Here is a 72,089-nt window from a genome sequence, read left to right as displayed (position 1 = left end):
CATTTCTATTTGAGTTTGACATCTCTGGTCTAGACCATAGCTGAGGGGAAAGCCTCCCAGAAGGGAAACCCAGGACTTCATCTTGGCCCTTAGATAAAGAAAGCATGATCTTTTTCTTCTGCTGCTTTCTACTTCCTATGTTCTTTCAAAACTTTCCATTCTCAGACATCGCTGTATTTTTTTAGTGCACACACAGACATTGGCGATGTGATATTCAAGACCCTATCCCAATCAGTGAAATCCTCTGGGTGACAAAGCGTTGTGGGGGATGTCCTCAATCAATCAATGAGCATTTATTAAGTACTTACTGTGTACTAGGTGCTAAGGATATGAACACAAAAATGAGATAGTGCCTGCTCTAAAGGAGTTGACATGCTACTGGAGGAGTACTACAGATCCACAGATAATTAAATACAGAATATATGCAAAATAAATACTGACTAATTTCAGAATGGAAATTAATAATTGAGGAAATCAAGAAAGGCCTCTTGAAAGTGGCCCTTGAATTAAGCCTTGGAGGCTTAGGAGGTAATGCTAGGGGTAAAGTGGTAAAGAGGTGGAGCATTCCAGCCTATGCAAAGGCTCAAGGGTAAGGCCTTGAATGTTGAGGACATCTTAAGTTTCACAGCTGTCTTGATTGTCTGTCTTTCCCTCTGAACCTTCTTCTGGGCTTTTGGGGGAAAAAAAATGCTTCAATAGCCTACCTTCCTTCCCTCCCTCCCTCCTTCCTCCCTTCCTTCCTTCTATCTCCTTCCCTCCTTCCTCTCTTTTTTAGGGAGGGAATCATCTCTATCACTATATATTTTCCCTCTCCTTCCTTCCATGGGAAAAAGCCCTACCTTTTATAAAATAAGCATAGTCAGGAAAAACAAATCCACACATTGGTCACATCCAAAAATGTATTCTCATTCTGCAATGTGAGTCCACCACTTCTCTGTCAGGTGGTGGTTAGAAAACATGCGTCCTCCTTACTCCTCTAGAGTAGTGGGTGGTCCTCGAATTGATCAGAATTCATAAGTGTTTTAAAGGCTTTTATCTTTACAAAGGTTGTGGTTGTATAAATTGCCTTGTGTTTTAGGAATGTCATTTTGGCCATATTTTGGGGGATGGATTAGAGAGGGGAGAGACTGGACCACAGAGACCAGTTAGGCTATTGAAACAGTCTAAGCAAGAGATGAAGAGGGCCTGGATGAAGGCTGAGAGAATAGAAGACACAGGAAGGATGCAGAGACAGAATTGATAAGACTTTGTAAATGTTGGCTATGGCTGAGAGTGAGAAGGAAGAGCTAAGGTGGTCATTCAAGGCCATTTTTAACCTATATAAGGTGCCTTGTAACCATAAAGTACTATGTAAATATGAGCTATTGTTTTTATTCAGTGAAGAGAGTGCATTTATGTTTCAAATTTTGCTTTAAGAATTGTAACTTAAAGGACCTGCTTGGACCTCTGTGAAGAGCTCCAAGAGTTAAATGAGTGATGAGAAACTGAAACCAAGATTTGCTAAGTAACGAATTTTTATAAATTTCACTTCCACCCAGCCTAGAGAGATGGTTTTGCTTCTTCAGCTTTGTCGTTAGATTTTCCATTTGCTGACTCACTCTCACAGCTTTTGGTCCAGAGCAGCTGATTGCGTGGAAGAAGGCCTATTAATAGCCTTTTCCTAGTCGACTCCTCCAAACTTTTCCCATGGCTGCTTGAGTTCAAGTGCAGATCTCCCTCTCTGGCTGGGAAGCCACCCAAATCAGGACCTTGCCAGGTGCCCACAAGGGCATAGTTCAGCTGGCTCTAGATTCATCAGGATTTAAAATGGTGGCCTGTGGGTTTGGTTAGGAGAGAAAGGTAGAGGTGGTGACCCTTACATCTTGCAGGATCCACCAACAGTTCAATATGGTGGAACTCAGGAAGGGCTAGCAAGGGAGGGCATATGAAATTTTCTAAGGGTGCCCTACACACATTATGGGTCCGGATCCTGGGAGGCAAAGGCAAGACACTCCCAGGAATAGGGCTGCTGTGAGTGCAAAGGCTTCAGCAGGCAGAAGTAGAGAGACAGGGCAGAGGTCAGAGATCAGTGAGAAATGGGTCTCTTGTGCTCATGGTGGAAGGGTGACCATGTGGGCTTTCCAACCACAGCCCCAAACATAATGTCCAGCTTTGGATACGTTATCTCTTCATATGAAGGGCAGAAAAGGAGCAAAATAAAACTCAGATCAAGTCAGCATCTATTAAATTCCTTCTTGGGAATAGCACTAAGCGTCGTAGGGTATAGAGATCAGTGCTAAGCCTTCAAGGAGCTTAGAAGTGGACTGGAAGTGAGGAAACCTGGATTCTCATTAGCACTAATACTAAGTAGCTGCGTGGCCTTGGACAAATCACGTCATCTCTCTGGGCCTCAGCTTCTTTAGGTATAAAATAAGGTGGACTACAGGATATCTAATCAATTGTCAAGATCCTCTACTCCTATGGCCCTTTTGTTGTTATTCAGCCCTGGCCAACTCTTCATGACCCCGTGGGTCATAATGCCCCTGAGGTTTTCTTGGCAAAGATGCTGGAGTGGTTTGCCATTTTCTTCCCCAGTGGATTAAGGCAAACAGAACCTAAGTGACTCGCCCAAGGTCACACAGCTAGTAAGCATCTGAGGCCAGATTTGAACTCAGGACTTCTTGACTCCAGGCCAGGTGCTATATCCACTGAGCCATGCAGCTGTCTCCAAGCAATGTGTCTGTCTTCTTCAATTCATCCACACAGCTACCAAAATGATCTCCCTAAAGCTCAGATAGGTCTCTATTGTCACTAGGATAAAATGCCAACAACTCTGACTGAAAGAAAGCCCTTCGCCATCAGGCTCCAGTATACCTTTGCAGACTTATTTCACATCACTCCCCTTCATGCACCTTATGTCTCAGCCAAACTGAGGTACTTATGATTTCTTTTTTTTTTTAGGCTGAAAGACAAAATAGCATTGAATTGATACACAAAATAAAGTTATTTAAAAAAACCCACACACTATAAAGCAATTAATCAAAAAGGAGAGGAAAACCAATTGACAAAAATTTTAAATGAGAAATCACAATGAATTCTACTTGCTATTCCTCAAACTCAGCCTTCCATCTCCCACTTCCAAGCCTTTGCCATGGCTGTTCCCCATGTCTGGAAAAGACTCGCTCTTCACCTCTGCCTCTTAGAATCCTTCATTTCTCTCAAGGCTTATCTCAGTTGCTGCAGGATTCCATAGCAATCCTTTCCTGGTTCCCCTAGTTGTTAGTGCATCTGCCTCCTTGGATTATATTGTATTCACTCATCTGCGTGCACCTTGCAGAATATAAGCTTTGGTAGCATTTGGTAGGGGAAGCTAGGTGGTCTAGTGGATAGGGTGCTGGACCTGGAGTCAGGAAGATTCATCTTCATCAGTTCAAATCTAGTTGTGTGACCCTGAACTTAACCTTCTTTGCCTCAGTTTCCACATCTGGAAAACGAGCTGGAGAAGAAAATGGCAAACTATTCCAGTATCTTTGCCAAGAAAATCTCAGATGGGGTCACAAAGAGTCAGATACAACTGAGAAATGACTGAGCAAAAGTATTTGGTAGTATGTAAGTATTCTGGTTGAATATAAACCATTAGTGGAATCAGGTCCTATTAGCCTCCTTTTCTTCTTCTCCCTAGAAGGAGCGCTTCCTTTCCTCTCCTTGAGACTGAGTCCTAAGGCTCTGGCATCACCTGACTCTCAGGTGACAAATCCACGAATGAGCTTCATAGAAGTGAGTGGAGTCTAAGGCTACCAACAAAAGTGGTAGTTTGCAAAGTTTTGACGTGGGAGCCATAAACATAGAGCAGCACGATTCTTTCACCATTACTGACTTGCTGCTTAAGGTAGAACCAAGTTTCATACTTCTGTTTTCCCTCCTCTGAAATGGGTGGATAGATTTATGACTAGTTTCCTTAGGGAAAGGATGAGAATACCTAAGGAATGCCACTAATACTAATGATTTATATTTCTATAGCTCTTTCTGGCACTTCCCATATATTATATCATTACAGTAGAACAACACTGTGAGGTAGACAGATCAAGTAGGGATGAGAATTAGAATTGTGGTTTGATAGAAAGGATCTCTCAGATCAGGAATCTTGTACTAATTCAGGTCAGAACCTTGTCTGCAATTTATAATTTTAGACAGTTGTCTTTGCTGCAGAGGTGTCAAACTCATTTAAAAAGGATCACTGACACCACATATTGACTTAGAAAACCACCAATTAATATTATCTATGCTGTATTGTGTTTTTATTTATTTTGTTAAACATTTCACAATTACATTTTAATCTGATTTTCCAAAGCACTTAGAGTTTTGTTAGCACTGGTAGCCAGGGCATCTTGGAATACCTGGACCAAGTCATATATCCAGTATTATCAGAGGTGGAAGCTGAGCTCAAGTCTTCCTGGCTTTGAGGACTGCTCTCTATTGGCTCTTAGGTGGCCCTAGTTCAAATATTCTTCATTATACAGAAGAGGGGTGTATGAGGTGCTCAGGAGGACTAGCACATCTGCTGTGAGGGCGGCCCAGCCCCTTTCAGGACTTTTCACCCACCTTTGGTGTCCACCTGGCATCCAACTCTCACCTTGGGCTCCAAGAAGCTGGAGTGTGCACATGGCCATGCCCCAGTAAAACCATCTTGGCAGACAGGCTAAACCAAGTTGAGGGTAAACCAACAGGCCTCAAACCTGTCTGAGTTAGGGGGATATCTACCCCAAGTAGGTGGAGACTTCCCTCATCAGAATGGGCAGATGAGAACAATGTGTTCCAACATCCATGAAGGTGGCTGACCCAGGTACTGTGGAGCACTTAGAGCTTGGGCACCAAGGTCAGCCACTGCATCCCAGGTGTAACGACAACGCTACTTGCTGCTACTGTGGCTGTGTAAGACCAATAACACCAGCACACAGGAGGGCTGCTAGCACAGGTTCTTTGATCTGCTTTTCTAAGAAAAGCAACTTTAAGGGGTTTACAATCTCACTTTAATTAAACATACATATATCATTCACTTAGTTAAGGGGGAAAAGTCAGCACCCTGAACTTTGGAGAAAACACAAATAGAAATTACAAGCAAAAATTATATAGATGGAGCAAATAACACAAATCAGCAGACAGGGCTTCTGTCTGTCCATAGCAATATATACAAAGTTACCAGAGAGAGAGAAGCACCAACATCTGGGTTTTCAAAGCCGGCAGTGGGGGGGCTCCTTAAGGGTTACCCAGAGTCCCATCTAGTCCAATCACAGGAACACTCTTCCAGTGAGTGAGCCTCCAAAGCAAAACCTCTCCTCCCACAGTTCTGAGAGTTCTAGCTTAGGGGCCACCCTCAGAGTATATATACCCTTTTTCAGGGCCCGAAGGCGTCATACCTCTCATGATCTAATTAGCAAAAGGGTGTGGGCCTTCCTACAAAGGCAAGACTCAATCAAAGGCACTTGATTGCCTTAGTGCTGAGAAGCGCTCCAAAAGAAAAAAAGAGTAAAAAGTCCCACTTTGCTTGCCCTTACCCCAGGTCATCACTGGCCATCTTGACTTTTGTCCTGCCACTGGACTTTGATGACTCCAGAAGAGAAAGTGAGGCTGACTGACTTCGGCAACTCTGTCTCACTTAAATCCGATTCACGCATAAGTCAAAGCACCATCTGTGACGTCATCGGTCCTCTTTGAAAAGGAAGGATGAACAACAACATTATACAGAAGAGGAAACCAAGACTGAAAGATTAGGTGACTATCTCCCATCACAGAGCTGGTAATTAAAAGAGCTAGACCTCAAATTCAGTTCTTTGGAATACAACTACAATGTTCTTTTTGCTACATCCCCTGTGCTGGTAGGGTCAGTGACTCACATGGCGTTTGGGAGTAAGTCTCCCATTGAGTCAAGGCACAGCATTAGGGAACATTAATCTTCAGTGGAGTCCGAGGATAATTACCAAGCCCCAGGCCACATACTCTCTGAAACTGGAGTAATGTAATAATGAAATGATTCCCGGACTCTTCACAGACCAGCACACACATATCTCAGTCTAGCCATCCTTGATCCCCATAGTAGCCACTTTGCATGGCACTGTGACCCAGACTTCTGCAAAGCAATAACTGGGGGGAAAAATTCAGTGCTAGAGTTTCAAATGGATAAAATCCACTTTGACTAAGAATAAAATATTTAAATAGAAAGTAGACTGCCTTTTGCTCCTTCAATGTTCCTTTGGAATGATTTTAAGGCTGCGTCTGCCGACTTGTGGGAGGGACTTTATCACATGTAATTCTTCATCAAGCCAGCTGGTCAGAAATTTCCAATCGCAAAGGAAGGGACTTTCCATCTTTCCTCCCGCCTCTCCCAGCTCCTTCTTAAATTGTTTACAACACATATTTTAAGCATTGACTATATGTAGAATGCCGTGGGAGTTGCAAAGATGAATATGACACAGTCTTTTCATCCCCTGTGGCTGTACTCTTTTCCAAGTCTGTCTCGGGCCCTTTTCTTGTCTCCATACTCTCAGTCAGTGATATCACTCGTTCCCATGGTCATCTCTGTGAAGATAACTATGAGATCTGTATGTCCAGGCCTACTCTTTCTCCTGAGCTCCAGGTCTGTGGTGCCAAATGCCTCTTGAACACTTCAAACTAGATAGCCTGTTGATATTGCAAACTCAGCAGATCCTTCACTCAAGTCTCTCCATGAGCTTCACTTTTCTCATGTTGAGTTGAATATGTTAATGAGACGTTTAGGTTGGAAATGTGGGACTAGATTTCAGAAGAGATTAAAATTAGATATATGAGTTTTTCATCTATTTGTGAAGAGATGATAGTTGAACTCACAGATGCTGATGACATCACCAAGAAAGAATATAGGGGAACCTTTCGGTCTGACCTGCAGTTGTTAATTTTTATATAGGTCATCTTCCTCACCAGAATAGGAGCTTCTTAAGAGTAGGGGCTGTCTTTGTTTTCTATTCACATCCCTGGCAACTAGCATGTTATAAGCTCTTAAATGCTTTTTCATTCATTCTTACATTCATTATCTATGTATTTGTGGTTTGATACAAAGGATCTCTCAGATCAGGAAACTTCTATCAATGCAGGTCAGAACCTTCTTGCAATTTAGAGTCTTGGAGAATTGTCTGGCCTGCAGAGATGTCAAACTCAAATAGAAATGGTTCTCTGACACCACGTATTGATTTAGCAGAACCACAGATTAATATTATCTATGTTGTACATAGCCACCGCCCTAATTCAGGCCCTAAGCACCTCTTGCCCAAACTACTATGTGAACTCCTTGAGATGAGAGATTATTTTATTATTGTGTTTGCACTTCTAGTGGCTAATGTAGCGGCTTGCAGATAGTAAACACTTAACAAATATTTGTGCAATGGAATGAAGTGGGGGGACTAGAAGTTGCTGTGGTTCTGTGATTCTCTTATCAGTATTAAAGAAATTTTTCTGTTGGGAGACCGGGATGTTCCAAGTGATGTAAAATATGAATGTTAAAGTGACCAATGCTAATAATAATTAACATTTATAGAGCACATTAATGTTTGCAGAGAACTTTCTATACGTTATTTCACTTGATGCTCATAACAACCCTTTGAGGGAAGTATTTGCCTTTTTACAGATGAGAAAACAGACTGTAAGAGGTTTAGTGACTTGCTCATAATGATGCAGCTAGTGAATGTTAGAGGCGAGATTCAAACCCAAGATTCTCCTGCCTCCGTATTTAGCATTCTTTATCACCCAACATGTCAGCATAAGGATCAGTCCAGGGATTAGCTGGAGCAAAGAGGAGGACAGTGAGCCAGGATGGGTCTCCTAGAGAAAGGAAGGGGAATAACTTGCAAAGGAGAACCACAAGGATCTGGACAGGGTGATAAAAAAACAGGTGTAGTATGAAGCCTCAAAGGAGTAGAAGATGCTGAATGATGGCAGGAGAGGAATGCTTTAGAGGTGGTGAGGGAGATCAATGCTTAGCACAGTGCTTGGTCCGTAGAAGCATTTAGTACAAATTTCACTCATGCATTCATTCATTTTCATTCACAGTATGAGGAGTCTTCTAAGCCAAGTTTCCATGGGTACCAGGAGATCATTGGATAATAGAACTGAAAGGGACCTTAGGCTATCCAGTCCAGCCCTTGAGGTTTTAACCTTGGGTGACTCAGAAAATGATGGCACCATTATCAGAAAAAAGAAAGTAAGGAGGAGGAACCAAATTTATTTTTGGGGGGGCGGGGGGAGGTGGTTAATGTGTTTAGTATGAGACCTGAGTCCCATTTCCCAACTCCCCCTTTTGCTTTATTTCTAGAACCCAGTGCTAAAAAGATGGCTAATTTCTGCATTTCATGGATATTCAGTAATATAACCTTGAACTCAGGGAAGGTCTGTGCTAACAGGAGGGGTGAGAGCAGACTTGTTTTACTTGGACCTAGAAGCTAGAACTGGGAACAATGTGTGGAAGTTGCAGACAGGCAGCTTGCTGCTCCATAGAGGAAAACCTTACTAACAAAGAGAGCCGGAACACTAGTGGGATGGGTTGCCACAGGAGGGGAGGGGTTCTCCCTCCCTGGGATTCTTCCAGCCGAGGCTGGGTGACCCCTTGTCAGGGATATTGTTAAGCAGGTGGTGGTTGGGCTGGGTAACTGACAGGTTCTGAGGCTCTTTCCAGGAGTGATAGCTGCTGATTCTGGTAGTTGTGTATAGGAGGGTAAAAACTCAAGTTCTAAGATTCCCAGTCTTCCCATAGATGGATTTTCAACTCTCTGGAGAGCCTCAGGTCTGTAAATAAGGCTCTAGAGTTGTTATATACTTGTCATTCTTGGGGAGTGTTATATCCAAAGTTATAAACATCCAGCAAGATGATCCTTCGAGCTCTAGAATGAGTAAGGTACCAATGTGTTTGGCATTTTCCAGAGAAAGCTAAAACCTCCATTATTACACGTAAGGCCAAAGGCCACTGAAAATCTAAGTAAAAATGAGTATGAGGCAGAATTGAGTAAGAAGAAAGACGCTTTCCCTCATCCTCCACCACCCCCGCCTTTCCTTCCCTCTGTCATACCACCCCCATCCCCCAGAGTTCTCCTTTTCTCTCTCGGCATGACTTAAAATGATCCCCAACTCCCTGGAGGCCTTGCAAGCTCCCTCACCAGATAAATTAGCAGCGGTGCCTGGCAATCAGATCTACACAAAGCCTTTTTCTTTTCTCTCCCTGCTTAAAGTGATTTGCTAAAGGACTCTCTTCTTTCAAAGCCTCTTTAGCACCCTGGGTGCCTTAACTGGCCCACATGCAACAAATCTGTAACAAGTGTGGGCTGTATTATCCTTCTACTTGGTGACCTCTGAGTTCCTAGCTAAGGGCACATCTTCAGCTCCCATCGAACACTTTCTTTCTCTTGAGGGCAGCAGTTTCTGAAGCAAAGAAGGAAGTTCAAGAAGAGCTCAGAGCTTAAAAGGCAGAATGTTGATGCCAGTCTTAGTACCCCTCCCCCCACCTCCAGGCTAATTTGTAGACTTAAGGTGGCATACAAACAGGAAAATGTAGGTAAATTTGCTGAATTACTGACTACCTGAAGAAATAAAACAATTGAAGGTTAATTAAATACGCTAATTAGTTCAAGCTAAAATTTTTAAAAAAGAGGTGGCTAGGTGGCTCAGCGAATAGAGCACTGGCCCCAGAGTTAGCAAGAACTGCGTTCGAATTCAGCCTCAGACCCTTGGTAGCCTTCTGACCCTGCGCAGGTCACTTAACCTCTGTTTGCCTTAACCCACTGGAGAAGAAAATGGAAAATCGCTCCAATATCTTTGGGAAGGACATCCCATGGATAGTATGGTCACAGGGTCGTTTAGAGTGTGAACAACTGAACAACAAAAAATTTTTAACAGTGTATGGGTTGTACATTGCAGGTGGGGGGGAATAATAAATTTATTTATAAGAAATGAGGATGTCGAGTAGATAAACTTTTTCTTTCTGATATAATTTAGATTTGCTAATCGACATTTGTATCCAGGTTGTAATTAAGTAAAAAACAAAAACTTGACTTTTCTGAACCTGGGGTTGTGGGGGATGCTGATTTCTTCTTTTCCTTGGTGTGTATTTTTTCCTCCAAGCCCAACCTCAGCCCTGACTCTAAGCCACATACATTTTATACAAACCAATGCCAGAGAGATGGAGACAGAGAATGTGAACATATCTAAATATGTAGAATATTTAATGAACTTTTGAAACCTACCAAGTTCCATGAAAAGCATATCAAGTTTTACATTTTTGAAGTCACATGCTTTATCTCTGTTATGCCCATCTTTGTGATACGGGATTCCCCACACGTCCATGCCCTTCCTCACATACCTGTGGCCCCTCACCTGAGCCTTTCCTTCCCTGGCAATACCCTGTGCCCTAAATCCATCTTTCCAACATTCTTTTTCCTCCTGACAACCCCCTCCCCCCACTCCTCCACTTCTGGTCAACACTCAACTGTCCTGTGTCTTATTTCTACAATAGAGCTACTCTGATATTATACAAATTATGTCGAGTCAAACTGAGGAAATCTTTTACACTAAGGTACTAATGACTAATAATGACTTAACTTGCAACCTTTCCCAGAGGCAACTGCATTTAACAAACACAGCATCTTAACTACAAGGAATAAATATCTAATTGTGGCATTTCATGTACTATGGCAAATCTATGGGAGAGACAATTAGGGGCCTAATGTCTGTCCTGAGACTCTCCCAAACACCACCTGATGAACAGTCACCCACTCCACCTATAGGCAGGGCCAGGCTTGACCAGAACATGTGCTCAATACCAGCATGTGCTCAAGAGAATAAGTTTATTGTTATTACTGGATGAAAGTCACTGCGGTCTCTATTTGGGGTGGGAGACTTCTAATGCAGGAATTTGGACAACAAAACACGTCGTGGAAAGGCTGACTCCATGGAGTCAGAAGACCTGGTTTCTGGCGCTGCCTCTGCCTCTAATTAGCTGTGTGATCTCAGGCGAGGTCTTAACTTCCTTCAAACTCGGTTTCTTCAACTGTAAAACGAGTGAGTCCGATCAGATGACCCTCAATGTCCCTTCCAGCTCTGACATTCTATGTTCTACGATCTAGGGTCTTTTAGTAGATTTTTTCCCAAAAAATCAACTTCAAAGATGTCAGACACCTTTGGGGTCAGAGAACATTACACGCACTCTCTTGTACTCGGGGTCTCAGAAGGGCAAAGATGGCCTTATTTCTCTCTATCCCATTCACCTTCTCCAGCAGAGTGCATCGTAAGGTGTGTGCTATGCTAGAAAGAGCCCCCAAACTGGATCAGAAGACCTGAACTTAGGTCCCAACTCTGTGGCTCACCAGCTGGGTGGCACCTCACCTTTCTAGGCCTTGGCTTCCTCCTATCTATGCGTTTAAGGATATTCATACTAAGCGTTTTCACTTAGTAAAAACTCTAGTGCACCATCTAAAAGTGAGCTATTATTATTTAATCACTAAAGGTACATTACTGCTCAGTGAGCAATGATCTTTATCACTATGACCCTAAGGCACTCACTTTAAGGTTTTGAATCATGGAAGAACGTTTAAATTAGATTCACTCTATTTATTAAAGTAGGAAAGCGTAATAACATAACTTGAAGAAGGGTTTACAATCACAGGGTCTGAAACAAAGAGAGTTCCTGGTTATTCCACAAGTAATTCATTTAACCAACCTTGGGCCCTCCTCTCTAACCAATCTCCCAAAGCATTCTGGGTTTTTTGGGGTTTTTTTTGGCAGGGCAATTGGGGTTAAGTGACTTGCCCAAGGTCACACAGCTAGTACATGTGTCAAGCGTCTGAGGCCGAATTTGAACTCAGGTCCTTCTGACTCCAGAGCCAGTGCTCTACTCACTGCGCCACCTCGCTACCCCATCCCAAAGCATTCTAGCTAATTGAGGCTTTGCTATGTTTTTATTGATTGGACTGACAGAAATGCCAGACTACAAAACCAACTGAGGTTTGAAAATGAAAAATATGGGAGCAGAGAGGAAGCATCAGCTATCATTTCTACAGAGCTTCCTTACCCAGGATGCTCCTGAGGTTGTTTGGGATGGGGGTACTCTATTTCCTAGAGTTCATCCTCAAGGGAAAGCAGAACAGATTACAAGTTGCAGAACAAGTTTAGGTCAGTTTTTGTGGGGGCAATATGGTACTGAAGAAAGAGCTCTAGATTTGGAAACAGAAGACGGGTTCAAATACCCTCTCCATCATTTATTTCCTGTATGACCTTAGACAAGTCACTTAACATTTATGGGCTTCAGTTTCTTTGTCTATAAAATGAGGGGACTGGACTAGGTGAGTAGGGTCCCTTGTAGCTATGAATCTATGGTGCTGTGATCCTACTCCATTAGAAAGAAAAATGGTGTCATGATGCTGAGGTTAAAAGCAGTTCTACCATTTGTAAGGCAAAAATGTATACCTGCCTATCTTCAAGGGAAGTTATGGGATCAAAATGGAGGAAGTATGCTGTAGAAATACGAAGAGTGAGATTGAATCATTCTCAAAGAGCTTTTGCAGTTCCATCACAGATCCAGCCCTGAACACTGGGGGAACAAAACAACAAACGTGTATTTTAGGATGTGCTGAGTCGACACATTTCACTCAGTACAGACAAAACTAGACAGGTCTGTTTAATTACACAATAGGTTATTAATACATGCTTTTAACAGGTAAATGCTTTATGATCTCAGCATAAATCAGTTCTGCTGGCAACATGACAATAAAGTTGGCGGGCTGAGGATGCTGACATTCTTGGGTTTCTGCTGTAATTAAAAAAGCAAAAGATAGATTCCACCTACCCTGAATGAGTCTTAAAGTCATTACCTCATAAAACAATAAGAGAATTAATGAATTATTATTTATTTACCAGGTGAGCTCTTCAGGTCCCTCCTAGTAAGAATAATAATAATTTACATTAACATGGCATTTTGCATTTAGGTATGTTTATTTATACATCATAATACATCTGCTTAGTTTTTACTTTACCAAGGCAACACGGAGAGACAACGAAGTGGAGAGAAGATATCTGAAGTCACGAAGACCTTGGTTTAAATTCTGCTTCTGACACGACGATGTGTCCTGCGCAACCATGCGTCCTGCACAACCATGCACAAATCACTTAACTGCTCTAGTCTCGGTTCATTTGAAAAAAAATGGGGATAATAACGCTCACACTGAGAAACAGCATGATTAATGAATAGAGAGCTGGCCCTGGAGACCCAAGACCTGGGTTCAAGTCCTACCTCCCACACATGGGTTTTGTGACTATGGAAAAGTCACTTAGCTTCCCAATGCCCCACGGAAGTTTCTGAGACTCTACGTTACAGATGAGTTGTTAGTTTGCACTGGGGGAGAAAATCACAGATGTGGACCCCCCCAAAAGTGTTTATTCGAAGTTCTTCAAAGACTTTCATCTTCATCGGGAAGGATGTTTCCACGCTCATAACCTTATGGAGAGCAGGGACCATATCTTTTACACTGAAGACTGAAAATGTCTTTTGCATCTTTGGACCTTCCCTAGTGAGTGGTAGTGTAGATGTCAAATAAATACTTGCTGGTTAGATGGATGGATGATTAAATGGCTGGATGTTCCCTCCACCCACCTTCTCCACAATCACTCTTCTTTGGGGGTCATATATTAGAAAGGCTCCAGTCCGAAGCGTGGAGCCCTTACTCATAGCTTGTTGTTCAGTCATCCACTTGGGTCCACCCTTCATGACTCCACGGACAGTACGGTTTTCTTGGCAGAGATACTGGAGTGGTTTGCCATTTTCTTCCATAGTTTGTTCTCTGTTACCAGTCTTCATAGAATGTCTGCTAGGAGGCTCAGGTAAAGAGTGCTGGATGAGGAGCCAGGAAGACCCCAAATTCAAATCCTACCTCCAACGTTTACTAGCTGTGTGACCCTGGGCCTCTGTCTGCCTCGTATTCCTCATCTATAAAATGGATTAATAATAGCATCTCCTTCCCAAGGTTATTGTGAAAACCAAATGAGACAATATTTGTAAAGCACCAAATAGAGTATCTGGTACACAGCAGGAGATTAACAAATGTTTGCTTCCTCCCTTCTTTATTTGAACCAATGGATTGTAGAAAACTCTTCTGATACCTGTTTGGTATTTGTAAGACATGAGAAATAGAGCACGTCAGTAAATCTCAAACTGAATCTCTCTCCACAGCTGTTTCCATAAGGGAGACTTCATTTTACTTAACTTACACAATTAATAGGGACAAACAAATTAAAAGACGATCCCCTAGATAACCGAGATGCAAAATGCCTGAAATGGATAAAGGACAGCATTGAAATGTCTATCACGACGGTCAGATTGTACAGGGATGGCTCTGAGTAAATACGCTGGTCTTTCTGATCAGACGAGGGGTCTGCCATTCTTCTCTGCCATGGAAGAACAAGGGCTTATGCTATAGCATGAGATTATAGCATGGGTTAGAAATGAAGAGAGGTTTTCAGATGGCAATAGTTGTTAGCTATTACAAATTACTTAAGGAAACAGGAAGAAGGAATGTCCTCTTCCAACCAGAAGCAGTCTTGCGTCCAAGAAGTAGGAATCAGGGAAGATCTCCAGGTACATCCTAGTACTAATAAGAACTCATATTTGTAGAGTGCATTCTGGATCACAGAACACTTGTGCATTCTCTGTCTTACTCGATACTTGCCACAACTGTGCTGGATAGACAGGGCAAGTATTGCTGTTCCTGGGTCCAAGTTCTTTCCCTGATACGTTGTGTGACCATGAACTGGACACACTTGACCTCTCTGAGGCTCATTTTTCTTATCTATAAAGTGGAGATGATGATAACTGTAGCACTTGCCTCACAGGGGTGTTGTGAACATCAAAGGAAAGCACTATGCGTGCCCTATTGGGCTATATGTCAGTCATTGCTTTCTGTGTTTTACAGATGAGGAAAGTGACTTGTTTTACAGAGGCAAAGTGACTTGTTGAGGTCATATAGCTAAGATGTGGTGGAAAAAGGACTCAAAGCTAGATCTTCTGACCTTAGCTCCACTGTGCCATTGCCTCTCAACGTAGCTACATCACTCAGATGGTTCCTCTCTAGGAGCCATCTGAAAAGAGCGGTTCTCAGACTTTTTCTGTCTATAGGTCACATACTAGACAACTGCTCCACTTGCTCCTTGATTCTGCTTGACACCACTCACAATACACACAGACAGATCCATTTCACCCAAACAACAAGGGAGAATGGCCACTGCCAATGGGGTTCTTTTTTTTTCCTTAAAAAACAACTATTCAACAGTAGAGGTCGAATGGGTGGGTAGGTACGGCAATGGATTAAGTGCTAGGCATGACGTCAGGAAGACTCATCTTCCTGAGTTCAAATCCAGCCTCAGACACTTACCAGCCGTGTGACCCTGGGCAGGTCACTTAATCCTGTTTGCCTCAGTTTCTTCATCTGTAAAATGAGCTGGAGAAGGAAATGGCAAATCACTCCAGTATCTTTGCCAAGAAAACCCCAAATGGGGTCATAGAGAGTCAGACGTGACTGACTCTCCAGAAGACCTTGTTTCAAATCCCACCTATGTGAATAACTTGCTCTGTGACCCTGCACAAATCACCTAATCTCTATGGGCTTCAGGAAACTCCCTAGGACTTTTCTACGAGGTCATAGAGCAACAGACCAGTCCCACACTGAGAATTCCTCATTCCAATTCCTGTGTGGGGCTGGTGCGGAATTTCTCAACAGAATTCCAAAGAGGTTCACCAGTCTCCTCCCGAGCACACCTTATACATGGGTCATTTACCAATCCATTACATAATCAAAGAGTCTGGGCATTTTCACAGTGTGAACGTTAAATCTGAAAGACACCAGCAAGGTGATTGATTACTTGGTGGAAGCCCAAGAACCAAAGGGATTCTGGAATCATCACACTTGGAGAAATAGCTGCCCTGAGCCAGATGGGATTATGGGATATTCACTTTTTGGAACCTATTTGCCTCATCCCTTTCTAGTCCAGGAAAATCATAACATCATGGAACAGGATAGCCGCAAGGGGCCTTAGGAATCATCTAGTCCCCACACTTTACAGGTGAATAATAAACAATTGTATGTCCCTAGATGTCTCTTAATGTCTTTGAACCTCAGTTTCCACATTTTAAAATCAGGGTATTGGAGTTGATGGTCTCTGAGGTCCTTTCCAGCTCCATATGTATGATTCTATGATCCTGTAAAACTGAATGACCAGCCCAAGGTCACACAGCAAAAACCAGAACTTGAACTCAGTTGTCCTACCCCCTACAGAAGTATAGAGAATAGCATGGTCTGTATCTCAGTGAGTGGACATGATTTAATAATATCCTGACTTACCCTTCATTCAATACATCTAATTAGTCACAACGAACATGTATCTTTCTTGAAGAACTGGAAACTACATTGGGTTATGTGGGAAGATGAAGTTAAATATTTCTTTTTTAATTATTATTGATATCTTTTGTCTTTACAACACCTTCATTTCCTAAATATCCTTCTCCCTGTTCAAAAAGCTCTCCCCTCCCAAGAAGAATAAACAAGGGCTGCTGGGGTGGGGGGGGGGGGAGAGGGAAGGGGAGGTGTGCACTGTCTGATAACAACAATGTGAGAGCCTGTGGTGAGAGGGATGCCTAAGCAGCAGTGACCCAGGTCAAGGGTCAGCTCATGAGTGGTTCTAGCCTGGTCAAGATAAGGAGACCCAGGAGAAAGGGGGTAAAAGAGGGAGGTAGATAGGGAGAGAGAGACAGACAAACAAAGACAGAGACAGAGAGAGACAAAGAGATAGAGACACACAGTGAGAGAGAGAGAGAGAGAGAGAGAGAGAGAGAGAGAAGAGCCCATCAACCAAATTTGACACTTTATGCTGTATTTCAAGAGGTTAGAGATTAGTTTCCATGCTAGCTGTTCCCAATAGGCCGAGGTAAATGCAATTAGTGTTCAAAAAGCAACTTAAAAGGAATTCAGCAAGTTACAGGTACTAACTATTCTTTGTCATATTCAAAGATGACACATGATATCTGTGTTCCCTGCTAGAGATGATAAGCTAAATTGTGAGCTGTGGTTCCCCTTCCCCTCCCCACCCCCCCACCATATACATCCATACCCTCCCATAGTTTGCCACCACAGTTTTTGTTTGCAGAAGGTAGCTGGCTACCTCTGCCTCTCAGACTCCCAGTTGATCCCCAAAGGGCCCAGCATTCTGACCACCGCTCTACACCTTGTATTCTCTCGTCTGCTGTTGCTGCTTCTCAGCTCTGCTGAGTTAGGACATGTGGAGAGCCAACTCTAGCTTAGCACCAAGCATATACATACATACATACATATATGTAAATATATATATATTATACACACATACACACATATTTCTTTTTCCTCTAATTTATGGGCACTTCAAAGGGGTTAGGATTAAGGCAAAAGTAAATGTGGGTCTCCCTCAAGCTGACCCTAAAGGAAAAATAAAGGTACCTTGGAGCCCATGTTTAAGACTTCTGGGATACACCTTCTCTGGGGAAAACTTCCCATTGAGTGCCTCCTGAAGCCCTGTCTTTAACTGACCTCTAAGCTGGATCTAGCTGGATCTATCTCACTCAGCCCCCAGCCATGTCTAATGGTTAAGCCATCTTAAACACCCTTCTTAACTCTGGGCTGCTGCTGTCTAGCAGCCATACACCATAGGATGCCCTCACAGTCTTAAAGCTTTCTGTGCCCTTTCATTAGTCACTTATCCTAACTATTCTGCTGGGAGGGTCACACTGATAAAATCAATGGAAGAGAAAACTGAGGCTTGGAAATTTAAGCACAAGTTTTCTTACTTGGAATTTGGAACAAAACACGAGTACGTAGTTCCTATGTTTTAAGGATCAAAAATCCTAGAGCTGTAAGAGATGTCAAGCGGTTATCTGATTCCACCCCCTTACTTCCCCACAGGTGAACAGACAAGAGATGACTGTCTGTTCTGTTATTTAAATTCTCCAGGGATAGACTTCCTAACTGTGGCTAGTCACTCGCCTCAGATTTAAACTGTCCCCTAGCTCTCCCTTAGGTCTAATTAATATCTTTCTTAATGTAATTCAAATCTCTCTCATGCCATCCAATTTCTTTTGGAGAGGATTCTATCTGTACATCTCAGTGTCTTGCTGGGCTATCTGATCCAAAAGTTTGTTTGTAGCTTACACTTTCGGTGGCTTCTGTTTGGGACTAGAAGTGGATAGAGATGGGAAGACCGTGGATTTTGGTCCCTAGTTTGGATATTACACTAGATGTCAAACCCTCCTAAGTGTGGGCTACCATGGAATTATTCTGGAGAAGGCTTAAAGCTGAATCTATGAAATGACATCTTTCTCACACACATATACACACACAAGTGGTTAGCAACTGTTTTCCATGATCTTAATGAATCATCATATAGAAGACTTAGGTTGGACATATGGAAGCGATGACGGTGATGGTTAGTTTCCATCAGAACAGTTCTAGGAAGTTCCCCCATTCAATTCAACAAAACATTTGTTTAGCACCTCAGGAGGCTCACAATCACAGAATCACAGGATATCAGAGTTGGAAAGACCCTTAGAGGCTTACAGGTTACCCCGTATCTGATCAGGACCCCACTTTAAAACTTCCCCAACACAAGGCAGCTAGACAGTGAAGTGGATAGAGCACCAGGCCTGGGGTCAGGAAGACTTGAGTTCAAATCTGGCCTTCTTCACTTACTAGCTGTGTGACCTGGGGCAAGCCACTTAATCCTTTTGCCTCAGTTTCCTCCTCTGTAAAATGAGCTGGAGAAGGAAATGGCAAGCTACTCCAGTATCTTTGCCAATGGGGTCACAAACAGTCAAACACAACTAATCAAAAAAGAAGAATTTGGGGAATGGCTGAACAAGTTGTGTATATGATTGTAATGGAATATTATTGTGGTATAAGAAATGATGAGCAGGATGCTTTCAGAAAAACCTGGAATCACATGAACTGATGCAAAGTGGGATGAGCAAAACCAGCAGAACCTTGTATACAGCAACAGCAATATTGTACAGTGATCAACTGTGAAAGACTTAGCTATTCTTAGCAATGCAGTGATCTAAGACAATTCCAAAAGACTCATGATGAAAAATGTTATCCACTTTCAGAGAAAGAACTGATGGAATCTGAATGCAGATTGAAGCATACTATTTTTCGCTTTATTTTTTCATGTTTTCCCCCCGTGGTCTATGTTTTCTTTCACAACATGACTAATATGGGAATATGTTTTGCATGATTGCACATATATAACCTATATTAAATTGTTCTCTATCTCAGGGAGGCGGGAGGGGAATGAAGGAGGGAGAGAATTTGGAACTCAAAATTTTAAAAAAATGAATGTTAAAAATTGTACATGTAATTAGGAAAAAATAAAATATTATTTTAAAAAATTTCCAACAATGGTCATCTAATTTTTACTCAAGTATCTCTAATAAAGACAAACCCATTAGTTTCCAAGGCAGCCCACTCGGCTTTTTGAAAGCTCTGTTATAAAGTTTTTTTTTTCTTACATCAAGCTGAGATTTTTGCTTCTGCAGCGTTCTTTTGAGACTAAACAGAATAAGCTGAGTCCCTCTTCCTATGACAGACATTCAGATAGTTAAAGACAGAGATCATGTTTCCCTTAAGTTTTCTCTTTTCCAGGCTCAAAACACCTTTATATGGACTAGTCTCTCCTTCCTTCACCACTTCACCTTCACCTCATTATCTAGCACCTCGGCTGCTTGCTGGATAGGCTCTGGACTGACAATATCCTTCCCTGTGGCATCCAGAATTGAACCCAATACTCTAGATATTATGACCAGTTTGAATTTATTGAGATAATCATTTTATTCTAAAAACTGTATCTCTCAATGCAGTCTAATATTTTTACCATTTTTTTTTTGTATAGCAGTTAGGCATCAAGCATTTATAAACTCTCACAGTGCTAAGTCCAGGGGGGATACAAAGAAGGACAAAAACATGGCCCCTGCTCTCAGGGGGCTCACATTTGAATGTGGAAAACAATATAGAAATAACTGTGTATATACCAGATATATGTAGTATAAAATGGAAGGTCATCTCAGAAGAAAGGAGGAGAGGGGAATAGGGGAGGCCTTATGCAGAGGTGGGATTGGTGCCAAATCTTGAAGGAAGCAAGGGAGGCTATGAAGTATAAGTGAGAGGGGAGAGTTTCCTAGGCATGGGGACAGCCAGGGAAAAGGCATGGAGATTATAGATGGAGTGGTGTGTCTGAGGAATTTCAAGTACACTTGGATCACAGGAAACATGGAAGAGCGTAAAGTGCAAGAAGACTGGAAAGGTATGAAGAACTCAGTTTGTGAAGGGCTTATGAGCCAAACAAAGGATATTATATATTTGGTTTTGAGGTAATAGGGAGCCACTGGAGTTTTTTGAGTAAGGGGCATTACATAAACCTGTGCTTTAGGAATGTCCCTTCAGTGGCTGTGCAGAGAATGGCATAGAGAAGGAAGAAATAAGGCAGAAACCAATCTGAGAGCAGTAGAAATAGTCCAGGTGAGAGGTGATGAGGGCTTGTACTCAGGTGGTAGCCATATGAGTAGAGAGAAGGGAACTATAAGAAAAATGTTGTTAAAGTAGAAACTATAAGATTTGACAACAAATTGGATGTGTGAGCACCAGTGAGGAGTCAAGGATGACCCTGAGGCTGCCAGTCTGGGTGACTGGGAGAATAGTAGCATCGTTGAGAAGAGGGGAGGGTTTGGGAGTAAAGCTACTGAGTTTTGTTTTGGACATATTGAGTTTAAGGTGCCTATAGGTTGAGTTCAAGATGTTTAAGAGGCAGTTGGAGATTCATGACTATAGCTCAGCAGAAAGATTGGGATGAGCTATATATATTTGGGAATTATCTGTATAAAGATGAAAGTTGAACCCACGAGAGATGATGAGATTACTCAGTAAAACAGTAAGATAGATCACCCCAAGCATGTGAAGACTGTTCCAGATGAGAACAATTTTTTCCAATGGCCATGAAGGCAGCCGAAGCAGCCATGGTGGAATGTCTAGAGCAGGGCTGTCCAAATATGCGGCCCACCTACAAGCGTAGAAATTTACATAAATGCTTTAATAAATGAAGCCAAGCTACTCCAGAGCTCTCACTAAAATGGCAAATCAAAATATATTGTCTATTGTTTCAATAAAAACCTAAAGTTGGACAGCCCTGGTCTAGAGCTTGGCTAGGCATTGAAGACATCAAGGTCATCCACTGCATCCTGGGCCATAGCCAGCCATCCTGACTTTTGTCCTGCCACTGGGCTTTGAAGAAGATAGAGTGAGGATGATCACTTTGTACAACTCTGCCTCACATCTAATTCACCCATGAGTCAAGACGTCACTCCATGATGTTATTGGTCCTCTTTGAAATGAAGAACAGACAACAACAGTGCAAAGAGAGAAGGCAGCCCGGGACAGAGCCTTGGGGGACACCCACAGTTAGAGGGTAAAGAACCAGCAAATGAAACTGAGAAGTTAGATAGGAGGAAAATCAAGAAAGAGCCGTATCATGAATACCTAGAGAGGAGAGGGTATCCAAGGGGAGGGGGTGACTGACAGTTTCATATGCAGCAGAGGTCAAGAAGAATAAGGATTGAGAAAGGGCCATTAAAATGGACGATTAAGAGATCATGGCTAACTTTGGAGAGTGGTTTCAGTTGAATGTTAAGAATGGAAGCCAGATGGCGGAAGATTTAGAGAATGAGAGGAGAGGAAATGGAGGACACTTGTGTTGAGTTTTCTCAAGGATTTTGTCCAAGAGGTGAGGGCAAGATTCAGGAAGATAGCTAGAAGGGATCATCAGACCAAGTAAGGGTGTTTTAAGGATGATGGAGGCAGGGATGTGTTGGTAAGTGTTTAACAATCAGCTCTCCAGGGGACAAAATGTACACACAATACACTTTCAAGTTTATGTTATTAACATTTGCTCCATCCCTTTCTCAAGTCACTGATTTCTGTGGCATAAAATGCTCATATTGAAAACTTAACCATCAGCTCTCTTGAGCTCCAGCACACTACCACGTGGGTATAGTGGTGGTTTGCAAGGAAGGAGCTAGAAGAAAGAGAAAGACTGAGAATCAGAGAGTAGAAACAATAACGGAAGCAACGTGCTAGAGTGGACAGGAGGGGAATGGCACCAACAGTGAATGTAAAGCGTTTGCCTTGGCACAGAGAAGGGCCAAGGCAAAGAGGAGATGAGGGAAGAGATATGAGTGATATAAAATGAATGAGTGATTTTTTTTTCAGAGAAATACGAGGTGAGGCCTTCAGTTGGGAGGGCAGGAGGAAGAGGAGTCATGGGAAGCTTGAGGTGAAATGTAAAGTTGGAATAGGTGTTGTGAGATAAGGAATCAATTAGGAAAGTGTAAAAAGACTGCTTTGCTATAATGAAGGCCTCGTTGACATTATGTAACATAAATTTACACACTACGCAATCAGCACAATTTCATAGTTTTCTCTAGTTCTGTTCAGCAACACATGAATAGGAGCAAAGAAAGTGGAGGGTGGGAGCAATGTAACATTAAGATTTGATAAGGCGTGATCATCAATAGGACAAGATGGCACACAACTTGAGTACAGAGGATAGCGTAAAGTCAAACTGATTCACCAAGGCATCAAGACAGGGAAAAGAGGAAAATGCAGCCAGTGTAGGGTTGATGATCTGGGAAGGGACTCCATGATGGAGACTGAAGATAAGGTGAAGGACTAAGAACAGGGTTAGGGCCAATAGGCATAGGGAAAGATGGAATGATCAAAGGTTATGATCAGATGAAAGTTAATTCCTCCCAAAACCTTCATCTTGAAAAAGAGCTTAGACCAACCATGCTTATTCTCTGGATTTTGCCGCCATGCTTTAGCTGACTTCCCCCTCTGCCTCTATGACCCCCTTATTTCATTGATGAGTTTCTTCTAGAGCCTCCATTTTGAGGAAGGGCTTAAATAAGCCATACTTCATTCCCCAGACTTTACCACCATGCCCCATTATGAGTACCTTCCTTTGCCTCTTTTAGCCCGCTTTTACATGTTGTCTTCCTCTATTGGAATGTAAGCTGTTTGAGGGCAGGAACTTCTTTTTGCTCATATCTGTGCTTCCAGTATTTAGCATAATGCCTGAACTACACTTGAAATGCTCACTGATTTGACTTGGAAGTAGAAAACCTGCGGCGACGGTAAGATCAAATCTCTGCGTATAGCTGTAGTGGAGAAACAGCTTATGGGAATTGACTAGACTGGAGAACTGGGAAATTAGGATAGATGAAGGAGCATTCATAGGTGTATTGAAGTGCCCCAGTATGAGGGCTAGAGTTAGAGTGGAAACATTGTGGACTGAACTAATTACAGAAGACTGTCTGGGATACATAACTGGTACCAGACCTATATTGGGTGGTAAATTTGGATTGTGTGAACTTCAGAGGAAGGGTGGTTAATGGTTAATGAGTGATAGTAGAGGAGGGAGATTCTGGAAGTGGAAATACGGAGCAAGGAGTATTGCAGCCTTACTACAGCTAGTGAGCTGGGGTGTATGAGTGAACATGCAACTAGTATTGGAAAGCATAGCCAAGGATGCAGTGTCAATGGAGGGGAACTAGGTTTGAGTAAGTACCAGAAAATGGAAGGAGTAAGAAAGGAAAGAGTTTAAGATGGCAGGAAGTTTGTTAATTATGGAGCAGATATTCCTGAGAGCACAGTAGAAGAGGTGGGCAGATTTGGGCTGGGAGCTGAGGTGGAAAGGAGGCAAGGATTTGCAGGGAGACACGAAAAGCTAACGTAACCTCAGGCTGGGCATGCCTGTGGAGCATGAGGATGAAGCACATGATCTCCTACGGTCCCTTTTAAAGTTAAGATTCTCCAATTCTACCACAGATTTCTTCTTGACCTTAGAAGGACACGTGATCCCATGCATTCTGAAGTAATGAGGTATGCACGATCTGATTAACATATGAATTAAAGTTAAGTGAGATTCATTTTCAATTTGGCTCTTGATCCACAATAAACCTGCATAGACAAGTCCAAGAGATAAAGGCTCTTATATGCATCTTCAGGCAAAATATTTTACCAACTGAAGCTTTTTCCTTTGCATTTTCCTATTTGCCCCTCCACACTTCAGTTATACTGCCCTAGAATTCTCATGTAGGGATTTTGTTTTTGGCTTTCTATTGAAGCACCATTGTATAGTGGTTAGAGGGGGGAATTAAATTCAGAAAGACCTGTGTTCAAATCCTGCCTCAGATATTGTCTAGCTGCGTGACCCTGGACAAGTCATTTCCACTTTCTGGACCTCGGTTTCTTCATCTATAAAATGAGAGTGTTAGACTAGAGCACTTTTAAGGCCCTTTCTTGCTCTAAAGCTATAAATCTTTGATCCCATGAAAATGAGTAGCAAGTTCTCACACTTTTTGTCAAAAGCCCACCCACAGGAATCTGTAACATTCCATACTGTCCTTGTTCTCATTCCTGGGACATCATAAGTGAGCCCTGATCCAATCAGCCTTTCCAACTGATGATGTTAGCCCCTGGTCTTCCTAGTGGGCTGCTTCTTCACACTATATCCTCCTCTTTCCCATTCCTCCTCTCCCTACCTTACCTGCCCCACCCCCCCAACAATCTGAAGTTTGAGGCCAGAAGGAAAATTGGGGCCCCACACCTACTCAGCTTTCCAACCCTTGATATACAGTTCCCATCCCTTCAGCCATACCCTTATTCTTTCAACCCTTTTTTCCTCCTCCTTCCCATTCCCCTGACACCAGTATGCATGGGCCACCTGTCCTGGGGTGCAGGAACAAAGATCCTCAGAACAGACTGGGGACCTACTTGTCGTGGGCTGGCACTGAACATTAGAAATTGTTCATCAGCTATGAGGTACTGATACTGAGAATGGGACTATCTAAGAGTGGCTGTGTTCAGGCCCTGGTGATTAAGTCAGAGGATGGAAGTGTCACGACAGCTACACCTGACCAAGGGACCAGTAATGGCTTATGAAACAGGCAACAACCCCAAGTGCTTGACAATGACCCTATGGGGCTTTACTTGATTCAGGAAAATGAGAAACATCAGTTACTTTGGAACATGTTGTGTATTTGTGGTAGAGTTGAGTTCATGTCAAGAGAAATCAGTGTTCCCTGGGAGCCCGCTGAGATATTCAACATTTACACATCTGTCATGTTCAGGCCCTATTAACTAATAAACAAGATGGTGGTGGAGCGCTAACCCTCAAAGAAGGAACCTCATGAAATTCATGTCCCCAGTCTAATTAATTATTCCTTGGAGAAACATAGTCTAGCCTCCTCCCCTTACACTGAACATTGGTCTACATAGGTAATGAGAGCTAAGGCTTATCTTTCTATTATCCACCATTATATGACCTCTGTCCTGGAGGGGAGATAATCAGCTTACCACCTGATGACCTCTCATTGCAGGGTTGTCAGTATAATCATTCACAGCTCTCAGTGACCAAAAATTTCTTCTGAAACTCTGTATGTGTGTGTGTGTGCACACATGCTCACGTGCACATGTGTGTGTGCGCATGTGTGTACATGCGTGTGTATGTATGTGTGTGTGTGCATGTGTGTCTCTTCTACAGAGGCTGTTCTAGAGAGCTTTGAGTTTCAGAACTGCAGCATCAGAACTCGTGTGTGCTGAGAGGGTCATCATCTAGTCCTGGAGAGAGGGTCTGTCACCGCATCCCATGAGAGGTCATGAATATTCAATACCATAATCTACTCCTTACACCCATCCTAGAAGAGCTTTGTAAAATTCTGGGGAAATCAAGTCTGTAGATTTTCAGGAATGAGAAGCAACTTGCCTCCTCCAAAGCACATGAGGCTGGTACTTCCATAGCATTCCTTCAGGTGTCCAGCTTATTGGCTGACCCGTCTATTCTACATAAGCCCTTAATTCTTCATTCCAGAATAGCAAAATCAGCTGTGGTTTTGTCCTAGATGTTTAACTTTTATTACTACAGCTTAAAGTTTTTATTTTTGTTGATCATATTATACCATTGACCTATTTTGAATTTGCGGCCAACTAAATTCCCTCGGTGTTTTTCATACAAACTCTCTTTGTCTTCTCCATCTCCTAATTATATAGATAATTTTCATTCTAAGTGAAGTTTACACCCATCCTTCTTCTATTGTAGCTCATCATGATTCCTGCTGATTCAGCTCTTTTAAGATCTTGATTCCTTCATCCAATATTTTAGATTTCCCCACCGAGTTTGTGTTATTCGCAGATTTGATAAATCATCTATGCCTCTAAGTCGGTGATAGAAATGTTGAAGACAATGGGACCAAAGACAGAACCTCTCAATGTGCCGCTGGTAAAAAATGTTCAGATACAAAATGTTCTTTGCGACTTGTCATTCAACTAACTATGAATCCATCTATCTTTACATTTATCCATTTTGTCCACGAGGATATTATGATAGACTACGTCAACTAGCTTGCTCAGTTCAGATAAACCATATTCTACAGCAAGGACTTTTAACCTGGGGTCTACAAACTCCCGCATACTGATTTCCAGGGGGTTCATGGATGGATTTCAGAGGGTCCATGAATTTACATGGAAAAACATTATGTCCTTATTTTCATTTACTTCTAACTAAAATTTAGCGTTTCTTTCAATTATGAATATTAAAAAACCTAAACATTCTGAGAAGGGTTCCACAGCCTTTACCAGATTTCCAAAAATCTCTATGACACAAAAGTTATGAAAACCTGTATTAACAACATTTCCCTAATACACCTGTGCCCCTTCTAAAACTATCACAAAAGGAGATGATGTTCATTTCATGTGACCTCTTAATGATTTTTTATTGGCTTCAAGTGCTCACTTAACTTTTTCATTGATTCCTATTGAATTTCTATAACCAATCAATCAGTCAGTCAGTCAACAAGCATGCTTACTGTGGATCAGCACTGTGTGAAGTACAAAAAGAAAAATGGGGGAAGACAACACATTAAAGGAAGCTGACAATGAGGGTTGTTGGGGTGAAGTCTAGAGTGCAGCCTGGGGAAAAATGAAGGCATGGCTTCTCAAATGGAGGCTCTGGGAGGAGCCATACCATCAGAGGGTGAGGCAACAGAGGCAGAGGAGACCTCCAAATGTGAACCTCAGGGTTTAGGTGATCTTCCTAGACATAGCGGTTTCTGGGGAATGGTAGAGAAGTCTAACGTGCAGTCTGATGTGAAATAAAGAAATTTTAGCTGCCTTAATATAAGCTAACTCGACTGGATTAATTTTAGCTCAGCTTTCACTAATCAATTAACTATGTTGTTGATCATCCTTTGTTTTTGAAGAGAACCAATGACATCAAGGGTGCTAGTTAGGTATGATCCTAGGATAAATCTGCTCCTGTCCTCAAGGTGCTGCTATTCTATTGAGGCGACATATCCATATAAAAACATATTCGATGCATATTACAAAATAATTATCAGGTAATCTGGGTTAGGGAGGCACTAGTAGGTAGAAGAATAACAAAATGCTTTATATAAAAAAAAATGTCAAGCTAAGTTTTGAATGAAACAAGGGATTTTAAGAGGAACCGGCGAGGAGGGAGCTTGGTGGTAACAAGTGCAAAGTGATTGAGATAGGAGATGGAGTATTGTGTGTGAGGGAGAGCAAGAAAGCCAGCTGGACTTGTCTATAGGGTGTGTGAAGGAGAGTAATGTATAACAAGGCTAGAAAGGTAAGTTGGGTGAGGTTGTAAATAAATGACCCTAAGTACCAAATATTTGGATGAGGTCACTTACAGAAAAAAAATAAAGGCACTAGTCAGTCAAGCAATTATTAAGTGCCTACTATGTGCCAGGACCTGTGCTAAGCACTGGAAATACAAATGAAAGCAAAAGACAGTCCCTGCCTTCAAGGAGTTTACATTCTAATGGGGAAAGGCAAGATATAAAGGGAAGTTGAAAAAGGAGAGGAGAAAAGGTGCCATCTTGGGAACATGATGGAAAAGTCCTGAGAAATGCAACCTGGTGGGATATGACAAGATGGATGACCTAAGCACCCTCTTTAAATAGAGATTCTTCAAGGAGGCTTCCATCCTCCAATCAGGCGGAGGGGACCCAGGTACAAAGGGTACTTCCAAGGTATGAGTTACAAGGCTGATATAATCCACATCTCTCTTTCTCTCTCTCTCTCTCTTTCTCTCTCTCTCTCTCTCTCTATCCATCCATCTATCCATCCAACCATCCATCCATCCATCCGTCCATTCACCTATCTTCTTACCAATACTTCTCTGTGTTCTCTAAAGCTCTATTTTTCAGTTTTTATCTTATGTCCACCAAAAGCCACATTCACCAATTAAGAAGCAATCATTGAACCCAGCCTGTGTTAGGTATCATGAGGGACAGAAGAGAGTTGTGTAACATTTGGTCCCTTCCATTACGAAGTTCATAATTTGCTTGGAAGACAAGATTAAAGAATACACACAAAAATAGAGAGTGGAGAACAGTGGTCGGACTTGAAATGGACTTTAAGGAAGGGTAGGATTTAGTGGGGTAGACAGAAAAGGCAAGAAGAGTAATGTAAATTAAGTCTGGAAAGGCGGAGGAGGGTGGGGGGTGGGGCCAGCACCACATGGGGAAGGTGGGGCTGAATCCAGACTCTGAAGGGTTTTAAATGTCAAGCTTAGAAACAATATTCTCCATGACAAAATTCAGCTACAAGAGAAGAATCTAGACAGTCCCTTGGAGGTGATTTGGATGTAACATATGCTTTGAGAGACACGAATTCTTCTTTGTTAAAATGCATGGACCCTAATGACATCTCAGCAGCATATGGGTATGTGCTTACTCATATGCAACCGCAGACTTAATGAGATTTCTTTATTCTATCCTTAATGGAGGTCGCCATGATATTTCAGGAAGACATACCTTCCTTAAAATGGACCCCCGTGAAAGTGGCCACTGGAATCTGGAGATGATGAGATGGGGGCTAGGGAGTAGGAGGAAAGTACAGCTGGGACAGAAAAAAAAGAAAGGATAAAGGGCTGTTAGGAATCTTGAGGCCCAAGCTAGATATGAAACTGAGTGGGAGGGAAGGAATGAAAGTGGTATAATGAAAGTAGTTAATCTTGGAGTGAGGATGAGTCATCCAGATGGGATGCTTTCCCACTGATACTTTGGATAACATCCTTTTCCTAGGAGAAGAAATTAAATGGGTCTTTTTCCTGATCTGATCAGTTGTACAAGGAGGTATGGTGTAATGGAGAACACACAGGTCTGAGAGTCAGGAGGCCTAGGTCTATTCCTGGCTCTGCCGGTAATTCTCTGGCAGAGAACTTAGGATCCAAGACTGAGAGCTAGAAGGAAGTCAGAGACCATCTAGCCCAACTCCCTTGTTCTATAGAGGGGGAAACTGAAGTCTAGGGAAGTCAAGCCACTTGTTCAAGGCCACTTAGCAAGCTCAGAAGGTGAAATTTGAATACAGGTCCTCTGACTTTGAAGCCAGTTTGCCTTTCACTGTACCATGCTTACTATTGGTTATTTGGTCTCTCTGGGCATCAGATTCTTCAAGCATAAAGTAAGAATTAGCCAATCACCAAGATAATAATACATATTACTTACTATATGCCAGGCACTGTGCTAAGCACTTTTACAAATATCTCATTGGATCCTCCACAACAACCCCAGAAGGTAGGTGCCATTATTCCCTCCATTTTACAGATGTGGAAACTGAGGCAAAAAAGAGATTAAGTGACATAATCACACAACCAATAAATGTATGAGGCTGGATTTGAAGTCAGGTCTTACTGACTCCAGGCCCCTTCTAACTCCAAAATTCTATGACGAAAATGTTTATGGAGATGAGTAGATAGGAGTGATTATTAGAAACAGCACATGGATATGATTTTTTCTTTTTGGGGGGGTGACCATTGGGCACAGCAATTGGCATATTATGGTAATAATGGTAAGCAAGGGGAACCCAAGACCTTCTGCTTTCTGAACCATGAGAAATCAAGTAAAGTAGATGACTATTAAAATACTTTATCAACCTAGCAATCTGGCACCCCCAAAGCAATGGAAACAGCCAGACTGAGACCTTGAAATTTATACTATTAAAAACAATTCAGTCTCTTGCTTTGAAATCTTTACACAGGTTGGCCCTCAACGTCTGAAATGCATCCTCTCTTCATCTCTGCCCGTTAGAATCCTTAACTTCCTTCAAAGCGTGGCTCACTCAGATGCTGCTGTCTTCATAAGGTCCTCTCCAATCCCCTTAGTTGTTAGTTCTCTGTCCTTTTCGAAATGACTTTGTATTAATTTGTGTATATTTCGCATTTTCTTATCTGTGTTCAATTGTATATCCCATTAGACTGTAAGTTCCTTAAAGACAGGGACTGTTTCATTTCTGGTTTCACAACCCAAGTGTTTAGAACATCACCTTAGGACATAGTGGGTGCTGAACATTTGTTCAGTTGAATTAAATTTTTGTCAGATAACTTGTGAATTGTGCTGTGCTGAGCTGGGGGGCAAAGTGGGTTTTGTGCAGTAATAAATGGCAAAGATGAAGAAACCAGAGAAGCCTGGTAAGATCTGAACAAATATAGGAGAGCAAAATAAGCAGGACCAAAGAACAACAAATGAAACACAATGATCACAACAGTGGAAATGAAAAGGTCATTAAGAGGAAGCCAAACTCTGAGCAACTGAAAGACCACTGACAGTACTGGAGAAAAGATAATAATGACACATTCCTCCTTCCTCTCATACAGGAGGCAAGGGACTACTTGAGCAGAATATTGTGTTTTTTATTTTTTTGTATTACAAGGGAGGGTTCAATTCGGAGAGGCTAGAGGGCGTATTTCCAGAAACGACTATGGACCTCCCTGGTTCCCTTTAAGGCCCAGCTAAAATACCACCTTCTACAGAAAGCCTGTTCTAACTTCTTTTAATTCCAGTGTCTTCCCTCTGTTAATTATTTCCTATTTTTCCTGTATATAGCTTGCTTTGTATATATTTATTTGTATGTTGGCTCCTTGAAGGCAGGGAACCACATGATGCTTTTTGTATCCTCAGCTTTTGGCACAGTACTTAGTACATCGTAGGTGTTAATGTTGATTGGTTGATTGATGTGAAAAAGAAAAAAAATCAATTATACTATATATATTTACATATTATAAATGTATATCTTTCCTGCCCTTCAAGACCTTATAATACAAAGTTTACCACCATAAACAGAGGACAGAGAATATATTCTAGATAAATAAATAATAGAATAATTTCCTTTGGAATACCTATTAGATAAAGCCCATTATACCAAATACCAGCATAAAAAAAAATCTGTGAATATGAAACAAAAAGATTTATGATTCCCAGCTGGTGGCCCACTTCTTTCAAGCTAAATCTAACACAACAAAATTCCAGCGCACCAGAAGAATTAGAACATCCCCCTTGGAACTGTTTATAATGTAATGAGTTTTGAACTGAATTCAAATAGCAGCCTTCAGTTGAGGCTCTGTCAGCCAGAAGAGTGGAATGTTGAATGGATTGGAGGGTTCCATGGCTGTTGGGACAGACAGTTGGGCATGGGACAATTTCAAGGTAGAAAACTGTCAGCTTTATAATAGCATTGATAGTCACCTTATAAGTACGGTAGCTTTCAGAGAATTCATGAACTTCGTTGTCTACTGCAGTGAGAGTGTCCTAAAAACTTGATTATGAGTCACAGGACCTGGGTTCAAATCTAACCTTTGTACTTTCTACCTACAAGAGTTAATAATTAACCTTGAGACCTCAGTTTCTTTGGCTGTCAAATGAGAGGGTTGGACCTGATGACCTTTAACATCCCTTCAGATCTAAAATTTTGATTCTATGATATTACAGCTTTCAATAGTGGAATCAAATGTTTATTGAGCATCTATCATATGAAAAACACTGTGCCAAGTCCTAAGGGCATAAAAAATGAAAAGTAACAGCCCCAGCTCCTTACTGAGTAGGGCAAGTCACATAAACTCTCTGAGTCTCCGTTTTGTCCTCTGAAGATGGACAGATACTGAATAATCTCTAATGTTCTATAAGGCCTATGAGTTTGTGATCTAGCTAGGGAGAGAAGACATATAGTTGAGGGGCCAGGACATAAAAGAGAAATAATCTCAAGTAGTTTATAAGTATTCACTGTTTGTTAAAGATAAATGCCACAGTAAATCATAAGAAGGAAAAATTACCATGGGTTGAGACATGCAGTTGCAACTTGAGTTGAGGTCTTGAAAGGACAGGTTGGGACCACAGAAACAGTGGAGACAGTATTCTATCCATCCATTTATTGTCTGGAGTCTTAAGGGTGATAATCTGATCAAAGATGGAAAAGTACAAAGTCTAGTGGTGATGGTGGTGAATGCATCAATTTGGCTAGAGTTGAGGGTTCATGTAGTGGAGCAATGGGTGGTAAGGTTAGAGAGGAAGACTAAGGCCAGATTATGGAGTGCCTTACATATCAAGCTAAGGAATCTGGACTTTATACTGTAGAAAATGGAGAAGGTACTGGAGACTTTTTGAGTAGGAGAGTGACACATGCAAAGGAATATTTTAGTAAGATTATACCCAAGAGGAGAAATCGGAGGTAGAGAGACCATTATGGCAGTTCAGTTGTGAGGTGATAGGGACTCTGAGTAGGATGGTGGTGATGGGAGTGGACAGGAAGGGACAAATTCAAGAATCATTTTTGAGGTTGAATTAACAGAATTGCTTGGCAACTCAGTTAACTTTCCATTCTACTCTTATGTAAACTCACCCTTATTTTCCATCATACCTCCCTAGATACCACACCGAGATGAATCAGAGAGATTAGGCTGCTATTCTTTGCCTAAAATGGACAGCCACTTCTTTTTTTCCATTTGAGGTTTTGTACTTACGGTACCCCTAGATCAGCAGGGGTCTGCCATATATTCACCTATCAGTCTGACTTTAGGTCAGTTTTAGGACATTTTGGTCACTGAGGGTTCTCCCTGGAGTCACATGTGACACAAAGAAATTAAATCAGTGGATGACATCTGATGACAGGCCCTGATGGCATGGAGAGAAAATCAGCTATAGAGCCACCAGAAGGCCAAGCCCAAGTGAAATCAATAGCAGAGAGGCCCGAACGAAACAGAAATGATTATGAAACTATCGTGAATTTGCTTCTTTGATCTAGGGCAAGTAGATGGCATGGTGGGTAGAGCCCTGTATTTGGAATCAAGAGGACCTGAGTTCAAATTCTGCCTCAGACTCTGATTAGCTCCATGACCCTGGGCAAGTTACTTAGCCTCTGTCAGCCTCAGTTTCTTCATGTGTTGAATAAGGATAATAATAGCATCTGCCTCACAGAGTTGTTGTGAGGACTAAATGAGATAATATATGTAAAGCGCTTTGCGAACCCACATAAATGCTAGCTACTTATTACGATGATCTACTAATTAGTCAGCAAGAGGCAGATGGTAGCTTCTCACCTCCCACCAACTCTACTGCTGTTACTGCATTTCAAATATTAAACACCTTTTATTCTTCACTTGTTTCAGGATCCCTGTCATTACTGGAGTAGTAATACCTGATGGAGAAGGCATTTCCTGTTAGGTAATGAGAGCTTTCAGTTACAGGACCCTCAACCTTGCTAGGGGCCCTCAGCCCAACCCAAATTATTAAGAAACCCCAGGGCACTTTGGTTATTAAGAATGTTTAAAATATGACTAAAAACCGCAAAATAATTATCTCCTTATGCACTCAAAAAAAGTAAAAACAAACTGTTTATTCACAGCTGGAATTTGATCACCTTAAAGAATTTTTTTCTGGGAGGACAAGACAATTAACTTAATTTGCAAGGGTGAAAAACACCCTTTTGAATGTAATGTTTTCTCTGTGAAGTAATAGTTGCCTTTCAGGGTGGGCTAAGATGGATGCAAACTTTTACGTCTCATTAACAGGCTCTGAGAGCAAGAGTCTAACTTTTGGGAAGGCTATGAAAGAATGAAAGGGAAACAACGGATAGACAAACAAATGGATAGACAAACGATATTTGCAAAGAAATTAATTACTAGCAAGACACTGAAAAATACATTCAGGTTAGATAATTGATTAGGAATAAGACCCGTTAAAGAAAGCTCAAATAGAGATTCATTCTCTTCAGATTTAACATCGTAACAGCCAATAGGGACTGACAAAGGGGAATACCAGCCCCAAACAGCGTAGACCTCCAAAACTTGGGGACAAGGTTAAAAAAAAAAATCAGCTTCTCAGATAATTTGTAAACATGCAGCTGATTAAAACCAAGGTTCCAAATCTTATCAAGATGTCTCCATTGAGGCTTTCTCATAATTCTGATCAAAGGACCAGGCTGGCTCCTAAATTCCATCAACACAATTAGGCTTTTTTTCTTTTTCTCTTTGGTCTGCTTACTATCTTTGTGACGATGAGCAAATGAGTTTTCCTCCTTGGACCTCAGTTCCCTCATCTGCAAAATGAGAGGACAGGACTAGAAGACATCTCAGGTCCTTTCCACAGATGAATCTATGATCCTACTTATGCCTTGTAATTTCATTGGTATCTCCACCAATGCTGACTGGCAACTCTCCTATAATTTATAGTCTCAAAGAGTTGACTGGGGTGCTCAGAGGGTGACTTGCCCAAGTTACATATCTAATATATCTTGAAGGCCTGACAGGGACCCAAGTGTTCCTGTCTACAAGGTCTTCCTCTATCCACCATGCCGGGCTGCCTCTCCTAAAATGTAATTAAATATAAATTAAATAATAAATACTATAATAATATATAACATAATAGTATGAATAATAAATGTAATTAAACATAAATTAAATGAAATATAACTAATATGAAATATGCAGCAATCAAAAAGTAACAGGTCTGAGCTACTGCCATAAAGGAAGAGTGATCACGGATAAAAAGAAGGCGAAATAAAACCCTCATCAATACCTGACTTCAAGTTGTGTCCATTTTAATATAACATGTAAATAACTAGGTATATACATTATAGAAAGAGGATGAATGGTCTGTATGGAGTTGACAAATAGAAAAGTCAAAGAATAAGACCTTGTCAGTATGATTCTAGCGCTGATTGTCCAGGAGAAAGACCAATACCAGTTATCTAGACAGAAACATCCCTAGAGTAGAGAAACGCTAGGCGGTACGGTGGATAGAGTGCTGTACCTGGAATCTGGAAGACCTGAGTTCAAATCAAGCTTCAGCCACTTATTTTCTGAGTGACCCTGGGCAAGTCACTTAATGCTGTTTCAGTTTCCTCATCTGTAAAATGGGGATGATAATAACACTATCTTCCAGGGTCGTTGTGTGGGTAAAGTGAGATAATGTTTGTAAAGTGCTTTGCAAACCTTAAAGCAGCATCCATATAAATGCTATTATCATTAACAAGCTCTCATTACTTGATAGAAATTTTTCTTAAGAGTAACTCTTTCTGCTCTAATCCTGTGCACTAAACAACCTTCCGCTTTGTAATATCTTGCCCTGAATGGATCCACTCATCATTAAGGGTCTTGCCGAAATATCGTATTTCCCCATGCATAAGACGCACTCTGTTTTGAAAAATTTCGTGTCTAAAAACTGGGTGCATTTTATACAGTGGTTGTAGATCTTTTTACTTGCATTTCCTGCTTTTTCCACGCTTGTTGTCTTTGCACTCATTGTTTCACATTTGTTACCAGCATATTAGGTTATGTTTTGCCACGTTCTGCCCAGAAATGGCTCAGAAAAGATTTTTATACAGTGCCGAATTCAAGTTAAAAGTGATCCAGTTTGCAAAAGTGAATGGAAATCGTGCTGCTGAACGTAAGTTTGGTCCTCCTCCAACTGAGAAAACATTCCGAGACTGGCTATGGGAAGAAGAAACCCTACTGAAAACCCCACGACAGAAGGAGGCCATGAGAGGCAAGTTAGCAAAATGGCCTGATGTAGAGGGGGGAACTGAAGATACGGATTGAAGAGCAAAGAGCAATTGGAATTCCTGTGTCCACAAAGATGGTTCAGCATGAGGAAAGAAGAATTGCTGATGAAAAAGAAGTTACTGATTTCAAAGGAGGACACAATTGGTGCTTCAGGTTCATGAAACGGAATGGACTAAACATGTGTATATGCACCAGACTTGCCCAAAAGATGCCTGAAAGCTATGAGCAGATGAATAAAACTTGGGTTCAATAACTTTATGTAATACATTTTTTTTTTCAAATTTTGGGCCCCAAAATTAAGGTGTGTCTTATACATGGGAGTGTCTTATACATGGGGAAATACAGTACCTGCTGCCAGTTATCTCATAGGATCATAGGCTTTTAGAGCTGGGAAGGACCTTAGTAACCAGCTAGTCCAAATGCCCCATTATACAGATAAGGACAGATTGTTGTTTTTTATCCTTCATTCTCGAAGGGGACCATGACATTAGGAAGGTGATGACTTGCAAGTGAATTGTACCTAAGTGAGGAAAGGCTGTGCAAAGTCACCAGCCCCACTTTCTCCTCCAGAGCCCTGGGTCCAGTGGCAAGATGTGGATCAAGATGACTACAGATGGTCCCCAGGGAGATTCACTAGAGTATCTGAAAAGCACCTGCATTGTTTCCAAAGCTTCAGCTCAGAGAGCTGAACTGATTTGTTCCAGATGACCCAGGTTGTAAACGACAGAACTGGGAACTGAGTCTACACCTTCTGATTCCAAATCTCCCACTTTTTGTACTAACTGTCTTCCTTTATCTGTCTCTCTACTCCTTGTCTCTTTGAACCCCTTCTATGAAAATGACAAACTCTTAAGAGTCTAAACTAGACAGGTAACCCAGCTAAGGATGTAAGAGAATCCCAGGAATGGACCTCCAAAGTCATCTACTAGAGGCCGTACTCGACCCATTTCAACATCTCTGACAAATAGGCTACTGTTTCCCAATTATCATTTAGTTGGTATGAACCAGAGTTTGGTCATTCCTGGAAAAAATTGATAAAATCCAGGTTCTGGATTTTTATGTTGTTTAGTACCAGACCTGGATCTATGATGACCCTGTTAAGATGCAAACACCTTGTGGGGCTCAGTCTGTGTGGCCAGCAACCACCACCCAACCGCCTCTCATTCCAACGGAAAAAGCAAAAGACATGGAGTCCAGAGCCCCTGTTTTGAATCCCAGCTTCAACACTTACCAGCTTTGAGGTCTGGGTAAAGTCACTTTTTTGAACCTCACTTTCTCATAAAAATAATTCCAACTTGACAAAGATTTTGTGGGGAAAGTGCCATGTAACCTTTAAACTACTAGAGAAGTTCGAATAATTATTGTCTCCCTCATTCCGTAGATGAGGGAAATGAGGTACATAAAGGTTAAATGACTTGCCCAAGGTCACACAGTTAATTAGTGGCTGAGATGGGAGTCAAGTCCAGGCCCAGTCTCCCAATTCCCAAGTGTATTATATTTTATCATATTCTGCCGAAAGACATTATTTTTCTCATGTGATAGAATGAAAAACTTGTGTATAGGCACACAAAGTCCTCAATACCACATGAGATAGAACAGTGCAGAATGACTCTAGCCATGTCCCTAAAACCTGGCAATTTGACCTACGTATGGCATTACTTTGATATTTATATAACCTCTTCTGCCTATAACAATACTTTTCACTGGGAGTTTACCCTGTGTGAATCAATCCCTTTAATATTATCTTTAACAAGATCAGTAGATGCTCGAATGCACATGTTTGATTTCCACACAACGTGTAGGCTAACACTTCCTATTTACCCTTACCTGGAATTCTTTGGCTTAAAACATAAATAAATAAAAACAACCCTTTGTCTCAGGGTTTTCACGGTGCATTCCACTCTCCGTGTCATTCCTGTTTCCCCTCTGTAATGAACGCTATTTCCTGCTCTGACCCATTTCTTTCTTAGGGTTTCCCTTCTCAACGCCTTTGTGTTCTTTCTGTACTTTTATTGTTACTTGTTTGTTCTTTCAGTCCGGGGCCTATTCCCTCTGGGGGCAGTCAAAACTCAGATGGTGACCTTTAGGTCTGGTTGCCTGAGATGGGAGTTTACATTTGTAACAACTGCCCATGGGCCCTTCAAAAAGAGAACCTCCACCAATCGACCCCCAGAAACTTTCTTTCCGTGCAAATTTAACGGTCAAAAGTTGAGTTTGAAAGGGTGCCTTAAGTGACACCCCAAATTTAACTATTGTACAATCTTCCAAAGACGTCTAAATTTTTACATGGTTTTGTCTTTCTCCACAGCAGCTTTCCTCTGTCCAGTTATGGGCTGCTGTCATCCGAGGTTTCAGTTTTTTTTTCAAAAATAGAATCTTTTCAAACTAGTGCCAAAGTTTCCATCCAACTGATTACTGACCAGGTATGCAGTGAATGATTCACAGAATTCAAGAGGAATAGGGTTCTCATACATCTTTTTTTTTTGGATTCAGTCAGTAGATTAATCAAATCAAGTGCCTACTATAAAGTGAATCACTGGGAATGAAAAAAAGAGGCAAAAGACAGTCTCTATTCTCAAGAAGCTCACAGTCTAATGGGGGAGACAACAAGTAAAGAAATATGCAAACAAGCTATACACGAGACAAGTAGGAAATAAATGAGAGAGAAAGAAAGCCCTAGAATTAAGAGGGTTGGAATGGCTTCTGTAGAAGGTGAAGTTTTAGTTGGGACTTCAATGAAACTAGGGAAGCCAGGAGGCAGAGACGAGGAGGGAGAACATTCCAGGCAGGGAAGAGAGTCGGAGAAAATGCCCAGAGCTGAGAAATGGAGTGTCCTCTGGGATTCAGGAGAACACGGGCCTTACCTGAAGCCCAGAGGCTGTGAAATATTCTGATTAGTACTGATAACATGACATTCATCCAAAGGGGCAGTTTCTTTTTCCCAAAAAGGAAGATTCTCCCCATATTTTGGGGTGAGATGATGCTTAATCAGTGTGAATTTTCAGTGAGTTAAAGAGAAATCTGTCAGATGAGAAAATGGGGCTTGGGAGCCCTAGTCAACCAGGAGAATTGCTCAATGTAGTAATGAACTTAAATACTTGGCTGCTCACTTTTAATACATTTGGGCTGTGTCAATAAGACAATTTAACTGACAAGTGGTAAGCTAAGTGAGCTAGGATGGGGACCGGCCCTGTGATTTCACTAATTTATTCTTTAGTGAGGACACTCCTTTTGTCTCTACAAATCAGCCAGAATCTGCTCTGCAATTTATAATCTTAGAGAGTTGCCTAGAGCACCTGAGAGGTCAGGTGACATGCCCAAGGTCACACAGCCAGTGTATGTCAGTGGCAGGACCTGAACCAGGTCTTCCTGGCTCCAAGGCTGGCGCTCTAGACCACACTAGTGCTCTTTTTGCCTACTTCATGCCAAATAGCCAATTGGACTGATTGATTGAAAAAAAGTGGAAAGAGCACTGGAATTGAAGTCTGAGGGTCTAGCCTCCAACCGTAGCCTTGCCAATTACTACCTGGTTGACTTTAGGCAGCATCTTCACCTCTCTAGGCCTCACTTTCTGGCCTTCACTTAAATTAAGGTGTTGGACTAATGGAAATCCTTGATAAGCCTATCATCTGAAGACTTGTAAGCACCTAACCACTTAGCATTAATTAAGCTCTACTACGTGTCAGGCACCGTGCTAGACAGTAGGGAAGCAAAGAAAGGCGAAAACCACTACTACCACCAGAAAAATAGTCCTTGCTCTCAAGGAGCTCACAGTCTAATGGGGAAGTCAACATGCAAACAACCACGTACAAACAACATACATAGTGTATGTGATAAATTGGGAGTGGTCTTGAAGGAAGGCACTGAGACTGAGGAGGACTGGAACGGCTTGTTGCTGCAGAAGATGGGACTTTAGCTGAGACCTGAAGAAGGTCAGGGAGGCCAGGAAGCAGAGAAGAGGGGGACATTCTAGGCATGGGAGAGCTGGTAAAGACCCAACCTAGAGATGGAGAGTAGTGTTTAGGGAAGAGCAAGGAAGCCAGTGTCACTGAATATGCAGAATAGAGTAAGGTGAAATAAGACTGGAAAAGTAGAAAGGGAGAAGGTTATGAAGGATTTTAAAAATCAGGCTGTATATTTGAATCTGGAGGTAATAGGGAACCACTGAAGTTTATTGACTAAGAAGGTGGCATGGTCAGACCCGCATTTCAGGAAGATCAATTTAACAGTTGAGTGGAGGCTGGACTATTGTGGGGAAGAGATTGTGTCAATAAAAACACTTAGCAGGCTATTGCAATAATCTAGATGTGATGGGGGCCTGAACCAACATGGTGGCAGTGTGAGAGGAGAAAAGAAGACTTCTAACAGAGATGAGTTACAACAGGTCTTGACAAATGATTGGACACTGTTTTAACATTCAGGAATGTGAGTATACACCAGAAGTCAGTCAACAAGAACTTTTTAATTGATCGCTAGGTACCAGTTACTGTGGTAAATGCTGTGGAGCCAGAGGAAGGCAAAAACTGCTTCTCTTCAAAGAGCTCACATTCTAGAAACTACATTGAAAATGGAACTTATTGTCAAGGAGACTGACAATGGAAATTCCTTATCTAGGAGGTCTGTTGTACATAACCTCAAACTTTTGTGTTATCTGTGCAACTTTTATTAATATTCTTTCAGTTTAACTATTTTGGGAGGGCTGTTACTCATTTCCTATTTGGTTTTTTTTTTTTTTGCTTCCCCTAACAGGCCCTGCCCAAACCTATAAATTCTCATGTAAACTTTGCATATGGGCATAATGGGCCCAGGTTGCCTTAAAGGAGGATTTCCCAATTAATAGCTCAAATCTCCTTCCCAGAATCTTGGGATAGTCTCAGGAATGGTCCACTGGAAGACTGGGCCTTTGCATGTCAGGTCAGAATCTTCCAGAGGTAGGTTTTATTATAATTACAATAACTGAAGGAATGGGGTAGGGAAGAATGAAAGTGCACACACACACACACACACACACACACACACACACACACTCACACAACACCACCCAAAACCACAAACAACTAAAATGCATGCAATTGAGTATTTCTGGAAGTCACAATCAAAAGACCAAAAACATAGCTCTAGTTAAGGCCCTTTCTAGGGATTCGGCTTTTTAAGTCCAATAGACAAACCCCTTTCTACTTCTTCCTTCTGGGGTCGGAGGCTCTCTAGACGCTCCCCAGAATTTTCAGTTCAATCTGATACGATTCAATTCAACAAACACTAAATTATTACCAGACCCCACAGTATGATGTAGTCTATAGAATGCTGATTGGAATCAGGAGGACCTGAGTTTGAATTTCACCCCAGACACTCACTTACTTGTGACCCTCGGCAAGTCACTTAACCCTTCTCAACCTCAATTTCTGCATAAAATGTGGATAATAACAGCACCTACTTCACAGGTGAGGAGCAATGGAGATAACATGTGAAGCCTTTCTCAAGTCTTAAACCACCACATAAATGTTAGACATTATGACTATGTACTGGTTTTTTGTCTGTAATGATTTAGTTCCTGACCTCAAGGAGCTTAAAATCCAGCTGGGAGGATGAGACCTGTACAAATAATCCCAACACAAGTCAGAGTGTGATTCAGATATAGGAGAAGTCAAGCAGAGTCAGGATAACATGAAATAGTTATGCGAACGACAGATTGGGGAAGGCAGAGATCAAGTTACTAAAACTTTTCTTAACTTCAGTGTCCTCGTGGGTAAAATGCAAAGTTTGGACTAAATGATTTCTGAATCCCTTCAGAATTTAAATATCATGATTCTATGATATTAGGAGACAGTCTAAACAGTCCAGTGAGAACTGGCAAGGCCTAGAACATTTAATTCTATCCAATTCACCACACACGCATTAAGCTGTTAAATGTAGGTCCTTGGTGTAGTAACATTTCACACAGTTCCAATAGTTAGCATTTACATAGAGCCTACTAGGCACCAAGCCCTTGGCAATAATACTTTCTAAGTGTATATAAAGCACTGGGAATTCAAAGGCGAATATGAAAACAGCTCCTACCTTCAAGAAGCTTAGTGCCACCGAGAAGTGCAACTTGGAAACAAATGAAATAACATAGTGGAAAGTATCCTGGCCCTAGAGTAGAGAACACCTGGATTCAAATACCACATCTGATGCTTCCTACCTGTGAAACAAGTCACTTAATCTCCCCGGTGCTCAAGCCTTCATCAATAAAATGAAGTGGGTTCAGGGGTCCCTTCCATCTATGACTCTAGGATAATTTAGGGAGGGAATCATTGACAAGTAGAAGGCACAGGAAAACTTTGGTCTAGGAGGTAGGTCTCAGAGCTGAGCCATCAAGGAAGTTGAAGACTAGGAATGGAGGTGGATAGTGGTGCAGTCGTTGAGAGTCTGAAAAAAGGACGAAAGAGATATTGTTGAAGGAGAACAGAAAAGACGTAGCAACCGATTAGATTTGGGAGTGGGGCAGTGTGAGGGAGAGAGAAGAGTCAGAGGATGGTGGAAACCCCTGCAAAAGGAAGGAAGTTAGAGTAAAGGTCAGGATTAGGTAGGAAAAGAGGGAAATTCAGTTTTGGACGGGATGAATTTAGAGTGCTGGGCAGATTTCTATCCTGACCGTGTGTAAGGCAAGATCTATTTTGTGTTCTTGTTTTGTATCTCCAGTCCCTTGCACATAGTGGGAGCTTAATAAATGCATGTTGAAACGAACCCCTACAGATGGCTGGAGATGTCCCCAACCCGTGTTCCCACAGCTCTACTACTTCTTAATCAAAGTGAACATATGAACAAAAAGAAAACTTGGGAAGTGTTTGCCTTACAAAAACTCATCAGATCCATTTAGAAAACAGATTTATAGGCGTACGGAATTTTTTTTAATCAGGAAGGGAATTATATTTGGGGTCTGAGAGCCTGATTCAAATCCTAGTTTAGCTACCTTTTCACCTGTGTACCCTGGAGTCGCTTCACCTCTGGGCCTCAGTTTCCTCACCTGTAAAAATGAGAGTGCTGAACGAGGACATAGAGGATAGTAGATTTAGGAGCAGGAAGGGATCCTCACAGGTCATCTGGACGAACCTTTGCCTTTCACAGATGGGAAAGCCGAGGTAAAATGGCTCGTCTAAGGTGGCGCACACACGCACACTCGATCTGGTTTGCACCCTACAAGCACAGTGAGAGCTGTTCATGTTTTTTGATACGCCTTGAGTCCTTTTCACAGGCCCTTTCTGCCCAATCTTCCCCATCTCACTCTGTCTCGAGCGGCGTCAGAACCCCAGGCTCCCCTTTCCTACGAGTCTCCCTCCGAAGCCCGGGAGAGGATACCGCCCTGCGCCTGACAGCCACTGCCCTGCCCTTTCCCACGTGGACCCGCGTTTGGAGGACCAAAGTCTAGCGGTTGCCTTGGGAGATACTAGCCCCTGCTTGTGAGGGCAGGAGGATGAAGAGACGAGTATCCTAGGCGCGGGGACTCCAGGGTACCCGGGCCGGCTACGGCCCCTACCCCGTCTGGAAGATTCCTACAACCACTCCTCTCCTTCCCACTGCACCCGGCCTTATTCCACACGCCCCCCACGCCACCGGCTGCACCCGGCAACCCCAACCCTACACCCGGCGCCGGGAAGGGAAAGCCCCACCCCCATCGATTCGAGCAGCTACTCCGCCCCTCCCTCCCGCCCCGTGAAGCCGTCGGCCAATAGCCAACTCTGGGGGGCGGGGCAAGGTGTCTGTCGTGAGGGCATCCTGGCGAATGGGGAGGCGGGTGGGCGGGGCGCCGGGGACGGTGTCACGCACGGGTCCGTGTGAAAACGGGGGTTCCGAGTGCAAAGCAAAGTTTTTTTGTAAACCGTCTGCAAAGGCGGGGGGGTGAAGAGAGAGCCCGAGACGGGGCCGAGTGCAGCCGCCGCCTCATCCTTCTCCTGCTCGCTTCTCCTTTCCGTCGCCGCCGCCTCTTCCTTCTCCCCGGCTCTTAAGCTCGTCCGTCGCCAGAGCCAGCCCGAGGATTCGCGGGATCGAGGAGTCCGCGGTCCGGAGTCCCCGCGGCCCCAGATGCCCGGCCCCCTCTCCCGGCGCGGAGCTGCTCCTCACCCGGCGCCGTCGCTGCTTCAGCCCCCGCCCTCTTCCCTCCGCTCGGCTCCGGGCGCCGGCTTCAGCTGCCTGTCGCCTCCGCCACCGCCCCCTTGGAAGGGAGCGCCGGCTCTTCTCTCAGCTTCAGCTGCGGCTCCTGCTCGGGCTCGGAGAGGAGCTTAAGGCGCTCAGCCCGGCCCCGCAGGGTCTTCTCACCCTAGCCCCGGAGGGTCTCGGCCGTAGTAGTTGGAGGAAGGTCGGTTCCCCGGGGCTCCCGGCAGCCCCCGCCGGGCTTGGTACCGCGCGGGGTCGCCCTCGCCGGGGAGCCTCTCCGGCCCGCCCGAGGGGTTCCGCTCTCGTCGCCCAGGGCCCATCTCGGGCTTGACGGGTCCCGCAGCCATGGGGTGCTGGGGTCGGAACCGGGCCCGGCTGCTGTGCATGCTGTCGCTGACCTTCATGTTCATGGTGCTGGAGGTGGTGGTGAGCCGGCTGACCTCGTCGCTGGCGATGCTCTCGGACTCGTTCCACATGCTGTCCGACGTGCTGGCCCTCATCGTGGCCTTGGTGGCGGAGCGCTTCGCCCGGCGGACCCAGTCCACCCAGAAGAACACGTTCGGCTGGATCCGGGCCGAGGTGATGGGCGCCCTGGTGAACGCCATCTTCCTGACCGGCCTCTGCTTCGCCCTCCTGCTGGAGGCCATCGAGCGCTTCATCGAGCCCCATGAGATGCAGCAGCCGCTGGTGGTCCTCGGGGTCGGCGTGGCCGGGCTCTTGGTCAACCTGCTGGGGCTCTGCCTCTTCCACCACCACAGCGGCTTCGGGGACAGGGGCGGGCCCGGCGGAGGCGGCCACGGCCACTCCCACGGGGGGCACGGGCACGGCCACAGCCGGGGCAAGAACAACCGCAGCGGGGGCAACACGACCAACATGACGGAGAGCGAGCGGGCCGCCGACGGGGAGGAGACCAACAACTTGGTCATCAACAGCAGCAACTCGAACGGAATGAAGCTGGACAGAGCAGGTAGGAAGGAGGGGCCCGCCCGGGCGCCGGCTGCGGGCCGGGGGCTCGGGAGCTGCCGCCGACCCCCGCCCCGGCCTGGGAGCGAGGGGAGAGGGGGTCCGCACCGCCCTCTGCTGTCTGACGCGGGCGCGGCCGGCCTTTCCCCCACGTGGAGCGGCTTGACATCCCCGGCCCACCCGACACACACCCACCCACGCCTCGGAGGGGGGAGAGGGCTGAATTTGTCTGGAGGAAGACGCCCGGATTCTTCCCAGTCCGGGCACTGCCGCTCGCCGGGGGGCGCAAATAAATCACCTGCCTCCCTGGACCCAAGTTTACCCTTCTTTAAAATGAAGGGTTTTTGGCACGACAACCTCAGGTTAAGCCAATAAGCATTGGTTTATAAGAAAGGCCGGGAGAGTCACTGCCCTCTGGGAGCTCACATTCTATTGGGGGGTGGAGCCATGCCAAGAACTACGCACTGGACCAATGATAGAGAGATGGAGAGATGGATGGATGGATGGATAGATAGAGTAAATTGGTGTAATCTCTCAGCCGGTAAAGGCCTCTTGGAGAAGGGATTTAAGCTGAGACTTGAAGGAAGCAGGGAGGTGAAGGTGAGGGGAGAAGGGGCATTCGAGGCTTGGGGACCGGGGGCCAGGAAAGAGGAACCGTGGGAGGAAGTCGGTGCCCTATGCCAGAAATTGCGAAGAATTCCACTGTTAGTGAATGGCAGAGTATGGGATAGCGATAGCCTAAGGTCCACCCCAGCTCTAATATCCTATGATCCTGTGATTACAAGAGGGAAACAGATACTGGCAGCTGGGTTATCTCTAGGACTCAGCTCTGGCAGTAGTTAGTCCGCACTGAGCCAAGTTCGGGGCTGGTGGTGATCTATTTAGTAAAAAACCTTTGGAGGATGGTGGCATATTTCTTTCTGGATGATGGGTTTAATTTCCCATACCTCCTGGGGAACAGAGGAAAAACTCTGTTAGTTTTTCCATTCAACAAGCATTTGGTTAAAGGTTTTCTTTTATGAATGGCAATGTTCACTTCATCCCTAGTCTTGTGAAATCATTTCTGATTTTACCTCTCTGAGCTGTGTCAGTCTGATGGGCCCAATTCATTGACTTCAGAATCATTCTAAAACAAAAGCCAGGGTATCTCATCCCTTTAAATTATGGAAATTAATCGTCAAAAAGATGGGGGTTAAATGATTTAACTCAACCTTTTATGGATTTCTTCCTAGTCCCAAATAGGATACTGGCTCCAGTTATTAAGCTACACAAGTATATGGTTCTTTAATATATTTTATTTTTTAAATGGAGTTAAAAGGAACCTGAGAGAAAGTTCAGCTTTTATGTAAGTCTCTGCAATTGTTGTTTGCTGTTGTCAACTCCTCAGTCTTATTAAATGCCCTATTTGAATGAATGATATGAACTGACATTGGTTTTAAGTTTAAGGTATCAGGAAAATGTGAGTGACTGAAAAAAAAAAAACAAACAAACCTGGAATTGAGTGTCCTATAGTCACTATAATAGTAGGTTATTTTCTACATAGTTAAATTTATAGCCCTCAGATTTACCTTTTTATTGCTGCAGGTCTGCAGAGATCTTTGATAAACAATTTTTTTTCTAAGCAAGTTTTCCCCCCTCTTAAGTGAAAGAGGCATAATTAATTTAATGATTTAATAAGTACCCATTGAGAGAAACTATAGCCAAGGTTGCTCACCTATTAGTATCAATTTATATTTTAGGGGCACTAAAGACCATCTAGGCTGTTATCATTGATCTTACCCCCAAAAAGCAGTTCTGAGAATACACCTTTTGTGTGAACGTTTTCTAAATGTGTGGTAATAATTTTGCATCTCTTTGTAGAGGAACAAGCCAGAGATCGAGCAATGGAAGTCCAAGTTAATGGGAATCTTATTGGTGACGATTCAGACAATTTAGATTCGGAAGACGAAGATAATAGTGGACAACTTAACATGCGTGGAGTTTTCCTACATGTCTTTGGAGATGCCTTGGGTTCAGTAATTGTAGTGATAAATGCCTTGGTCTTTTTCTTTTCTTGGAAATCTTGTTCTGATGGAATCTGTAGGAACCCATGTATCGATGAGCCCTGCCAGGCATTTGTAGGTCTAATTAATAGTACTGGACCTGTAGATGAGGCTGGTCCTTGCTGGGTGCTGTATTTAGATCCAACTCTCTGTCTTGTGATGATTGGCATACTTCTTTACACCACTTATCCATTACTTAAGGAATCTGCCCTTATCCTTTTGCAAACTGTGCCTAAACAAGTAGATATCAGAAATTTGAAAATGGAACTTCGAAAAGTTGAAGGAGTTGAAGAAGTTCATGAATTGCATGTTTGGCAGCTTGCTGGGAGCAGAATCATCGCCACTGCTCACATAAAATGTCGAGACCCTGCGTCCTACATGGAGGTGGCTAAAATCATTAAAGACGTTTTTCACAATCACGGAATCCACGCCACTACTATTCAGCCTGAATTTGCTAGTGTAGGCGCTAAATCAAGTGTGACCCCATGCGAGCTTGCTTGTAGAACTCAGTGTGCGTTGAAGCAATGTTGTGGGACCGCACAAAAAACCAATTCTGGAAGGGAAACAGAAAAGAGTTCTGCAGTTAGCATTTCTTGTTTAGAACTTAGTGACAATTTAGAGAAGCAGCCCAGGAGGACTAAAATTGATAGTATACCAGCTGTTATGATAGATATAAAGAAGATGCCAAACAAACAACCAGAATCATCTATGTAAGTTTTCAAAACACGTGATGTTCAACTTGTTTTCATCTGTAAGAGGAAGAGACTCTCCATTGAAATCTTAAGTTGCCAAGTAGTGTAATTCCTGAAGTCCTTGTTTTGGTCACACTGTTTAATTCTATTTTTGTAAGAACATAATGGAATTGCATAACACAAAGTTTTATATTACAACTTTGTGATTATCGATGCACAGTACAGCTATGCTGTAACAATTTTGGAAAGCCAGTTTTAACACTATGTTACATTTTTTGTTAAAAGTAAATATAAACCTTGTATAACATAATGATACTTTTGATTTCAGTTTTCCCATAGCAAAACTTAATTGGGGATAAATAAATTAAAATTAATTTGTTACTAGAACTTCTCTGCTTTGTCTTTCCCCTCACCCAATGTTTTACTTTTATTTGAAATTTCTTGATGAAACTTGAAATAGTATTTTTTTGTTTCCTTAGTTTAGATTTATATTTCCCTTTCCCTGTTTGAAATTATTACATAGCATAATGGTAGCATTTTTTTTTAAACCGACTCATGGATGTTAATGGGAAAAGTTATTCCATTTTTTTTTCCATGTGGAGCAATTTTATCATTTTACCAAGAAAAAGATCAATTACTATCTTGTATTAAGTTCTGTGCTTTATTGCTGAGTATTATTCCAGTTGAAATGTGAGTCAATTAATGAGAAACTGCATTTTATACACATAATAGGGCGTTTGAAGAAGAATATAAAAGTTTGCCCAGCTGAACATCATTTAGATTCTTTTATAACTTGTTAATGTTTGGAAGAATATTTGAATTGTTTAAAAACTTTCAATATGTGGCGTAAAACACTTGTCTTTCAAGAAATTATGAGTAGGTATATTATATAGAGGTGTTCACCAGCATTGTTTATGTTTGAAAGAAGATTGGTCTCCATTAGTAATACTGAAGGCTCAGAGTTTACTCACAAAGTATCTATGTATAACAAAAGATATTTTAACAGTCGTTAAATGTAATTTATTTAACTCTTTAATAGGTGTCTCAAAGATGCTGTTCTCTCAAGTTATTTCATGGCATCTATCCCCAAATAGATTTAGAAGAAAGCTGAGTATTACAGTGTTTTTGTTTCTTTATGAGCCGCTTACTAGGGAGAAAAAAAAATAAGAAGTTAATATCACTTGAGTATTAAATTCTTTAAAAATTAAATTCATAATTAAGGCTGGACCCTCTCACTTGTATAATGTCTTGTCATTGCTCAGGTCTTCCAACAGTGACTTATTTTGAATATGTACTCTTAACACCTACACACAAGTTGACTGAACTATGACTGAAATTGTGTTTAACTGTTTTCTTATTGCTGTTCTTTTACATACAGTTACTTAAACAGTATTTAAGAAGTTTTAAAAAAAATTGTCTTGATTGGAAGAATCATTATGCTTTTTTATTAAGTGTAGATTTTTTTTTTGTCTGTAATGAGATTTATATTGATGGACATCAATTATCATACATAGAATATTTTGCCAAGAGCATAGTGTCCTGACTACTTCAGTTGGTTTTATAGATGACTACTTCTGGGAATGGCTTATCTTTTTGAATTAGAAAACAATTCACTATTTAAATGCAAAGTTTAAGATAAAGATATTGAAAAAGACTGGAATTAAAAATTTCTTTTTTAGTGTGTAATTCTTATAGTAGCAGGCATAGATTTTCCCCTTCTAGTGTATGCCTGTTGCTGGCAATGGGCTTATTTTTTTTAATAGGCCATGTTAATGGACAGCGTATATTCCATTAAGAATGAGAATGATTTGTGCTTGGATAACAATGGGAACGCAGTTTATAAATTCAGGTTTGCTAAGATGGGCAAAAACTGTAACCTGCCAATTGGGATCTCTTAATAGTATTTTGCTGATATCACCCTCATAATTCAATTGATAATTTCTAAAACTAATAGGTATCTTTAATTTTTGTGTAAATTTGAGTCTCTAACACAAACCTGGGGAGTCTCATTATGTGGGTAAACAAGAAGAAAGCTGCTAATTGTACCGTTATCATGTGCATTCCTGATTTTAACATTTTAAACTATGGAATATTTTATTAAGACATTTGAAAGCCAACTTTATATTTTGTAAACTTTTCAGTAATGATATAAAAAGATAACTAGCAAAATATCTTAACATCCAAGAAGGGTTCTCTGAACAAATGCACTATAATAGAGTCTTTACTAAAGAATTGAGGTTTTAAAAATATAAGCACAGGACAAGGGCTATGTTTTTCTCAAAAGTACTATAAAAGCAACCTGTAGGTCTAGTTATCTGGTTTTTCATAACTTGTTTTAAAGTAGTTTATATATAATGCATAAAGTGGTACCCTAGTGTGTTCCTTCTCAAAGTAGTTTGTTATTTAATAACAAAAGCAGTGGGCACTGACTCACCTTTTGAGTTTTAACAGAGAAACAGTGTTTCTCTCTACAATGCACTTTCTAACCCATGTTTTACTATATAAAAAGTTATGTTGAAAACCACGTGGTTTTTTTTTTATTGTTGTTTTTTGTTTTGGCTTTGGTTTTGTATTTAGAATTCCTAGAATTTGAATCCCTTTTGCCTTTATGAAAGGAAATGGGGGAATCCTCCCTCAAATTCTTAGGGCACTTGAGCCCAATATTTAAGGGGAAAAAAACCTATTTTGCATTTCTGCACCAGTTTCTGTCACCTTGTAGCTTTTTAAACTGGCTTTTCCTTTGTGAGTAAGATCAGTGAGTTTGTGATAGGGACACTTAGAATTTTTTCTATTGCCTATCTTGTACGAAAGGAGGTACTTTATGTGCCTGACTTAAAACCAATCTAGGAAAAAAAATTTCCAAGCCAAATGCAGCCTTAAGGGAGAATAGATTCTCCATTGTGACATTTTAGCTTGTGTGATTGCTGAATTAGCGGGTCTGGAGTACACATCTGCATTAAGAAAGATATGAATTAGAAAACCTATTTTTACTCAGTGTATTTGAATGTCTTTTTGGAGCGGGGGGGGGGGGGGGGGGGGGAGGGAAGCAGGGGAAATGCCATGTTTCTGAGGCAAGCAATTTGAGTAGGAATTTTTTTTTTCCTATCAAGTAACCCATTGAAAATCACCATCAGAGAAAGGGCACTTGCTGTATTGGAATGGAAACTTTTTGTTAGCTTGCTGTCATTTTTGAAGAACTTTAAATTTAAATTGATGTTCAAATTTTTGTTTTTCTAAAATTAGAAACTTGAAAACATTAAGGGAAGTAACAAGGACATAACATGAAAATACTTAAAGTGGGATAACTGTTGGGTTGAAGATTTATTTGAATGCTAATTTTTTTTTATTAGAAAGCTATAAATGTCACGTCTTCACCTTTTGTCTTAATGTCTTCACAAAGAGTATGAAGAAACAAATGTGGAGAGTAACTTGGTTGATGTGCTGAAGCTCTTCAAACCATAAAGAAATATTGACTTAATACTGAGTTTCAATGTAATGATGAATCACAAAACAGTGTTAAAATTTGATGAGGTAGCAGAAGAAACTTTCCCTCCCTCCTTTTTCTGTTTAACATTAGACCTGAGTCAAACTTATTATTTGACCGTCTCTGAAAAAGAGTTGAATAGCATCATCTTGATGTAGCTTTACAGACCTTATATGGAACTGCAATTTCATTTTCCTGGCAAAACCTGGAATATCTTAGCAGTCATTTTCACTGGCAAAGGGCCTCTTGTGTGTCCTGCAATTTAAACCTTTAAACCAAAAATTTTACGGTCCAGTGTCTTTGACAAAAGGATACTGAAGGGAATGTAGCATACAGTTAGTATATATGGTTGTATATGAGAAGTCTTGGTCAAGACACAGAAATGGCCATGTTATCATTCTGCCTTGAAACAGCACAATGAAAGTGCATCGGTGTATGCTGTGATTCTTTATGGAACTTTCATAATGTCGTTTTGGTGTCTGCTTTTGCCAGCTATTTAGGCAGAATGTGGTGCAGTTTTATGCAGTTGTCATCTCACTAAATGCAGATACAAATATATTTTCTGTGTAAAATTTTACCGATTTTTGGTGTGTTTTTTTATATGTTTTATGACTGTACATTGTTTTCCAAAGCTGTTCCTACCTCACCATGAGGCTTTATGGATTGTTATGTATTATAAATGTTCTATATGAGACAGGCTACTGTGTTTTTCCCTCTCTTCTCATTTATTAAAAGTAGAAAAATAAAACTAATTTTTACATACCTATTTAGTCATTTTGTGCATGCTCTTCATGCCATAAACTGAATATAAATAGGATGGCTGGGTCTGATCAGGAGTTGAAAGAAAAGTTATATTTAATAATAAAAGTACTGTGCTAGTTGGTAGGACATTTGGATCAACAAGCAGTATTGGCTAATTGGAAATATATCTACTGTTAGAAGATGTCAAAGAAGCACCCCAATCATCTTTGCAAGCTTTTCAATTTTGTTCTTATATAACAAGGATCTGAAAGAAGGCTGGGTAGGAAATCAAGTCTGTCAACAAGAATTATAGAAGAAAACTAGAGCCCGCTGCATTCCTCTGCAAGCACTTGGGGTTTGTGGCTCCTATTCAGCAACTTAAACATTTTTTAAAAACCTCCTTTGTGATGGAAGTGTCCTAGGCATTAGGCAGGGATGTAAAGTTTAGATAGGACATGTGTGGTCTCTGACCTTATGGGACTTAGGAGATAAGGTACCTAAATAGTTCCTGTTATCCAAATAATATTTCATTAGTAGATAGGAAGCAAATAAGAGAAGTAAACTTTAAAAAAATGAAACCATCAGATCTTCCACAACACTCATCAGCGTGAGATATTAAACTCATGGCTGCTGCATTATTTTAGCTGTCTTTCCAAGCCTTTTGGTCAGGAAACCAAGTGCTCTCTACCTCCTGCATGAGGTGATCAAATGCACTTCAGAATTATTGGAAGTGAGTGCCTCTTATTAAATGGAATGATACTAAGAATTTAGACACAGTCCATACTTGTAAAATATTTATGATATGGGTTGGAAGATGAGACAGACACAAAAATGGAAGAGAGTAGAAAGGGGAGGGATTGCTGCTGTCTAGGAAAACTTAAGTAGGATGTAGGATTTCAGCTGAGTCTTGGAAGAGGGGCAACAAATAAACATAAAATTTAGTAAGTAAGATAAGACACAAGCACCCATCACTAGTACCAAATGCAATATAAGGGCATGAGAGAGAGAAATGCTAAAGAATTCTGACTGAGGTGCTCAAGGAAGGGTTTATAGAAATGGTTTTTTGAGATGGGTTTTTTTTTTTAAATGATTTGTGGAGGTAGAGTCCCAGAGTGAAAGAGGGCATTGCAGATACAGGGAACAAGATGAATTTGGAGGCACCAAAATGGAACAGGAATGGTGGGTAGTGTGGTTTTCAGAAAAAAAGCTGGTAGAATCTCATAGACTAAAATTCTACAGGGAAAATCCACCTAGAAGGATGGGAAGCTCTAAAGCAGGGATTCTTAACCTTTTTTGTGTGATGGATCCCTTCTCAGAATAATGCTTTTAAATGCATAAAAATGAAATACATAGGATTACAAAAATAACCAATTTTTAATTGAAATGTGATTATTAATATAATGTCTTCAGACTTCAGCTTAAGAACCTCTGCTCTAAAGAGTGAAATTGTAAAGACACAAAGGGAAGCAATTGTAATGAGGAAGAATTGTTTGAAGAGTGGAGGCATAGAATGCTCAAGAATTCTTTCCCAGGCAATCACTCCTGCATTAGCTAGACTCCTCCCTTCTCCATTGTAATCCCTTGGTAAATCAGTTCAGTTCCACACTATCCTCTAGAGCCCCTTGCTCCCCTATCATGTTGCTCTGCCAAGCCCCAGCCTTGGATCATGTCCATCATCTACTGCCTTCTCTACTCCTCTATAATTGCTGCTGAAGAAAGCTGTAGAAAATCACAGAACTGCCGACTGGGCCCTCACTATTGCAAGGCAATCCTTTTACATCTTAACTAATTATCCCACTTACTACAGTGGCTCTTCCAAACCTTTCATCCCTCCTCAAACCTATGTCTTTCTCTCCCCCACTTTCTCAGCTGAGAACTTTGCCTGATATTTTACTGGAGAGAAAAAAAAGGAAACATTCACCTAGAGCTCCTTCTTCTCCCCTCCTTCTCATCTCATATCACCCAGACACCTTCTCCCACTATCTCCTTCACTCCTGTCTCACGTAATGAGGTGGCCCTTCTTAACCAAAGCAAACCCTTCTACAATGAATCCCATTTTATCCTGTTTTCTTTCAGCAGATTATCTCCTCTATTACCCCCACTCCTTCACTTATCTTCAGTCTCTCCTTGTCTATTGACATCTTTCCTACCGCCTATAAACATGCTCATGACTTTGAAAAATCTTCACTTGATCCATCCGTCTTTACTACCTATCTCTCTTCCCTTCTGCAGCTGAACTCCTTGAGAAGACCATCTACAATAGGTGCCACTCTTCCTTTCCTCTCTCCAAAGTTACCAATGATCTCTTAATTGTCAAATAAAATGGCCTTTTTTCAATCCTCATCCTTCTTGATCTCTGCTGCCTTTGACATTGTCGAGTACCCTCTTGATACTCTTCTCTCTAGGTTTCCATGATGTTTCTCTATCCTGATTCTCCTGCCTGTTTGACCAATCCTCAGTCTCCTTTGCTGGCTTTCCTAATCTTCAGACAACTGCCTATTATACATCTCAAACTAGATGTCCTATAAATATTTTAACTTGTCTAAAACTAAACTCATTAACTTTCTCTCCCAAACTCTCCCTCTTTCCAAACTTCCCTATTACTGCCAAGGGTACGACTATCCTACTCACCAAGGCTTCCAACCTCTAGGTGTCATTCTCAACTTCACTTCTCTCACCCTCCCCCACATCCAATCTTTTTTTCAAGACTTGTCCATTTTACCTTCATAATATCTTTTGCATATACCCTCTTCTCTCCTCTGCTACTGTTACCACCTTGATATAGGTTCTCATCACCTCATGCCTGAATTATTTCAACAGCCTGCTCTTTTATCTCGAAGCCTCATCTCTTCCCCACTCCCTGTCCACTCTACTCAGTTGTCAAAGTGATCTTCCTAAAGCACAGGTCTAACCATATCATTTCTTCTCTCTCCCACTCAAAAAATTCCAATGGCTCCCTATCACCTCTATGATCAAATATAAAATATTCTGTTTGACATTCCAAACTCTTCACAACCTGGTCCCCTCCTACTTTTCTGGGCTTCTTACCCCTTACACCCTCCCATGTACTCTGAAATCCAGTGACACTGGCCTTCTTGCAATTTCTTGAACAAGACATACCATTTCCCAACTGGGCATTTTCATTGGCAGTCTGCCATGCCTGGAATACTCTCTCTCCTCATCTGTTTCCAGACCTTCTTGGTTTCCTTCAATTCCCCAACTAAAATCCCATCTTCTACAGGGACACTTTCTCAATCCATCTTAATTTTAGTGCCTTCCCTCTATTGATCATTTTCTATTTATCCTGTAATTAGCTTCTTTGTACGTAGTTGTTTACATGTTGTCTCCCCCATTAGACTTCAAGCTCCTCGAAAGCAGGGTCTCACATTTCTTTGTATCCCCAGTGCTTAGCACAGTGCCTGGCACATAGCAGGTAGTTAATAATAAATGTTTACTGTCTGACTGACATATTATGTGCCAGACACTTGGGAATAGAAAGACAAATCAGAAACATTCCTGCTCCAAAGAAACTTACCCTCTGTTTGTTGAATTGACTCAGGAGAATTGTAGATACATTTTATTTTTTTGTTTCGTATTTATTATTTTTTATGACTGGGTCTCCTTATCTTATCCAGGCTGGAAGTACAGTTGCACAAAGGGGGTATGGAGTATATGAGTTGTGGATGGAGGGAGGTGAAGGGATTTAATTTTCTCCTTAAGGAGAGTTCATCTAGTGAAGGAGAGAGATGGGTGGCTATCAAATTTGTGAACTCCAGGAAGGAGGAAGAGTTGGCTTCTGACATTACTTGTACTCTTTCTTTTTTGGAGAGAGGGCTGAAAGAGCATAAGAGAACATCAGAAGTCTACCAGTTTTGGAGACCCTCCCTAGTGGTCTAACATTATGGGAATATGAGGGACATCAACCCTGAAATATAGTAGTCCAAGTTTGTGATCAGCAGATTTTAATGCCTACTGCACTTGGAGTGGGGAGTCAAATCTGGTGTGGGTCATTTAATATTTTAAAGAATTGGCCACAGGCTTTTGAGGTTTCAGTGGCTTTGAGGTTTCAGTGATTCCACAATCAACTCAAATGCTACTATTCCAGGATTAGAAAACCCAGTATCAGAAGTTTGAGAAGAACACAACAGCAGGTATGTGGATATGGGTCACCCCTAGCTTATCCAAAAGTTTTGACTTGGTCTCTAGTTTGGATTTGAACTCAGGGTATGACCCTGAACACTGAAGCCTAGTGTCACAGCCTTAACTAGATATCATGTTGGCTTGAAGGAATGAGGACTGGACAGGACTTGGAAATAGATGGGAGCATTTCTTCACCCGTTACTGCTCAGCGAGCTCACACATGTCAAAGCCATCCCCACCTCCCCACCCCACCCCATTTAGTTTTTAAAAGGCATATGAGCCAACCCCAGTACTCCTATATCTTCCTTCCACTTCCCAAATCACTAGGTCATAAGAAGCCTAGAATTGGCTCAAAGTAGGACTATACGTGTCTACATCTGTATGGGACATGAACATACATACATACATCTGTATGAGAAACTTGAAAAACTGAGTCAAACTTCTAGATGTTTTGCTTACATGGTACCAAAACTCTTGGAATTTACACATAACTGAATGAGGAATGAGTGGGATTTTTTGCTTTATCACATGGGCTGAAATAGGAGGGGGCATGGAATTAAAAAATCTCTTATTCTTTGCTTACAATTACATGGGTTGAGTAGCATAGGGCTCCGATAGGTACTCATCCTTCTTCTTTTAAACAAGGCCCAAAGGCACATAATATCTTTCAGAAGATAAAGCAGATCCACTTCCTTATGGTACTTCCTGTTTCCTCTCCTTCCTCCTTCCCAACCTCTACCCCTGTTCACATAGCCTTCTTTTCCTCAGCATCTACTCTTCCCCTATCACCTAGGGCTTGTCCCAGCCATGTTTCATTGTTCACCCTTAATATTTACCTGTCCTGTATCCCATCCCTTCTAGGTTATCTTGAGCCACCTTCTTTCAACATATTGACTAGTGAATCCAATAAATTAGTCTGTGCTAATGGAAGAAGGATGAAAGGTGGTTGCCCGCTAATATATATACCTGAGTAATAGACAGCTTCTAAATGGCAATGTTCTCTACTTTGTTGGCTGATTGGGAATTAGGATGAGAATATCAGGCAAGGGAGAAGAAAACTGTCTTTGTGCGAAGATAACTGCCATATCATGGTAAGGACATGTATTTGGAGTCCAAAGATCTGGGTTTCCTCTCCCTTGGCATACTTAAAGTAGTGTTTCCCCCGATCAGTGAGCACCCCTGTCATATCTCTTTGTCATCATGACTCAAGCTGGAAGAGATCTTGAAAGCTACTAGTCTGATCCTCTCTTTTGGCAGTGAGGAAATAGTCCCGGAGAAAAGGAGGTCTCAGATATGGTATAATGAGAAGCAGAACCAGAATTCCAACTCAGCTCTTAATTCCAAACTCAGTGGGATTTGTACTTCACCATTCTACCTCTCCTCCAAATACTACCTTAATCCCCTTCCTTTCATAGATCTTTCCCTTTTTCCGTCAGATACAACATAAGAATCAGAAGAAAAAGAATCACAGAAGAATCAAAAAATTTGAGAGTTGGAAGAAATCTCAGTAGCCTTCTAGTCCAACCCCTACATTAAAGGAATCTCTAACTATACCATACTTGACAAATGATTATCCGGAGTCTACTGGAAAACTTCCAATGAAGAGAAATCCACCATTAAGCAGCCCACTCCACTTTCAGATGACTCTAATTATTAGGAACATTTTCCTGATGTCCAGCTGACGCTTGCCTCTTTCATCCATTTCTCCTAATTCCTGCCCTCTGAAGTCAGCTCTCTCCATATGACAGCCCTTCAAGTACTTGGACACAGCTATCACTTTACTTCTGAGTTTTCTCTTCTCCAAGCTAAACTGGCCCAGTTCATTCAACCAATCTTCCTAGGACACGAACTCAAGGCCCCTCACGATTCTGGTTTCCCTTCTCTGAATACTCTTCAGCTTATCAAAGTCCTTCTTAAATTGTGACATGAAGAACTGAACATAATACTCTAGATGAGGTCTAACGAGGTCAGAGTACAATGGGATTATCACTTCCCTATCCTTGGAAGCTAAGTCTCTAAGTGCAGTCCAAGATTATAACACTAACTTTTTGACTTCCACATTATATCACTGACATATTGAACTGGCAGTCCACTAAAACCTCTAGATTTTTTCATGGAACTTCTGTCTTACCGTGTCTTCTTCTTCTTCTTCTTCTACTTATTAAGTTTTTTTTTTTTACTCAAGTGTAATACTTGACATTTATCTCTATTGAATTTCGCCTTTTAGAGTCAGATCATTCATCTAGAATAGAGGTGTCAAATAGCCCACATCAGTCCTGAGTGTGGCCCAAACTAGAGTAAAATGTAGTTCCTATCTGATTTTGATGCATTAATAAAAAATATGTAAACATGTATGGTTTTCTAAGTCAAGATGCATCCCTCAGGTATCCTTATTTATGCATGATTTAGCAGCCCCTGTTACTATTTAAGTTTGACAACACTGAGCTTAGAAGGGACCTTGGAAATAAGGGAACAGGTGCAGACAGGTTAAGGGACCAGCCCAAAGTCACCACAGTAGCAATAATAATCATTATTATGATAACTTACATGGAATTAGATAGATTCATAAAGCATTTGTTAAGTTCTTACTTTGCTCCAGATATTGGGCTAAATGCTGGGCATAAAAATACAAACAAGCAGACCAGTCCTTGTCCTATTGTAGCCTGAAATGCTTCCTGGGACAGAGTCTAATGTTCCAGTGCAGATGAAGGTCAAAGTGCAAGTGGTTTGTTTTGGAGCTAGTGGCCAAGAAGCCACCAGCATAAAGAGATTTATGGTTACCCAGAATTTTATATATGTTATTTTGTTTTACTCACAACCGCTCTGTAAAGTCAATAATGTAACTTTAACAACCCTCATTTTACAAATTAGGAAACTGAGACTTAAAAAGGTTAAATGATTTGTTTACCAACTAGAAAATGGCAGAGATGGCTCAGGTCTTCTGACCCCAAATCCATTGCTCTTTCCACGGTACCACAGAGTATGGGAGGAGGAGCAGAGTCTTCATTTGAATCCAAAGAGGTAGTTAATTCTCCTCTGGGATAAGAGAGAGGGAATAAGCAGCTGCTGTGTTCCAGACACTGTGCTAAGTACTTCAAATGTTTATATAGTATTATTTGATACAACCACCCTGGGAGGTGGGTGCTATTATCACCTCCATTTTATAGTTGAGAAAACTAGGCAGAAAGAGGTTAAGTGACCTTCCCAGGATCACACAGGGTTTGGTCTTCCTGACTCCAAGCCCAATGCTTCACCTAGCTGGATGATCACCCAGCTGATGACCTATCTAGGTCCTGTGGCTATTACTGCTTCTCTTTCTCATCCCCTTTTACAAGCTGGGAGCAATTCTGCTAATGGCCTTGATGGAGGAAGATGTTTGGGGTTCTCCCTAAATTTCATCTTTCTTTATTCTCTCTATCCCCAAACCATATCAGCCAATGAAGTTCAACCTCCTTAGCTTGGTGCCATCTGGTACCATCCTACTTTTATCTCATATTGCTTCTTTTCATATACTTTACATTCCAGCCAAATGGGATTTCCCTTCATCCACTTTATATATTTTCTACTCTGAAGGCCTTTATGCTTGAAATGTCCTCCCTTCCTCTCTTTGTCTGTTGAAGATCTGCCCAGCCTTTAAAGACAAATTCACATACCACCTTCTCTATGAAGTTTCTATTGATCCCTTCTGCCATGACAATTTTTGCCCATCAAATCTCACGTCACTTTTTTTGCATCTCTTTAATATTAAGAAAGGTCTAACATTCAGAAACCACTGCTAGTACCAAAAGAGCTAGGGAACTGTACCTATTCCCTTCTCACTAAGTGGTCCACCTTCTCTAGACCTATATAGACAGTCTGGACCAGATTCAGTCCTAGAGAGATTGGGAGGAGGACTAAGCTCTTAGATTATGGGTAACATGTAAGGTTTTCCTCCAGGGGAATATAGAAAGTTACTCACTATAGAATATGAATCTGATATTTTTGTTGTCGAGTTGTTTCAGTTATGTCCAACTCTTTGTGACCCCATTTGGGCTTTTCTTGCCAAAGAGACCGAAGTAGTTTGCCGTTTCCTTCTCCAGCTCATTTTATAGATGAGGAACTGAGCCAAAGAGGGTTAAGTGACTTGTCCAGGTCACACAGCTAGTAAGTGTCTGAGGCCAGATTTGAACTCCTACACACGTACAGATAGAGGTGGGGTGGAGAGAGAGAGGTGCTTAATGTAAAAGATTCTCACAAATGCAGATAGACAATAAAACTTAAATGAAATAAGGAGCAGTGCTAAATACTGTTATAGCCAGCTGGGAGGTTGATTTTTAAAAATAGATAAACATAAAACTGTTTGAAGGACTGCTAAGTAGGCATTTTACATTTCCCCTCTGTTCTGTACTATCTAAACAACTCCCATTCCAGTCCTTCTGGTAAAATGGAACAGACTCAGGCAAAACTCTTGTTGGTATTCATCTTCTTTAAGAACACTGACTCTTTCTCTTGTCACTTTTCAACTCTGACCTAATGAGTCCCAGGACATCTAGAATTCACAGTGTTACCTCCAAGCCTGGACATATCCATCTCAGGATAGATACTCATTTGCCTAAGGTCAAGAAATAATAAAAAAAATAAGAGGCAGCCTAACCTGAAGATCAGGATTGTATAAGCAGGACATGTGCCTTAGATGCCATGTGTTCAGAGCCACATGGAAGCCAGGGCAGGATATAGGGCAATTTGCTTCATTTCCTTCCCAAGTTTCAAGAAGTGTCTCAAAACAATCCTAATAGGATTCAAAGCAGGAAAGGATGAGAGAGCTGGCAAGTCACTTTTTTTAAAGTTCCACTGAGTCATTTTCTCTTCTGGGTCCACATCCAGTAAGGGAGAATCTTGGTCATTTCAAAGTGTAAGCCCTTTAGCCCTGAGTCACATAGGGCTAGAAGCAGGCCTCTACACAGTCAGTCAAAACAAGGAAGAATAACTGAGCATGGTCCTTGACGTAGCCCTGTCAACTTTGTGTATTATTATTGTGTATTGTTGTTTAGGTACTTCTGACTAGATTGTAAGTTTCATGAGGCCAGAAACCATGCTTTTTCTAAAATTTGTACCTTCTCTACTACTTTTTGCAATAGCCTGCTTGCTGGTAGATCTGCCTGCCTCGTCTTTCCCCACTTCAATCTATCCTCTGTTCAGTCACCAAAGTGATTTTCCAAAAGCACAGGTCCTACCATGTTACCCCCTTACCCAGTAGACTCCAGTGGTTCTTTATAATATCGAGGACCAAATACAAAATCTTCTGCTTGGCATTCAAAGACTTTCATATCCTTCCCTGTCCTCTCCTACCATTCCAATCTTCTTACATCTTACTCCCCTCCATATTGTTTTCAATCCACTGACACTGACATTCTATTCCCAGAACAAGATACTCCATCTCTTGACTCTAGGCATTTTCTTTGGCTCTCCCTCCTGCCTAGAATACTCTTCTTCCTTATCTCTCTGCTTGCTAGCTTTCCTGGCTTCTTTCAAGACCCAATTAAAGTATCATCTACTACAGAAAGCCTTTCCCAACCCCTCTTAATTATAATACCTTCCCTGTTAATTGTTTTCTTTTTATACTACGTATTGCTTGTTTGCACATGTTTATTTACCTATTGTTCCCTGCTTAGACTGTGATCTCCTTAAGATCAAGGACTGTCTTTTGCCTCTTTGAAACTCCAGCTCTTAGCATACTACCTGGCATATATTAGGCACTTAGTAAGTGCTCATTTGATAAATAAATAATACATTTAATGAATATTGAAAATACTAACTGACCTAGTACAGTAGTCCACACAACAGTAAGCATATAATAAATGTTTGTTGAACTGATGTGGGTAGATAGGAGCGATACAATCTTTTTGGGAGAGGTTTTTAGTACTGAAAAAACAATTGCTTCATTCTTAATCAGGCTCAGATAGCTGAGAAGCATCTTTCTTCTCCCCAAAGTAGCACTTCTCTAATGTTTGTATTTTTTTGAAATCAATATAATTCTCGGGTCACTATTGCCTAGAAATGAAGCAACTCTGAAAAAAAAAAGTTGAGCTTTGTGGGAAGAAACTTTTTTTTGTATTCTGATTATGTTGTGTAAAACCAATTATCTCTGTTGCAATATAGCTTTCTCAGGATGAAAAGCTCCTGAGGTAGATGGATCGCCTGAGCTTCGCTTCAGCTCGTAACAGGCCTTGGAGGCTTTCAGCTTGCCACTTAGCAAAGGAATTTGCCACAGCCAATGAAAGTGTCTTTGCCTCAACTCACGGAGCCAGAAACAGACACTTTCAGCACCTGGCACAGGGATTTTCTAATGAAGCTACCTTTTACAGGCTAAAATCTTGAGAAAACAATAGAATTAGTAATACATTGAGCACTCCCTGTTGATTTGGCTTTGCTGTTGACTATCGTTGTAATCCAAAAAGCATTTGCTGGCAAAATTGTGGTCCCTCAGCATCAGAAGCTTGCAGTGGGATGTGGACGGCATTGTGCCAGGATTGACCAACAAAAGGATGCAGTGTGGGGAGGAAAGGCTAGATAGAGAAGTTTAGGGTGCTTACTCTGTACTAAGTGAGCAAATAAAGTTAGTCAATTTTGGATAATCTGCATTGAGAGACAAAGAGGAAGTAATAAAGGATGCCATGCAAAAAAGTTAGGCTTTGCATTCCCCAATTGAGAAATGGTCAAAGGATATGAACAGGCAGTTTTCAGAGGAAGAAATTAAAGCTATCTATAGGCATATGAAAAAATGCTCTGGATCACTACTGATTAGAGAAATGCAAATCAAAACAACTCTTAGATACCACATCTCTCCTGTCAGATTGGCTAAAATAACAAAACAGGAGGATGATAAATGCTGGAGAGGATGTGGGAAAATTGGAACATTGTTACATTGCTGGTGGAATTGTGAGATGATCCAGCCATTTGGGAGAGTAATTTGGAACTACGCCCAAAGGGCCATAGGAATGTTCATACCCTTTGACCCAGCAATACCACTTCTAGGGTTGTGTCCCAAAGAAATCACACAAGAGGGAACGGGACCCATATGTACAAAAATATTTATAGCGGCTCTTTTTGTGGTAGCCAAGAATTGGAAATCAAAGGGATGGCCATCAATTGGGAAATGGCTGAACAAGCTGTGGTATATGAAGGTAATGGAATACTATTGTGCCATAAGAAATGGGGATGATACAGACTTCATAACAACCTGGAAAAAACTACACGATATAATGCTGAGTGAGCGGAGCAGAGCCAGGAGTACACAACCACAGATATATGGATTCCGTGAGGACCAACCCTGACAGACTTCACTCTTCTCAGCAACACAAGGTGGAAGGACAACTCCAAAGGACTCACGATGGAGAATGCTATCTACATCCAGAGAAAGAACTATGAAGTTTGAATTCAGATTGAGGCACACTTCATGCTCGCCTTTTTTTTTCCTTCTCTTTTGTTTTTGTTTTTGGGTTTTTTTTTTTGGTTCTGTTTCTTCTTTCTCATGATTCATTCCATTGGTCATAATTCCTCTCCACAACTTGACTAGTGTACAAATTAATTCAATGAGAAGTTATACGTAGTAGTTATATGAGATTCCATGCCATCTTGGGGAGGGAGAGGAGAGGGAGGGGAGAAAATCTGGAACTCAAAATTATGTAGAACCGTCTGTTGTAAACTAAAAATAAAAATAAAAAATATATATTTAAAAAAAGAAAGATAGAGAAAATTTTAATCTTAAAAGTATATCACAGGTAAATCCCCCCCCCCCCAGGTGGTTGTTAAACATTTACCAGCACATCCTTGGTTAAAATTCCAGCTCTTCCACATATTATCTCCCAAGCTCTGGCTGTTAGTGCCTTCCCGCTCCAAACGAACATGTTCATTTTGAATATATTCTGTATAAGCTTCTATGCATGTGTAATAGGAGTTGAACAAAACATGTACAAAGTTAGATTTTCTGCTTCCTGGTACCCACATGTGCCTGACCTGGCTTTGATTCAGAGGTTTCAGTACTTTGAGATGAATAGGCAGTCTTCATACTGGCCAATGAGCAGAAGAGCTGATGACTCAATGGATATTTCTTTTAAATCAACATAAATTCTTTGGGACCCTATTGTCTGGATATTTATTCATTGGATTTATCAATGGACTTTAAAAGAGAGTAAGGCCACCTTCTGTGCTTTCTTCCCTTCCAGCTTGAACTGTCAGGATTAATTCAAGCTCCTTCCCATAAAAGATGGGAAATGAGCAGCTTGCTCTATCTTTTACACCAGTTGCCATGTAACAGTAAGCACATAGCATCTAAGCTGCACATCTTGCCTTGGCAAGCCTGAACCTTGGGTTTGGGGCTGCCTCTTTTGTGTTTGTCCTTCCCTGATCTTAGGTGAATGAGTAACTATCCTAAGATGGACGTGACCAGTCTTGGGGGTGACCTTGCAATTTTATGATGTCCAAAGATCCTAGATTCTTTTGTTCAGGCTTTCTGGCAGCAAAGAGAAATGCCTCTGTCAACTTTTCCAAGACTCTTGGAGGAGATGACCACTACCAAGAGGATTGCCCCGAGCCTGGACACATCCATCTTAGGGGAGACACTTATAGTAAATTTTGGTTGGGCATGAATTTGTCCCCTACTTAGAAATGGCCTCATGAACCCTACCATAGCCTATCTCCACCCTGCCACCCTGCCATCGCCCCCCACCCTCGCTCCAGCATCTTCCAATGGGAGATGTTGTGAGCAAACTTGGAGGTTTTCTAGAATTTATATGTTCAGAAATGGAAAAATGGAAAAAGCTATAAGAGACTTCTTCCTCATCCCCACTCAGTCCCCATCATTAGATCCTAAGTCATTTGAGGGCAAGGATTGTGTCACTTTCCATCTTTGTATCCTTCACACCCTAAGCCTTATACTAAACCTTGTCCTAAGCCTTATACATACCAGTCACTCAATAAATATTTGTAGGCTGGAAATCAGAGGTACGTTGAAGATCTGACTTCCCTTACAGATCTGCAGCTTCCAAAGTATTTCTAACCCCTAAACATCTGAAACTAAGGAATTTTACTCTTTTCTTATTTCACCATATCGTTGTCATCATATTTATCACCATCAGTACCATCATCATCATTGACAAGAGAGCTGTCTTCAAATATCTGAAGGGCTGTCATATGAAAGAGGAGTTACATTTCTTTTGCTTGGCGCCAGAGGGCAGGCCTATTATTAATAAGTGTAAGTAGGCAGACTTAGATTCTGTTTAAGAAAAACATTCCCAACCATTAGAGGTATCAAATGTAGCAGTGGGTAGTTTGGGAAGTTTCCCCTCACTAGAAGTCTTCAGGCAGAGGCTGGTTGGCTACTTAGCCAGGCTATTGTAAAGCAATTCCTGTTCAAAGTATGGGTTCAAAGTACTATGACTGCTACAACCACAACAAGATGATGACAATTACTACAACTATCTAGGATTTATACGGAAATTGTTTCCCTTTTATAATGTGGCAACCTTAAGGTTGCTGACTCCCCACTCCATCCCTCCTTAAATCTACCAGGAAGTTCTCTTACTCCCCAGATGAAGAACCATACTTATCACCTTTTGGTCATCATGGGGTAAATGAGGAAGAAGAGTAAAGCTATAACACTGCAGGGCTTTCATTAATCCAAAGCTGCATGCTGTCCCAAAAGTTCATCTTTTAAAATACCAGAATCCTTCCAGATGAGAGGCAGCGCGTCATAGTGGATTTAGAACTAACCTTAGAGTCAGGAAGACCTAGTTCAAGTCCTACCTATGATATAAACTACCTGGATGACCCTGGGCAAATCATTTAACCTCTTCATGCCCCAGGCAAGTTTTTCTAAGACAATAAGATGTAAGGCAGGTGCTGAAATGCATTGGTAGAGGAAGTTGCACACTAGGAGCTCCCTTTGATGATGAAATCACAGTTCTGGTTTTAAAATTTTTTTTTCCTGGTTAGTATGGCTATCACCTTCCAATAAAATGTAAAGTCTCTGAAGGTAGAGACTATTATGGTTTTTGGCTTTGAGTCCCCAGTACCTAGCACATTTTGTCGCTGCTGTTGTTCGGATGTTTTCAGTCGTGTCCAGCTCTCCATGACCCCGTTTGGAGTTTTCTTGGCAAAGATGCTGGAGCGGTTTGCCATTTACTTCCCCAGTTCATTTTACAAATGAGGAAACTGAGGCAAAAAGGGTTAAGTGACTTGCCCAACATCACACAGCTATTAAGTATCTGAGGCCAGATTTGAACTCAGGAAGATGAGTTTTCTGACTCCAGGCCAGGCACTATCCCCTGAGCCATCTAGGAGCTTAATAAATATTTGTTAAATTTAATTAATTTGAAACTCATGAAATACTATGGTCTCAGAAGAACCATAATTCTAAGCAACCCAAAAAGCAATGGAAAGACATAGGGTAGGGCATAAGTAGGGTACAGCGTTTTACACATGAGAAGTTGTACAATCAAATGAAGGACCCCTTCTCAGAATCTTGTTTTTAAATGAATAAAATAAAAGACATAGGATTACAAAGGAAACCAAAAGTTTGTGCAAATAAAGATGTAAATTTTTCCCATCTAAGTTCATGAACCCCCCAAAATTTATCCACAGACATTTTGTTGGTTCCCAGGTTAAGACACCATGACTTAGGACTTGTATGATGGATGGGGAGGTATTGGTTAAATAGCAAGAGGGAGAGATAACAGGACAGCTGCCACGCAACATTGGTAATACACAAACTACGCAAAGAACTAGAGAAAGTGTATTATATTATATTGACTTCATTGGGTGGGCACTCTATGGAGGAGTTAAAGAAAGATGTTGGCAAGCATTGTACCAGAAAAGAACATAGATATTTTGTTAGCTGTATTGGTGGAGGAAATAACCAAGCTGATGACATCAAAGGTCCATTTGAGTATTAAAATGTTGGGCCAAAATTAGGGAAAGGAGAACTCTATATGGACAATTGAGAGACAGACATAAAGTTAGTGGAGAGGAAGATATGGAAACTTTGGATAGAACAATCCCCCTACAAGAGCAACAGAAGGAAATGAGAAAGAGGTGTTATTCTTCCCATGTGAAAATGATGCTCCTTCTAACCCACAATTATTGCATGCACTTTGAGTTGTTTTACCCATGGGGGGAAATCCCTTCTGACTCAATTCCTTTGTGACCCATAGCACACATCTGTTTGATTTCTGCCTGAGGTGCAGCCTGTGAATGGAATGGGAATAGTTGTCCCAAATGGGAGTCAGGCCCTTAAACTTGACCTCCTGGGCCCACTGCTGTACCAAACCGAGCTAATTAACAGTGATCTAAAAAGAAGGTGTTGAAAGAGATCGGAATTGGGAACAATGACTCTGACTGGATCATATCTAGGGACAGCCACCAGAGTTAACTATTTGGAATATTAACAGCTTAGAAAAATTCAGCAAGTTTGAATGAATGAGGTAGAAGGGAACAATCCTAAACCCCTATGCAACTGGCGAGAGAACAATTCACTTTGCTGGGTTTGCACTTCTGGTTCGTCGGGCTTTTATCCCCCTCCTCCTCTTGGCAAGTCTAAATCATTAGGCTGCATCCAGGCAGCAAAACCAAACACGATTAATTTTTCTTTCCTCTGGAATGAAAATCCAGCTGAGATAGGGGGAGGAGAGAAAAGTCTTGAAAGGTGTTTTCACCTTCGCCTGATTCTTATTAGATTGATAGGAATGGATTTGTGCCTCTACCAGCTGGTTATTAAAACCCTCAAGGAATGCAGGGAGAGCAATTTCAGCTGAGGGACCCAGCAGGCGAGGGGGACGATCCATAAATAGCTTCTTGTTTGAATTATTCTCGTGGGGGTGGGGGTGGGGGCAGTGGGAGAAGTGTGCCTGGCTTTCAGCTGTCCCCAGGATCACAGCCTAGGCTGCTGAATGAGGTGGTGGATGGCTAGGAGAACATGTGATATGGGGTCGTCACCATGATATAAGGAATTCATGGAAGTCTTGCTCTCATATGTAGGGCACTGGAAAACAGGCCAGCTGTCAGGGTAAGGGGGAGGGAGATGTTCCCCCTCTGAGTTTATGTGTTTTACACATGCCTAGCTGGGTAATGTCTTTTCAGGGTATACTGTAAGCTTCTTGAAGTCATGGTCTGTTTCACCTTTGTCCTTCTGTCTTCAGTGCCTAGCACGGTGCCTGGCACACAGTAGGCACTTAATAAGTAGTTACTGATTGAAGACACTTGTGGGCATTTACATGTTGCATGTATATGTGTGTATGTCATGCTCTTTTCATGACTCTCATTCCTAATTAATCTGAATTTTCTGAGGGCAGGGGCCATATCTCTTTCCCCTGTATCTCTCAGTGCCCACAACCAAGTTAAGTCCACCCTGAGGAACCAGGCCACTTAAGTCTTTGGAACTGTCAAATGGCTCCACATTAGAGATAGAAATGGTTTTATCAATAGAAAAAATACATATAGTGCACATATGTATGCATATATGTTCATATATATGTGTTATGATACATATATTAAATATATTATTATGTGATATATATATATAATGTCATATTCCTTGCTAAGGACCACTGGGCCTTTCTGCTGGACTTGCAGCTGAAACCTCATATATACATATATATATATGTATATATATATATATGTATGTATGTATGTATTGTATTGTCTTCCTTGGTTAGAATGTGAGCTTCTTGAGAGTCTAGGCTAGGGACTATCTTGCCTTTCTATTTGCTCTGCACATAGTAAGCACTTAAAAATGCTATTTTTTTCCATCCGTGTAGGCAATACTTCCTTATCCTTCAGCACTTGTGAAATCACATTCAAATGAACATCAAGGGGACAAAAGGGCAGTCTGAGATTGAATGGTGTAGAAAATGGGCTCAGCAATAATATTGCTTTGCCTGACAGGTGGTGGGACTTTAGAAGTCAATGCTAGGTAGGGATGCCTTGGTCTCAGGTCTTTTTTTTCTTTTTTTAGCAGACATATAACTAGAAATCCTGTATTAAATTCAGTGGGGGAGTAGGGGAGAAGAGTGAAGAAAGAGAATAGTGAAGGCATAGGTAGACCCTAAGAGAAATACTCTGTGGGAGCAATCATGCCAGTAGAAAAGGAGGCCTGTCCCTTTCCCCTTCTCTTCCACTGATCTATGCCAGCCCTTGTTCTCTCCCAGGGTCTGCTTCTTCTTCTCCACCCCTGATTCTCTGAGCTCAACAAGAGTTTGAGCTGGCTAAAGATTTCCAGGCATGGGGATGGTCATCTCAGGGAAGAGGGGGCCCTGGAAGTTGTTGGCATCTTGGGCAAAGCTCTGGCCACCCTCCCTAGTTACAGCTCTTTTTAATGCTTTTTATACATATGCTTTTTAATAATACTTGGAAGAGACTCCTTCTCTCCAATCACTGCAGGATTGAAGGGCCCCATTAGGAGTCTCCATGTTCCAAGTATGGGCTTCCTGCTCTTACTTCTTACGTCAGCGCTGAATTCTCAAATCTAAACTCCTAATCATAGGCTCCAAAGACCTCTGCTAACTATCCACCCTCCATCTACCAGACCTTTCAAAACTGTCCTCAAGTTCTTTGATGGTGGTCTCTCTAGAGACTCTGGCCAAGCAAACTGACCTTGTTTTCTATATAACACACTGATTCCTGTCCCCGAATCTCTGCAGATATTATTTCCTAGATTCATACTAATAAGTATTATGCCTGGGGTAAATGGTGCAACATGTGTCTTCAGTTTAGCTGGGAGTGAGAAGTGGCGAAGATACCTGAGACTCCTGTGGGAGTTGTGGCAGAACTCACCTGGCATGTGGCCACTGGGGGTAGGAAGACATCATCTGGTAGCTTTCTAATTTAATTTATTATTCTGCTAATTAAGTGCTAAGTTCGGTTGTTTCTGTGGTGCTAAAGGATTTAAAGTGCTGCTCTCTTCAATCTCTGGCACCCTGGGACAAAGCTCTAGCCACCTATCCTAGTTACACATAAATTATGTCCCTGCCCCCTCCATTAATTATCTATTAATGCCGTTCCTTACTTTCCAACTGTAACAAGCATTCATTAATTTCCTTCTGTGTGCAAAGCATTGTACCTGTAAGGTTCCGAGGGAAGGAGAATATAATCAGGGACTCAGATTAGATTTTGAACCAGAAGACCTAGCTTTGAATCCTGACTGGTACTTACTATCAATGTGACCTTAGGTGAGTTTTTCACTCCTTCCTCCCTTCTGAGTTTTCTTTATCTATAAAACGAGAAAATGGGAGTAGATAATCTCTGTGGTTTCTGTGATCCTGCTAGCTCTAAGACTCGAACTTAGATGTAACATGCCCACCCAAAGGTGACTTGGGAAGGTTCTCTGAAGGACAACCCTATGATGCTGCAGGCTTGTATTCTGAATCCCTAAAAGAGAGCATTGTACCCCTTGACTACCACTATCTGATGTGTAAAAGATAGATATTCTAGCCCAATATGCTTCTGGTAGATAAGAAAGTGAAGGAGTAATCCTGCCTGCCCCTTCCTCTTCCTCTTCCACAACAGTGCAAATTGAAATTGAAATCTCTCCAGACAGGGTGGACTAGATCCCAGATCATGTATCTATTTGTCTAAATCAGATCCTAGATCAGAAGTCTATTTATTAAACCTGATTTCCTTTTCCTCCCCAGAGACTGAGATGGAGGTTGCTGGGGGCGGGGTCATAGGGATTATGCTTCCTATGTGTTGTGGGAGTTTTTATATTTGTGATTATACCTTTCAAAGGAAATATTTTTGTGGAAAAGCTAATCTGACTGTTGGTGGCTAAATGGAACAGGGGTACAAGGGACCACCCACTACACTTGTGGAGAACATCATCGGTGGGGGCTGGAGCCATTTGCAGAAAGCCTGAGAACCTAGATGCCACTTAATTCCCTTAAGGGTACTGGAGAACTCTGGGGATATGGTGAAGTGTTAACACACCTGGCCTTCAGACATAGCCGCTGGGGAGCGCTAGGCATGGCAGTCAGTGTGTTACATATCCATACAATACTCAGTTCGGCAGTTCTATGCTAGATTTTCTATCCAATTTATATTCCATAAGAAAGAGAAGACACAGGCACTGTCCTTAAAACAAACTTTTAGTCTACTGGGGTATATACATATAGACAAATACAAAGCAATCAATAAAGGCAAATTAATATTCAAATTGAAATATACAAAGTCCCTTCCATGCCAACCCACAAAACCCTTTTTAACCCTAGACTCGGAGTCAGAAGACCTGGGTTTTAGTACTGCCCTATGAGCTTGGGTGGGTATCTTAACTTTGCTTGGCTTGTATAATGGGTTAATGGTCCTACCTACTTCAGCAGGTCATTTTGAGGTTAAGATGAGGTAACAAACAGCTAAGTGCTCTGAAAACCATGGAAAGCTACAAAAGAAAAAAAGGATGAAGCATCAGTATTACTATTCTCACTATTACTAATAGTAATAATAACATTGCTTCTATAGGAAAATTTATTTGCAATGGAAAGATGATACTTAAATACCTGGACTATGCAAGGCATAGAAAGAAACCCAGAGGTCAAGAATGACATGGTTTGTTTCCTCGAAGATTTTACAATCTTGAGAGAAAGTATAGTTTAGAGGGAAAAATGCTATACTTATTCTACACACGTGAAAGAGGGGTTCAAATTCCATCTCTGGCAATTTCTAGCTATGCAACCATCCCTTGGTAAATCATTTAACCCGAGTCTCAGTTTCCTCCTGTGCTAAATACGGTAGGATGGAACTCGCAGGCTTTCGTGAAGATTGAACGAGTGATTCGGGGTGTCCCAAAAGTCTTAGTGCAGTTTAAAAAGACTAGTTCCTCACAGACTTCAGTCCATGTTTTGGGGAGAATATTTTGTGGAATGTATACCCCAAATGACTTGAGCCCCACCTCCAGAGTGAAAC

General features: G+C 41.7%; 1 protein-coding gene across 1 annotated transcript; it reads left to right on the top strand.

The window, feature by feature from the left end:
* The first annotated feature begins 43,869 nt into the window (after positions 1–43,869).
* On the top strand, positions 43,870–51,980 carry SLC30A1 (solute carrier family 30 member 1). The gene is made up of 2 exons (XM_036754820.1): positions 43,870–45,067; positions 46,924–51,980. The coding sequence occupies exons 1-2, from the start codon at positions 44,446–44,448 to the stop codon at positions 47,817–47,819; spliced, it is 1,518 nt and encodes a 505-aa protein (XP_036610715.1). The 5' UTR covers positions 43,870–44,445; the 3' UTR covers positions 47,820–51,980.
* The last annotated feature ends 20,109 nt before the right edge of the window (positions 51,981–72,089 follow it).

This window comes from Trichosurus vulpecula, chromosome 4 (assembly GCF_011100635.1).
Source record: "Trichosurus vulpecula isolate mTriVul1 chromosome 4, mTriVul1.pri, whole genome shotgun sequence".
NCBI lineage: Eukaryota > Metazoa > Chordata > Mammalia > Diprotodontia > Phalangeridae > Trichosurus > Trichosurus vulpecula.
This window is presented reverse-complemented; position numbering and strand designations above follow the sequence as displayed.

Bases quoted from the DNA above. Each gene is read 5' to 3' on its own strand.
- SLC30A1 (XM_036754820.1), top strand. From the start codon at position 44,446: ATGGGGTGCTGGGGTCGGAACCGGGCCCGGCTGCTGTGCATGCTGTCG. The intron at 45,068-46,923 runs GTAGGAAGGAGG...ATCTCTTTGTAG, and splicing joins AATGAAGCTGGACAGAGCAG to AGGAACAAGCCAGAGATCGA.